This window comes from Cheilinus undulatus, linkage group 13 (assembly GCF_018320785.1).
Source record: "Cheilinus undulatus linkage group 13, ASM1832078v1, whole genome shotgun sequence".
Lineage (NCBI taxonomy): Eukaryota > Metazoa > Chordata > Actinopteri > Labriformes > Labridae > Cheilinus > Cheilinus undulatus.
In genome coordinates this window covers 7,756,067-7,828,155 of record NC_054877.1, presented here as the reverse complement: position 1 = coordinate 7,828,155, position 72,089 = coordinate 7,756,067, and the positions used below count along the sequence as shown (strand labels likewise).

Below are 72,089 nucleotides of genomic sequence, written 5' to 3'. Positions count from 1 at the left end.
TCTCTCTGCTTCACTCTTTTACTCCTGGATGGAAGTTTGCTGCACTGAAAGAAGAAAATATAAAAGTTTTACATCTATGACCATTATACTACTATTAAAAGATCAAGTTTTATATGTATCTTAGTCACATAAACTCTTGGCACCCCTGCTATCTTTTCTGTAATAAAGCTGTATTTTCTGATCAACAATTTTATCTTCTGCCTCTCTTTAAATTCACCTGCTCTTAAAACCAGTAGTGTCTTCACGTCCTCTTCTCTTTCTTCTGTCTCTCTTTTCAGTTTTTCTTTTACTTCATGTTTCATGATTCATGATTTTGCTTGTTAATCTGAAAAATCACGTGTTTTTTGTCTTTTTGTATTTCCTTATGTGGCGGACTTGCCTATATCAAAGAAGTAGTGAACACTTAAACAATTTTTCCAGCTGTACACTGAGGTATACGACTGAACTATTATACTATACTTATACTATAATATAATTAATATAGATGTACAGTGCTTAACAAATTTATTAGACCACCCGTCTCAGAGACCATCCAGCATCATGAAGTGCTATAATGCGGACCCTTTCATTTTCAGTGAGCTCTCCAGGTTTTACCATTTTGAACAGGAATGAGGAATTTCAAACTGAATTCACCTTTTTATACCCAAATTTGAGCCAGGTCACTGGGCTTGAAATGAATCAAGCATAACATTTAACCACAAAAACTCATTTTTCTGTTCAGGAATGCAAGTAAATAACTCTAATTTGACATATTAATCAAGAAATAATAATGTGCTTTACTATTCTCTTCAGTTTTTTTGTAAATCAGTAAATTTGAAAAATCATGGATAACAACAATAATTATATTTTAGCACTAAAAATATAATTTCGATTAAAGAGCTTCTACATACCGGTGTAACCATTGCAGAAATATAAAAATGATTTTGGTTTTACCAATTTTTACCAATGCTGTTAATTTAGGGCAGCTGTGTCATAAACCTTATTTTGGGTAGTGGTCTAATAAATTTGAAGTACTATATATATATATATATATATATATATATATATATATATATATATGTGTGTGGGTGTGTTTGTGTGTGTGTGTGTGTGTATACTATGATGACGTTGCATGAAGAAGACATTCAGTTTAAGTGATTTGAGGTATTAGAAGATGAGATATGGCGGCAATTTTCCGACTTCTGGTATTACCAAGACCCTCAGAATGATGCAGGAGTAAATTATGGTTTATGAGTAAGCATGAGATTAAACACTGACAACTGTGAAACTAATAAACTGTGATTAATGTGAAATGCACAGAACTGGTCTGAGATCAGCTGTTTGTTTTAAATTATTTCCTGTTTAAGGTTACAAGATACAGTGTTTCATGTTCACTCAGTAAAATAAGGCATTACAGGTGTTAAAAGTAACTAATTTATTGTTTACACTGATAAGTAAAGAGCTTACGAAGTTTTGTGGTTAGAATCATACATTTAACACTAAAAAGGAAGTGCTTTTATTTTGAAGTGCTTTTATTTTGAAGTCAGAAGGAAACACGTCATGTGATGATGTTGTTAGCTTGACAATGTTATGAAGCAGCGATGCAGAAGCCAGCGTGTGTAACCTTTTCCTTTGTTCTAAGGGCCACCTTCGAAGCAGTAAATGTTGCAGCATGAAAGATACCCGTTTTTGTCATCATAGAAGCTTCAACTACACGACACTGTTTGAATAAACAGAGGTTTTACCTTATGGTGGGAAGTTTCCTTCCACAGAGTGAGCTTTGAAAGTGAGGCCTTTTTGGATTACTGTTTGTTTGAATGCTTTTATTTTGAAATTGTTTACTTCTTTCAGAATTTCTGTATATCTTTATTTATGTTTTTGAAGAAAGGGTCAAAAAGAAAAGCTTTTAGATAAAAATATCTGAATAACTTTTTTAGGACAAAAACTTTTAGAAACCAAAATCTTTATTAGGAGATCAGACCAGGAAACAGCTGGAAATTAGATCTGACCAATCTAATTATAGATCCAATGCATCTCTGGTTTAAGAGATTTTTTTCTAGAAGATTTAGCCTCTTAATTTTGCTCTCAAAATGCACACAATAGATGTTACTAACTTTAAAATGTAGATTTTTTTCTCCTGGGAGACCCCCAGACCCCTCCCTTGTGAGTCTGGAGTGTGCAAGATCAGAATGGTACTGCCTCTGGCTTATATTTTAATTTTAATTTTAATTTTTTTTTTGTTTATTGCCTTTATTTGTGTATTAACAAGCAATTCACATCACAAAGGAAAAGAGAAAAATCTTGAGATTGGGCTTCATTAAAACAAAAACATTTAGAAAAAAAAACAAAAGCATACACATACATAAACCAAATAATAATGTTAACAATTCAAATGAAATTTTACTGTTACAGGTATGAGCATTTTAACCAAGATACTCAGTAACTGGTGACCAACATCTCAAAAAGAGGGGCATTTTTGGTTGTAACTGGGCAGTCATGTGTTCCAACATGTAAACATGCTTCGTCTTCTGCAGCCATTGGCAATCGTGGGAGGATAAGGCTTCATCCAATTAATAGTAATCATTTTCCTTTCAATCATCAACAAAACATGTAATAAGTAACACTGATTCATGCTAAACTGGTGGTTGGGAAACACATCTAAAACAAACAGCAAAGAGACCATAGGGAGATCAACTGACAAAAATGTCTGTATATTACGGCGGTCCCAGAAGATATGACTACGGTCGCCAACCATACCACAGTTCCTCCAGCATTTATTGCTGGGATTGCTTTTGGAGACAAAAGTTGTTAATGGAATTCTGAAGAACCTCACTTCGACCTTCCAGTCAAATTCTTTCCAGAGTTGGCTTCCAGCACCTTTATGACATTTGAAACAAATGTTTTCCCAGTTTTCAACTTCTATTATTGTATTTAGTTCCAGTTACCATGTAAAATGTGTTCTGATATATCCAACATGAGCTTCTTGTATATATGAGATGTTAGTTGTTTTGTTGATGAGTGGCTTTCAAACATGTGTTTGAAGTGTCTTTCTATATTTATAGGTTCTTTCCTAGTATTTTCCCAATCAACATTTTTCATAACATAGTATCTAATTTGTAAAAATCTATATAAATCTGTTGACGGTAATCTAAACTCGTCCTTCAGTTGTGAGAAAGATTTAAATATATGCCCATCAAGAAGTTGATTTATGATGATCAATCCATTTTCTGCCCACCTTTATAAGCCCCGTCAGACATGACTGGTAAAAATTCTACATTCACAGCTCTGGGCATGGCCCTTTACAGGGCTTCACCTCCTTTTATCTGTTTTTAGATTAAAGTCCAAACTTTCAGCGTGTGTTTGATCCATAAATTGTCAATTTAATTTTTTTTCTGAGATTGCAAATTAAGAAATGTTAGTACAGACATATACAGTATATTCCTGTCATTGAATTTTGTTCAATCGAGACCCATCCATCCTCCGAGTCCTTTGTAACCCATACCACCACCACCGCCCACAACTGGGCTGCCCAGTAATAGAATTCAAGGTTAAGTACACATGTGGACAAAATTGTCGGTACCCCTCTGTTAATGAAAGAAAAACCCACAATGGTCACAGAAATAACTTGAATCTGACAAAAGTAATAATAAATAAAAATTCAGTGAAAATTAACCAATGAAAATCAGACATTACTTTTGAATTGTGGTTCAACAGAATTATTTAAAAAAAACGAACTCATGAAACAGGCCTGGATAAAAATGATGGTAGCTCTAGAAAAGATTGAAAATAATGTGACCATAGGGACATGTTCAACCAAGGTGTGTCCTCTAATTAGCATCACAGGTGTCTACAAACTTGTAATCAGTCAGTCGGCCTATTTAAAGGGTGACAAGTAGTCACTGTGCTGTTTGGTGACATGGTGTGTACCACACTAAACATGGACCAGAGGAAGCGAAGGAGAGAGTTGTCTCAGGAGATTAGAAAGAAAATTATAGACAAGCATGTTAAAGGTAAAGGCTATAAGACCATCTCCAAGCAGCTATTATTCAGAAATTTAAGATCCACGGGACTGTAGCCAACTTCCCTGGACGTGGCAGGAGGAAAATTGATGACAAATCAAAGAGACGGATAATACGAATGGTAACAAAAGAGGCCAGAACAACCTCCAAAGACATTAAAGGTGAACTCCAAGGTGAAGGTACATCAGTGTCAGATCACACCATCCGTTGTTGTTTGAGCCAAAGTGGACTTCATGAGAGACGACCAAGGAGGACACCACTGTTGAAAACAAATCATAAAAAAGCGAGACTAGAATTTGCCAAACTTCATGTTGACAAGCCACAAAGCCTCTGGGAGAATGTCCTATGGACACACGAGACAAAACTGGAACTTTTTGGAAAGGCACATCAGCTCTATGTTCACAGACACAAAAATGAAGCATACCAAGAAAAGAACACTGTCTCTACTATGAAACATGGAGGAGGGTCTGTTATGTTCTGGGGCTGCTTTGCTGCATCTGGCACAGGGTATCTTGAATCTGTGCAGGGTACAATGAAATCTCAAGACTATCAAGGTATTCTAGAGAGAAATGTGCTGCCCAGTGTCAGAAAGCTTGATCTCAGTCGCAGGTCATGGGTCTTGCAACAGGATAATGACCCAGAACACACAGCTAAAAACAACCAAGAATGGCTGAGAGCAAAACATTGGACTATTCTGAAGTGGCCTTCTATGAGCCCTGATCTAAATCCTATTGAACATCTGTGGAAGGAGCTGAAACATGCCGTCTGGAGAAGGCACCGTTCAAACCTGAGACAACTGGAGCAGTTTGCTCATGAGGAGTGGGCCAAAATACCTGCTGAGAGGTGCAGAAGTCTCACTGAAAGCTACAGAAATTGTTTGATTGCAGTGATTGCCTCAAAAGGTTGTGCAACAAGATGTTAAGTTAAGGGTACCATCATTTTTGTCCAGGCCTGTTTCATGAGTTTGTTTTTTAAAGCAATTCTGTTGAACCATAATTCCAAAGCAATGTCTGATTTTCATTGGTTAATTTTCATTGAATTTTTATTTATTATTACTTTTGTCAGATTCAAGTTATTTCTGTGACCATTGTGGGTTTTTCTTTCATTAACAGAGTGGTACCAACAGTTTTGTCCAGGTGTGTAGGCTCGCTTTGAGCCAGGAAAAACCCTTATCTTTGAAAGATCCCTGTTTCAGTGTACAAGTACAATTGTGGAGCTATATAAGAGACTTTGATTCACAAGTTGAATATTTTTTAAAACATATTTATTCAGGGAACCATTACTTGAGAATTGTTACCTAACTTTGTTGTAAAGGCTGTGTTCTTTCTTAATTCCAGGGGCTGCAGAGGCAATGATAAAACCATGAGCAGCCTTTAAGGTCAACTCCACTCTGATCCGAAGCCGGTAATCACAACAGGTTTGTCCCACTTCCTTTTGTAGTGTGTTTTTTTTTTTACATACCATATTGTTTGTATGAATCAAAGTTCACTTCTGGACATTTTTGATAGTTGAAAGGGTTGTATTTTAATAAAAAGGTTAGTTTTTCATTTTCCAGTTACACCATCAAAATGTTTTTGAACAAGACACTAATGGGGCTTTTCCACTACGGCTTTTGGCCGCGCCGAGCCAAACCAAGCCGTGCTGATTTGCCTTTCCATCATCAGTTTCCAACACCGTGCTGAGCCACGCTCAAATGACCCTGCTCATGAGCAGGGGCAAAGCAGGCCAGCCCCACCTTCAAGCGCATCGACGTCGAAGCGCTTCGCTGGGTCTGATTTGCTGGGGGGATTTCGCCCATGACGGAGTCTGTCTTTAATTTATTACCTGGCGCTAGTAAAGCATGCTGTTCTCACTGCCCAATCCAAAAATATGATTGTGTTCATTTTCTGCTCTTTAGAGACCCACAAATCAGTCATAAGGAGACAGTTCTTTAACTTAAAAGCAGGAAAATCCTCTCCTTATGATGATGAGTGTTAATTGTTGTTTACTAAATGTAGATAGAGAGAGAGAGAGAGACGGAGAGAGTAAAAAGAGCAGCTTGCAGCATTGTCGTCTTCAGTTTGATTTTTGCTTTAACACAATGTAAACACATCCAGATCAGACAGAGTAGAGGGATCGAGGAGGCTCAGAACGCTGCGTCATCAGCTCTAGATGCACCCTCAAACGGGTAGCTCTGCTGTGGTGGAAAAGCAACCCCCTTGCTGTGCCGGGCTGCCGTGTCGAGTCGAGCCGAACCGCGCCATGTAATGGAAAAGCCCCATAAATGCCAAGTTACTCCTAAAGGCATGACCATCTCTGTGTGAATATGACATAAAGTAGTGCTGGGCAGTTAAAGCATGGACTGCTGTCTCACTTTCATCGAAACAAGATAACTGAGGCCATACAACTGCAGTAACACACATGTCATGAAGCGCTCCTTTTGTCATGCATGGTAAACACAGTGAATACACTGTGTCTTTCAAAACACCACAAATGCCTGCAGCATTGTGCCTCAATGCTCTAAATGTTCCTATTTTTGGTGAAAAGTGAAATAAACATTTCTGTTTATGAATGACAACATGAGCTCAGCTTAAGCTCATACTGCTGAACAAACATCCATACTCCGTCAGGTAGAGAGAGTTGAAAAGAGCTGCATCCGATAAAGCTGATTTACTGTCTAAAAACTGCCTGTCACTACATCCCAAGGTCAAGGTCGTCTCTTTTATCCCTGTTGAGGTCAATTTGCTTTGCAGTTGGCACTTATACAAATCATTCAACGAACACATGGATCCATCAGGCTAACAATCAGTGTTAATTTTGTTGACTAAAACTAACTAAAAATGTTTGTCAACAGCCATTTTTGGTAAAAACTAGACTAAGACCAACCAAAAATAAATCTTTGATGACTTAAACTGACTAAAAGTAAGTTTAGTTCTTGTCAAGATGACTTAAACTAGACTAAAATGTAATTAAGTTTTTGTTAGACTTTTAAAATCCCTGATATTTCTTCAATGTGGGTAAATCTGTGAAAATGCAATGCATCTATAGCTATTCTGCTTCTCAGTTGTAGAAAGCAGAGACCCCAGGTTTGGCAGAGTTCACAGAACACACTAACATGATTTGGTACCAGATTTAGGGAAGACAACAAATGTTTGGACTTAAAGTAAAGACTTAAATGTGAGGAGTGATGATAACTATCAGCAGGATCACTTGTTTCAGTCTGTATTGTCATTTACAAGCATATATCAGACCACATGCAGGGTTTATTTATAAAGATGAAGGGAAAAAAGTTCACCGGTCAGGACTTAATGACCAGAAGACATTGTCTTTTCTTTCTTTTGCTGTGTCTGTCTTACACTGATGTGTACATTCTAATCTGATGATAAACAGACACCACATACTGTATATTTTCTGGCCAATGAATTAAACAGGCCACAGGAGCTGAGGGTTTAATGGAGGGCGGAGACACTTATCAGCACCACTCGATAACAAAAAGCCTGCATCATTGCCATCATGCCAAATATAAGGTATGTTGTTTTCAAGTTATTTACAGTGTAACCGCTGTGAAACAGTTAGAATATAGCACGTTCTGCGTCACTTAGGTGCCTCTCCAGCTGTAATACTCTCAATCAGATGCACACTCCACTGTTTCATTGTCACATGCACACACATGTGTGATGAGCAGGAATCTTAGTAGCATGAGAGCACATTGACTAATCAAGAGAAAGCTGTCAGACTTTATCAAAATAATCATTTCGATAAAGCTTCGAGTGGTCTGAGGACAGATGATATAAAAACAAAACTTGAGGATGCCATCAGTGTTGAAATCTTTGGTTTTTGCATTGTTTCTCAGAAAAATAAACTTTAAAGGAATTTTTTCCGTCCCCTACCAAAGCAAATGTTGAATGATAATCTACAGCCAAGAACAAAAGAAAACAGCAACCAGGTTGTTGTTAAACCTATTTTTGTTTTAACTTTCTATGTTTATGTGTCCAGATTCAGACTTGGGAAAACTTCACGTCATCAGGAGCAACATCCACCAACAAGATGCACTGACAGTGAACACAGTCAACAATTGGTAACAAGAAACATCTCTCAAGAGGATAAACCATCTGATGATCTCACTGATGCATTGACCTTTACACCATAATGGCATTGTATATAAAGTCTACTAGGTGGTCACTCAAATCACACATGCCAGGACCAAAGTCCCCTGCTCATGAGAAAACTGGAAATTGTAAATCTAGTCCAGATTTGAACCCTGGTTTTCAAAATGAAGTGAACTTAAATTCAGAAAAAGAGGAGTGCATTAAACAGCTCTGTGACATTATCAAAGAAAAGAGCGAGCAGCTACCAGAGACAGAGCCTCTTCCTGTGTATAAAATCCCCCTAGAAGAAGAAAAACAAATCACTGCAGCTGGGTGTAGGCTTTACAGTTTTGGGGAAGAGTCTGTTAAACCAAATCGAACCATAATGGTTCTTGGAGCAACTGGGGCTGGCAAGTCAACCCTCATCAATGGGATGATCAATTACATCCTAGGTGTTGAATGGGAATGTCCATACAGATTTAAGTTGGTTCATGAGGATCCATCAAAATCCCAAGCTGAAAGCCAGACCTCTGAAGTCACCGTGTACAAAATCAACCATGAGACAGGCTTTAAAATAGATCACTCAGTGACCATTATTGACACTCCAGGTTTTGGAGATACAAGAGGAATAGAGAGAGACAGAGAGATAGTGGAACAAATGAGGAATCTCTTCTCTGACCCTAAGCTTGGTGTGAATGACATTCATGCTGTTTGTTTTGTTGCCCAGGCCTCTTTAGCTCGACTCACACCTTCACAGAAATATGTCTTTGACTCTGTGCTCTCAATCTTTGGCAAAGACATTGCAGAAAACATCAGGATCCTGGTGACGTTTGCAGACGGTCAGCGCCCACCAGTTCTTGAGGGGATCAATATAGCAGATGTCCCATGTCCAAAAACAAAAGATAACCTGCCGATTCACTTCAAATTCAATAATTCAGCATTGTTCGCACACAACAAATCCTCTGAAGCACACAGCTCAGGTGGAGATGATGATGATGGGAGCTTTGATGAGATGTTCTGGAAGATGGGGACAAAGAGCATGAAGAGATTCTTTGATGCTTTGAAAGTCATTGAAGCCAAGAGCTTAACCATGACGAAGGAGGTCCTCAGAGAAAGAAAACGGCTTGAAACTTCAGTTGAAGGGCTGCAGATGCAGGTTAAACTTGGTTTAGCCAAACTTGAAGAGATAAAAGAGACAGCTGAAAAAATTAAAGAGTTTGAAGCAGAGATTAGCAGGAATGAGAACTTTGAGTTTGAAATCAGTGTCAAAAAACCTGTTCAGAAAGATATTTCTGGTACTGGAGATTACCTCACCAACTGTCAGGTGTGTCATTTCACCTGTCACTATCCCTGTACAATACCAAATGATGAAGACAAAAGTGGCTGTATTGCAATGGGACCAGATGACTACTGTACAGTTTGTCCAGGTAAATGTTTCTGGAATCAACATTTTAATCAGAAGTACAAGTGGGAATATAGAGAAGTTAAAGAAAAACGAACATTAACAGAGCTGAAAAAGAAGTATGACGTAGCCAAAAAGGCCAAATCACCTGTTGAGGCAGTGATTGGAAAGCTGAATGCTGAATATGATGATGTGCAGACTGAGGTGGAGAAACTGATTGAGGAATCTGCTAAGTGTCTGACAAAACTCAGAGAGATTGCACTGAGGCCAAATCCTCTCTCCACTCCAGACTACATTGACATGCTCATTGAAGGAGAGAAATCTGAGGCCAAAGAAGGCTGGAATAAACGAGTTCAGTCCCTGATGAACATAAAAGAAATGGTGCTGACCATGAGTAAAGTAGCTTGTGGAAAGCAACTTCTGCCAGCTCCAGGTCCTTATCAAAACCAACCAAAAAATGATTCCAACCAAGATGAGACTCATAAAAACACATGCAATGGAGCAACTGAGACTGAGCCCAATTCTGATAATACAAAGCCAGACAGCGAAAGTGGCCAATGCAGTGCATCAGAGAGTGACGAGGAACAAAAAGAATCCTTTTCTAGTACCACTGACCTGAGCAAAGACCAAGATCAAGACCAGGGCAATCAGGATACCAATGACAACCAAGATGGTAACCTTTATAGTGATCAAGTTGAAGACAAGGGCGATCAGGAAAAAGACACTGACCCTGTAGGTGATTCAGATCAAGATGAGGGCAATTAGGGTTCTCTCTCTGACCCTGGTATCGATCTTGATAAGAAGAGCTGTTTGTTATGCTTCTACTGCCAGCAAAATTGTTTTGTGGGCATTACTTGGGCATTTTGGACAAAAAAAAGATGGGTGTAGGATGGTAGGATTTAGCTGTTAGTGATCAGATTTTGCTGCACAATTCTGTTGTCAGTTAGAAAATTGGGCTTAATGTTTCTTAATGTTTACAATTCTGAACACAAACGCTAATAAAATGATAATTTTTCAAAGTTAAAAGAGGTGCACACAGGATGCCAGTTTTGCTCTGATTTATTTTTACTGTTTTGTAATTGTAAGAAAAACTTTGTAAACTGTTTTCATGTGGCAATTCTTCACTTTAAAATGGTGACAGAAGTATTTCATTCTGTAAGGACTTAAGAGAGACCTGTACAGGACAAAATAATGTTTAAGCTTTGAATTAAATAACAAGTAAAAATGGGATGCTAATAATAAGAAAAGTATTAACAAAAACAGTGAATCATTTACTTCACTGCCATTTTAATCTTCTGGAATTGCATTACTGTTCATTTTTTGTGTGATTGATAAAGTTGCTCTGCTTGAAAAATGCTTGATTGCCAACATAATAGCTAGAATTGCTTTGCTATTTCAATATAATATCAATGTTTTTGCTGTTTTTAGAAAAAACTGCAACAAAGTGTAAACCTAAAATTATTATCTAATGAAAAGCTTGGCCAGATTTGTTTATGTTAGTGTGCTATCACCATTTATGATGTTTAAATAACTGGTAGGTTATAATGACTAATGACATAGAGGTAGTCATGTGTTTCCACTTATATATCCAAAATCACTGAATGAGAATTAACTATTTCAACAAATAAATTTTCTTTGCCCTTCATAAGCTGTCTTGTTTTTTGTGTCTCAAAATATTTTTACAAGTTGCTGCTATGAATAAAATTTATTTGTGAACATCAATTAACATTTTTAAATTGTATACATACTTCTAACTGCATAGCTGGTCAAAAAAATTAATAAATTTAAAATAAAGACACTCGATTATTTTTTAATTCATTTTTGGATGGTTATTATTGATTTCAGATTTTTGACCCTGAATAGTTGTGATTATAAATGCAAAGATATGAGCAAAGGGGATGTAAAGCAGACATGAGACTATGGAGGTAGAGATGGGAGTACCCCAGATTAGAGCTACGTATACTAGTGCTGCAGAATTTGGTTATAATGTAATAATTGTTATAATGCTGGATAATTTCCCTATTTGCAAATGCACTAGGATAAAATACATACCCTACACACCATACAACAGTATGAGTTTACTGTCTAAGTTATCAAGGAAAATGCAGAGAATAATGATATTTTTGAAGCAGGGCTGATCATGATATTTTGAAAACTAGCTGTAAAAATGTTAATTCAACTCTTTGATACATAAAATGACATGAGTGTGATGATTAAAGAAGACACTTCTATTGGATTATTTCAAATTTGCACACAGGGTAAAAATCAATATCAAGTTAAATTTAGCAGACTTCTCTCACAAGCTTTAACAAATAAAACTACATAAAAGTAAGACATGAAATACTCCATCCTTAAGATATCTAATATTTCAAGCATATACATATTGAATCATACAGGAAATGTATGGTTCATATGATGCATATTATCATTAATAATTATTGTGTAGATTGATATCAAAAGAATATGAAAATGGTGTCAGTCAGCACATCCACAGCAGAACCACACATCCTTCAAGCACACACATCCACATAACAAGCACTCACACACACAACTCCCTCCAGGTTGTGATTTTAGATCAACATTTAGGGCAGCGATCATGCCGGGTAGAGTCAAGTTCATGGGTCAAAAATTAGATATATGGAGTGTTTTTGTTGAGTCTGGTTCCTGGAAAGAAAGAGCCAGCTTCCAAAGAAATGTTGAGACTCATTATGATGTTAATCAGATGATCATATGATATTTATATTAATTTATATTAATGTTCATTGGATGAGAGCACTTAGCTTACCTAGCTTTGACATTTGTAAGAGCTGAAGAACTGCTGTGATTGGATCAGGAGTCAAAGAAGGTGGGGATTATGAAGAGTGTTGTTTCATCTGAAACCTTCAATTTTTCTGCTGCACAGCTGGAAAGAGTTCATCAGACTATAAAATCTTTAATCTCAGGATTTTTTCATTGCAATTAATCACACCCTTGTATCACATTCTTCAATTCTACCTTTTTGGATTAAAAACTGTTTTTTAGAGATATTTTTTACTTAAATATTAACTTTTTATGCCTTTATTGATAGAGAAGGCCAGTGGATAGGAACTTAACCACGGAAAAGGGAAATACACCACTTTCCACATTATTAAGCAGATGACATTTTTCTCTTATTTTCTGAAATATTAATGCAAATGACAGTCAGAGTGTTTTTCAAGTCATCAGCTGTTAGAGCATAATTCAAATGTTTTTGAACAAACTTCATAATGATAACCATTATTCGGCCCCCCCTAACCAGTGCTCACAAGCAGAAACGGTTGCAGTGGGCCCAGAAATACAGGAAGACTCATTTTCAAACAGTCTTGTTTACTGATGAGTGCCGCGCAACCCTGGATGGTCCAGATGGAGGAGTAGTGGAAGGTTGGTGGATGGCCACCATGTCCCAACGAGGCTGTGACGTCAGCAAGGAGGGGGCGGAGTCATGTTCTGGGCCGGATTCATTCGGAGAGACCTCACAAAGTATATAGAGTGTCTGACTGACCACTTTCTGCCATGGTAAAAAAGACAAACAGTGCCTTCTGTAGTAAAATGATCTTCATGCAGGACAATGCTCCATCTAATGCTGCAGAGAATCCCTCTGTGTCATTGGCTGTTATGGGCATAAAAGGAGAGAAACTCATGGTGTGGCCCTCATCCTCCCCTGACCTCAACTCTACTGAGAACCTTTGGAGCATCCTCAAGCTAAAGATCTATGAGGCTGGGAGGCAGTTCACATCAAAACAGCAGCTCTGAGAGGATATTCTGACATCCTGCAAAGAAATTCAAGCAGAAACTCTCCAAAAACTCACAATTTCAATGGATGCAAGAATGGTGAAGGTGATATCAAAGAAGGGCTCCTATGTTAACATGGAACTTGTCCTGTTAAGATGTTTTTGATTGAAATAGCTTTGATTTCAGTAAATATGACCTCCTAATGCTGTAAATTCAACAAATGACCATTTTCTGTTCTTTACAACCTATAAAATGTTTAAAACCCTGTCGTAATAATGTGGAACAGTGCATATTGAGGTTTTTATTTTTGAAAAAATAATGGGTATCATTATGAAGTTTGTTTAAAAACATTTGAATTATTCTCTAATGGCTGATGACTTGAAAAATACTCTGACTGTCATTTGCATTAATATTTTGGAAAATAAGAGAAAATCGTCATTTGCTTAATAATGTGGAAAGCAGTGTATGGCTTGAAAATGAAATAAGGGGAGAGTAAAAAAATTGAGAATATAAGATGTGGCTTCTGACTTGTCCCCTGAGCTGTCTGAGTCTTTAAAGTGAAATGAGACATTAAGCAGCATTAGACTAATTTAAGTGGCTTAACCAAAGTGTGCTGAAAGGTGCAATAAAGCAAGTGATTATGTTTTTGAAAAAAAAAACACAAATTATGGACCTCAATCTTTTTTTTTTTAATTATTAGCAAATTTAAACATTCAGACAGTGTGACAAAAACAAGCTCCATGCTTGAATGGCAATAAATCAGAAAACACTGGTGGCAACTAAATGGCAATGCGTTGTTTTTTGTGTTTTAAAAAGCCAGTTTAGCACTTTTTTCATATTTAACTGATAACATGTGTAACTCCGTCTCTGCCTGTCTCAGTGTATTAATGACATTTTAAAAGTTGAGATCTAACTCATCTAACATGGTTCAAATGCACACGAGGTATGTGATGTTGGTTAATGACATCTCTGGCCACAAGATGGAGCCGTTTATTCAGTTTGACAGAGACAGTCTGATCAGACAGTCAAATACACCTTTAGCTTTGTCTGATTGTTATTTTGTCAGTCCTTAAGCCCTAATACTAATGTAAGGAAATACACAAATGATACAAGGAAAATTATGCACGGCTTTTAAAATGTTGTACTCTTTTCTTGTCCACAGGGGGCGCCGTATGCATACTAAATGAAAGATCCTCACACCTGATTAAAATCAATCATTTGATGTGTCATTGTGATGCTATTTGTTGGATCATTTTATAGGATAAAATCTGTTTTGTCTTATTTAATGTCATTTAAAAAAATCATTTATCCACTTTGAACAAATCAAGAGCAAAATATTAGAGGAAGTTTACAGCTCAAATCACAACGTGATATTAAACAGTTTAATACTGTAGCTGCTGTTTTAAGTGAGGACATATTTAAATACTTAGACTGCCACAAAAACCACAAAGGAAAAATATTCCTTTGAGGAGACAATTAAAAAAATAATTTTTGTGAAAAAAACTCCATTATCATAAAAATGTTTCCCTAAAAGGAAATACAAACTTAGCATGAAAATTATAAGTGTGTGTAACTTGGGAACTTTCTTTTCTAAACCAAAAATAAAACTACTTTGGTGAATTATTAGTTAAAAACTAGTGATCACCATCAATTGGGATTAATCTCCCATTTTTATTGCATTTTGGAATTCCACACATTTGGATTTAAAAGTGTTTTTGTTTCATTTTCAGGTCAGTGACAAACAAGGGATGGCAAGATGAAAAAAAAAAAAAAAACATTTCCCAAAAACTTGTTTTTAAAGCATGCATTTGGTTTGTTAGAATGTAAAGTTTGTTATTTTGGTTGGTTTTAGGTTCTTTAAAATACAGTTTTTACATTTTTTGTCAAAAATTTAGACTAAAATAAGCTGAAATGTCAAATAGTGTAACCATAAAAGAATTGCAATTATTTCATATTTTATATACCTATGGTGTATTCAAAGCTACTCAGTTCTCAGATGTATTATTCATTTAATAGTTGACTGTTTTTGTATGACAGTAAGAATAAATAATGCCCAGTCATTTTAATGAGAACAATGGGAAACAGATTTTGATATAAATACTCACTGAATTTAATAACACTGGTTATCTTAACAAAGTGTGACCTTCATATTTTAGACATAGGTTAACTTCCTTTCTTCAACAGGATTAAAAAAACACCTGAGAAAGCATCAAAAACAGTAACACATAACAGTTCAGCATGACAAAAAAAGTTTGATTTGTTCCCGGAAAAACACTTTTAGTAAAACATCAATACTTCAGGATCAAATGTCACTTAAAATAAGTACTCAGTTGGTCCTTCTCATAGTCCAGGAGTCCAGAATCCTTTCTCTGAAGGATCCTTTCAAGACCCCGCCCCCTCTCATGCTACAGTTGTGTAAAATCACCAAGCAGTTCGTCTCAGTAAAGTCTGTTGTTAGCTGATGTCGCTGCTTTTATTAAGAGTTAACAGCCTGATACATGCTGTGTTATTTTTCATTGTGAGGTAAATTTCCCAAATCTCTCAGCCATGGTGGCCTACAGGTCATTAAGAGTATCATAACGGAGATTTGTGCCAGAAAACAGTAAATTTAACCCTCAACTTCTATCTCTGCTCTGGCACAGAGCCAGGCAGCTGCTCTAATCTGAGAGGATCGTATTTCTTGTGAGTGGGCGTGGCTTCAGCTCATTGAATGGACACGCCCACACCACCAGAGCAGATTTTACTGCCTCATTTTTCATAATTTCATAAACTTAGAGATGTTTTTCATGTCTGAAATTTGGCCTGGTGGTTCATTACACAGTGGCCTGTCATACAGCAAACATAAATAAAGATTTTTTAATCACTTTACAGGGTCTTTAATCAAACATCGGGGACAGACTTTGAGAGTGCATGATAACATCACTGGAATAGTTGTACCCATCTGCCCGGCAGCAGGGAAATCTAAAGTGGAGATGCTACTGACAGCATTGTTTAACTTTTACCTGCTGTCATCTAACATGCTATCATATCATATATAATCATGTTATATATGATACATAATAATGTAATATAATCCTATTATATGGCGCTGCTTTTACCCATTTATATTGACTTTAATGCCAAAAAAATATAAAATATAGACAGCAGAAAAGGGGCAATACTGACATTTAAAAGTGTACTGAACACTTGAGAACCTGGATTCCTCTTGATACTGTGCTTTTTTGTGTTACTTAAAGAGAAGGAAAACATTGAACTGTTGGTTAGTCCTGTGAGCAGAGGATTAGACATGGGACAGCATCTTCTTGGAAGGCAGTCGATGACAGTATCCTTCAAAAATGGCCGTTCCAGGATCCTTCCTTGGCTTTGAGAAATGGCTTCAAAGTACATTGTTTATGATTTTCAAATGTCTTCCATCTTTTCTCTTCATGGATTTACCGTCAAATAAATATGTCACCAGAGTTCCTGTATTGGTGAATAAGAGATCCTTCATCCACACTGAACAGCTTGTCAACTTCATGTAAACAAAACTCACTCTTGAAGCAAGCATTTTTTCTTCAAATGACAGTTGTAAACCCCAAATGAATTCCTTGAAGGCCTTGACCTCAGAAACTCCGTCTCTGTGTCTCTATTCCAGATATCCTCTAGAAAATGAAGGTTCAGCTTTATGGTCCTGCAGATCAGCTCAGAGTTTTCGAAGTCTGCCAAAGCTAAGAGTCGAGGCTAACCATGTGGATCGGCTCACAAAGCTCCACCTCCTGAGGACTCATGGGGATTTGAATGTCCCAGTCATTTTTCTGCAACAGAGGAAGGATAGTCTTTCATGTCATTAAAAACTAAATCAAAAGATTTCCTTTACATTCACTCAGTTCGTGGCTGTAACAGGGCTGATGGAGTACAGTATCGTATCATCAGCATAAAGATGAATTTTACTAGTCAGTTTTTTTAATATCATATTTATATAAAGTCTAGATAGAAGTGGCCCATGGTTAGATCCCTGGGATTCACTCCTTTGCTGACCCCCATTAAGACGGCTTTTTATTATCCACAGCTTTTGATCAACCTGTGATGTTACATGACATGTACAGAGCTTAACAAAATTATTAGACCACCCTAACCCTAACCAGAGTAAGGTTTATGCCACAGCTGCCCTAAATTAACAGCTTTTGTAAGTACCAAAATCTTTTTTTTATGTTTCTGCAATGGTTAATACACCAATATGTAGAAGCTCTTTAACCAAAATGATATTTTTAATGCTAAAATATTATTATTATTGTTATCTATGAATTTTCAAATTTACTGATTTACAAAAAAACAGAAAAAAATAGTAAAGCACATTATTATTTCTTAATTAATATGTCAAATCATAGTTATTTACTTGCATTCCTGAAGAGAAAAATGAGTTTTAGTGGTTGAATGTTATGCTTGATTCATTTCTGACTTCTCAGAGAAGCCCAGTGAGCCGGCTCAAATTTGGGTGAATTCAGTTTGAAATCCCTCATTCCTGATCAAGATAGTAAAACGTGGAGAGCTGACTGAAAATGAAAGAGTCCGCATTAAGGCACTTCATGGTGCTGGATGGTCTTTGAGACAAATATGACAGGTGGTCAAATTTGACCAATAGCAAGAGCCCATGTGACCACAAAGTAGGCCACACACCAAAGGAGGGAGCATGTGTTGGCCCTATTCCATATATTTGAAGTTTTAATTGTCAAAGTGCATAATATTTGGCCTCAACCCTTTCCTTCTTTATGTTAACAGATGGGGCATGGGTCAAAATATAAAATTAAAATACATGTCATCCAAACATTTGTATGCATTGAATCGATTATTCTTATAATGCTGATTGATGTTCAATTGTTCCCTTTCTGTGAAGTTAAGCTTTAATAAGTTACTTAACTAGGGGTGTGCCACATGATTGACAGCTCTATTCACTAATGCAGCTCCTGCAGCATGAAGCCTGTGCACTGACTGGTTCTGTTTGTGTTTCTTACTCATGATAAGGCCCAATGAGTCATTGCCACTTGCGTGATCTGACAAAAAGGAATGTAAAATGCAAACATACAGCTGAACAAACAACCTGAATTAATAACAACAGAGGTAAAGTGAGGGTAATCCTGGATTTAACAACATGAAAAAGGAGTGATTAAAGTCTTTTAGATTATTAGTTTTAATGCTTGAATTAAACAGAAGGAGTTGGCTGTAGTCTGCAAGCAAATTTTATTCTTTAAATGTTAAATGTTTTGTGCACACTGCTTTATTCTGAGCATTTCAGTGATTTAAACAAAGGACGCACATTTAAGTTCTGATTCTGTTTTGATATTTAAAATGTGATGTTGATAAAAGAGGAAACTGACCAGTGATGGGGGCAGAGGTTCTTTCTGGAAATACGTCCGACAGCTTTCTGCTCGGCAGTGAACGACGGACCAGAAGACGGCGAACAGAAGACCCGCCGTGATGATGACCGTCACCGTCACTGTGGTCGGCTTCATCCAAGCAGCGCCGGGACCTGCAGGCCAGTCACGGAAAGGGTTTTGTTCTTAATTTGAATTCACTCTATTCAGTTAAATCTGCAGCATGCACATGTGTGGTAGAGACATGCATTTCTGTGAGGATGCTCATAGCAGAGCTGGACACGTACAGGTTCAGACACGTTCAGAAAGTATTCAGACCCTCTTTCTTTTTCATTTGTGTAGTATTGCAGCATGATGCTGCATTTGAAAAAAAAAATCATTTTTTATTCTCTTTAATCCAAATGTAGTACCTCACCATAGCGTGAAAACAGAATTTCTATTTTTCTTTTTTTATGCAAATTTATCAAAAACAAAAAACTGATAAATACCACACTGGCATAGGTATTCAGATTGTTTGCAAAACACTGTAAATGTAGCCCAGGTTCCTCCCATTTCTCCTGATCTTTGCTGAGATGTTTCTACACCTTGATTGGACTCCACCTGTGCTAAGTTAAACTGAATGGACATGATCTCGAAAGGCACACACCTAGCAATGATATCAGACAAAAAAAAAAAAAAAAAAAAAAAAACATGAGGTCAAAGGAACTGCCTGCAGAGCTCAGAGACAGGAGTGTTGACAGGTACAGATCTGGGGAAGGCTACAGGCTACATCATGAGCATTTTTGATAGGATATCTTTTTGGAAAGTGACATTTATGCTGCAATGGCAAATTTGTTTTTAGTGACTGTTTTATGATTGTAAAATTGCTTGAGTATAGTCTTAGTAGTGTTCTTCAAATGTTCAGAAAGACCAGAAATGTGGGTGATTTTTGAAAGCTCTGGCTTTAGTTGATAAAATTTGGAAATATGGATTAAAAAACAGATATTTTTAACATAAAAAGCATGAGGTTGTTTTTAGGGTGAGGACAATTAAACTATTAAACTGATTATACTAACCATAACAGGAGAAAAAAGTGTAAATATGTGTGTTTTCCTGTAGACCTGTACCTGTGATAGACACACACTGTGCGTCAGTGCTGCTGCTGTGAAGCTCTGGGTACAGTGTAGTCTGAGCTCTGACGCAGTACTCTGCTCCCTCCTGCAGGGCGGTGACGTGCAGCACCTTCTGCTCTGATGGCATCTTGTACACATCGGCCTGAAACACACACAGAGAGAAAGAGGGAACATCTGAGGTGAGGAAATAAAATAATATACTGCAGAATATCTCCACTAGACAAGACTTTGTTCAAATATTTGTACCACAGATTAAAGAAGACATTTTACTGTTATAACAAGAAAAGGCAGTTGCATGCAAAAGAAAGAGTGACCATGATTTGGGCAAATCAGTGAGAATTTGGCAGAGACAAGAGAAAAGAAAATATCAGGAAAAGTACATGAACAAAACAGAGGAATAAAAATGAAAGGACCAGAAAACAATGAAAACAATGGGGAAAAATTAGAAGAAAAAAAAATAATAACCACGATCAAATTTGGAAAGAACATGAATAAGTAGCAGACCCAAGGAAATAAAGACATGATGTTAACTCTGACCTGCTGCTCTTCACCTCTCTTCCACACCTTCACCGTGACGACAGCAGTGAAAGGAAGCTTGTCGAACGTCACCTGAAGAGCACCACCGACCGCCGTCACCGTCATCTCAGGGGCCGTCAGATCTGCTGCGAATAAAACGCATTCACACTCAATCCTTCAGTCATCTTTCAGTAATATACTGGATGAGCAAGCACGTTCACATACTTCTCCTGAGATAAAGAGGTGGAATATCTCGAGTGGTTTCAGGGTCGGTCTGGGACCTGAGATTTTTAGATCATGCAGGGGGTGGAAAATAACTAATTAGATTTACTCACATTACTGCAGTTGAGTAGATTTATGGTCAGCATATTTACTTCCATTTAAATATTCTTATTTATTCAGATTAATTGTTGAATTTCATCGATCCATCCTTTTTCTATACTGCTGATATTGCAGGGGGCTGGAGCCTATCCCAGCTGTCATATGGCGAGAGGCGGGGCACACCCTGGACTGGTTGCCAGTCAGTTGTAGGGCTGACAAACAGGCATGCTCCCACTCACACCAATGTAGGATCATCACTTAACCTAACCAGAATGTTTCTTTCCAATGCATGCATGGGGAGAACATGCAAACTCCACACAGAAAGGCCCTAACCAGCGGACCAGGGACCCTCCTGCTGTCATTTCACTTCAGTCTAGTATTCTAGTACTCTTCTCATCTTATGCAATAAAGAGGGATGAGAATGTGCAAATGCATGCTGTTGTTTCATCACAAAGTCACACCAACATTTACTAGCCTAGCATGTATATTACAGTATAGATGTTTCTGCAGTCCTGTGTGCATGCTGAACGCTATCAAAGAGTTGTGGTCTAAATGGGAACTTTTTTGAAACTTAAAACCATATGGGCATATCTAATGGATTCTTTGAGTGTAAATGGGGCCTTAAACTCTCTACATGTCAAACATTGCTTCATGATCACGTCTGAGCACAAACATCTTGGCTCTGAGCCTCACTTCACTCACATTATATAAGTTGCACTCATGTGTTTGCTTGTCTTCATCAAGCTCTGATTGTGTACCATATAAAATGAAAAATGTATGTAGTCACACCCAAAAGCACTCAGCACAATGTGATTTTGACAGCGTGCCTTGTACCGTCAACATACATAGTGTACGTAGTGTAAACCTGTTATGAGATGAAACCCTGCTCCTGATTGGCTCTTACTGTCTCTGCGGTTGAAAGGATGGTCGAGTCTTTTCCAGGGTGACTTCTTTGATCCACACACAGCTCTGATCCGGATGTTGTAGTCTGAGTCTGAGCCCAGGTCATAGGTCAGGTCGCAGGCTGTATGAGGAGTCAGCTGACACTCCAGAGCATCCACCCAGCTGTCGTTCAGCACCGTCAGCTCAAACTCCCTAATGGACAAAGACATAAACACAGCTTTAACAAAGTCCTGTTTTCATGTGTGCTTCTGTTGAGTTGCTGTTTTTGTGTAACATGTCATCCAGCTATGGGTTGCACCAGCTGTGCATAAGTTCAAAGGTAGCCTTGTTTGAATGTAAGTTCTTACTTACTGAAGTTTACGCTGTAGGCTTCACAATACTCACATATGCAAAATGCCTTGTCATGTTTTTCATTCACAGTGCTGTTTGAGAATTAAGGTAGTTGCCATATGTTATTTTTGGCCGTTAGCGCCCATAGCAAACATGGGGTTAAAAAATGCTTTTCAGTAATTGGTTAAAGTGAGAGAAAACGTCATATCTGTGACATTATTTTGGATAGTTTGGATGTAAATCTCTACAGGTCAAGATCAACTTTACGTCTCTGTGGTACACCGAACAATTACACAACTTAAGTTATAACTTATCTAGTTTCAACGTAGGGTTTAGTGTTGACTTTACACCATAATTTAAAGCAGAATGTACGCTTAGCTGGTGCAACAGGCTGCTGATGTTTGTTGTGTAAGCTCAGTTCCATCAGACATCAGTCACAGTAGTTCTCCGGAGCTACACCCTGCATTCTTCCACAAACAAAGACGCTGAAGCTATGCTGTCTACCAACAGAAGCTGGATTCCTGCTGTCAAATTAAGCCCTATTGGTTTAGCACTATTCATTCATACTGACATGCATTTCTTAAACTAAGGGTTTTCAGATTGTGGGAGAAAGTGTTAACTGCCTTATGATTATGCTCTCCTCTAATGCAGTTGGAGCAATTAGTCTGCATCATTGATGCACATATTTAACCTTGAAAATATTGCCAATGGGGTAGTTGCTATGTGCATAGCTATGCTAAAGCGATTACAAGTTTGTGAGCAATGGCTGCTACTTGTGAAAGGATTTGCATGGATGCAGCTGTAGCAGCATTTTTATCAGAACTGGACATTTCTTTATTACAAAGAGAGCAAAAAGCCACACTGAAAGCTTTTCTGGGTGGAAAAGATGTTTTTGCTCCACTCCCGATTGGCTTTGGGAAACGTTTAGTTTACTAACTGGCTCCACTGATAGTGAACAATGAAAATGGCTGCCTGTCAAACTTTCATTATGTAGTTTGCAACCCTAATTCCAAGAGAACTTCTACCATTTCATGAAAAATATTAGCTTTTTTTTATTCTATGGCAGCAACACATCTCAAAAAAGTAGGGACAGGGCCATGTTGACCATCGTGTAGCCTCCCCTCTCCTCTGACAACAGTCTGTAAAGTAAGAGGACTAGTTGCAGGAGTTTTGGGAGTGGAATGTTGTCCCATTCTTGTCTGATGTAGGATTCTACCTGCTCAGCTGTCCTCTTTGTTGCATATTTTGTTTATGATGTGCCAAACGTTTCTATTGGTGAAAAGTCTGGACAGCAGTGTTAATTTTGACACCTTTCTTTCATTTTAGTGTTAGTCCTTCAATCACGTCTTTTCTTAACCTTCGTTTCCCTGTTTCTCACTTGTGAATCCATCTTGCACAGCTCCCATCTGAACTGTTTGGGCCCGGTTAGAAAGTGATAGGACCAATCAGCGATGAGGGGCAGGACGTTTGGGTGAGGAAGAGTCATGACGTAAGCAAGCAGGGCGAAGAGGCCGGTGCAATTATGGCAGAGGGTATTAGCGTGGATGCTGCTAAAGCGTAAGTTTGATCAGAATTTGACCAAATTTCTTTGTTAAAAGAAGAACAAAGAACAGAAGTGAGTTGTTTTCTTTTCAAAAATGACAAAAGTTGTGTACTGACATGTCTACAGTCACCATGATTTGCATTATGAAGTTCCCTATGGAGTTTAGTACTCGGTAGGGGTACAGCTTGTTTTGGGGCTCCGGCGTCACGTGTTTTGTTGCTCTGATTGGCCTGTAAAGATGTGACGGACAGAACCTTCATCCAATCACCCTCCGAGGTTTTTTTTCAAAGGCTCTGCCCTTTCCCAAACACTGTCTATGAGTGGTTTTCCAGATGGATGTGTGACTGGTGTGTAGTTTGTCTTTTAGTTTTAGTACCATTTTAGTCATTTCTACCCTTTTAAGTTTTAGTATAGTTTTAGTCGATGAAAACTATGGACTTTTTGTCCATTTAAAGTCCTCACATTTTAGTCTTTCCTTGTAGTCTAAGCATTCATTCTCTTACCTAAATCTCTAATCCACAGTGGACCTGGATCTTTAATGTCAGACAAAAACTATATCACATTTTAGTCTAGTTTTAGCCATTTTTGATGAAAACTAAATCTATCTTTTGTCAGTTTTAGTTACCAAAGATCTATTTTTAGCTAGTCTTAGTCTAGTCTTCGTCATGGAAAAAACGGCTGTCTACGAACATTTTCAGACATAGTTTAGTTGACGAAATTAACAGTGCTGGACTGCAGGCAGGCCAGTTTAGCACTTTAACTCTTTTCCCGTGAAGCCATGCTGTTGTGACGGTATTGTATGTGGTTTAGCATTGTCTTGTTATAATAGTCAAGGCCATCCCTGAAAGAGACATTGTCTGGATGGGAACATATGTTCCTGAAAACCTCTATGTACTTTCCAGCATTGATAGTTCCTTTCCAGATGTGTTAACTGCCATAGGCACTAATGCAGCACCATACCATCAGAGATGCAGGCTTTAAAACTGTGAAATGTTAACAATCTGGATGGTCCCTTTTCTGTTTAGTCTGTAGGATGTGGTGTCAGTGGTTTCCAAAAAGATTTTCAAACTTTGATTCATGTGACCACAGAACAGTTTTCCATTTTGCCAAAGTCTGTTTTGAATTAACTTTGGCGCACAGAAGATGGTCGTGTTTCTGGATTGTGTTCACATATGGCTTCTTCTCTGCATGGCACAGCTTTAACTTCCATTTTCTGATGGCATTGCAAACTGGCAATAATTTCTGGAAGTGTTCTGAGCCCATGCAATGATTTCAGGTACCAAATCATGCCTGTTTTTCATGCAGTGTTGCCTGAGGACCCAAAGATCACAAACATGCAATATTAACCTTTGACCTTATCCTGTATGCACAGAGAATTCTCCGGATTCGCCGAATCTTTGGATGACATCATGAACAGTAGATGGTGGGATATTCAAAGTCAAAACATTTTTTTTTAAATTCTTCCACACTTTTTAAACCGTTTTTTATAGACTGGTGAACTTCTGCCCATCTTAACTTCTGAGAGAAGAATGTGAATTGTGAATTGTATATGGGCTGGTGAGATTTGCAAATGACTGCATTGCATTCTGTTTTAATGTACATTTCACAAAGCGGCCCAACTTTTTTGAAATTGGGCTTGTACATTTCAGACAAGTATTTAAAGGGTTTTTTTGCCCAGGGAACTGAATCTGGTCTGTCATTCTCCTTACTGAGAGTGGTGGGGCGGTGCTCTGGTGCGTCCTCTACTGACCAGACTCTACTGCTCAGAATGATCCATCCTCAAAATATATGATTAAACTTGTCTAAAATATATAGCAATACTTTACTAAATTGTTTTATTTCCCCATTCCTTCTCACCACACTCCTATAGAATAAGAAGCCAGAGGATTACCAATGTAATGAATCTTCCCCTGAGGTAAACTTGAATATCTGAAGCAGTCCATCACATGGTTGTTGAGATATTTCAGATTTCTAGTGGTAAACCAGCAGACAGACAGACATGCCTGCAGTAGAACCAAGCTACCAGTCTGGCTAACAACTAAAAGACTTGGGATGAGATCACAACACTCGCTCACTTGTTGACTTTAAAACAGCCACAGGAACATTCCCCACAGCCCAGAGTGACTCAAATGTCCTTCTCTGTGGTTCACGGCTGTTCTGATTAAGTCCAAGAACAAAGCCTCTGATGACGTCTCAGCGCTTTGACACACCTGTGAATCATCTTCATTAGTGAAGATGTGTCATTATTTTCTGTGTTCTTAGATGCATGATTTCTTTGAATCATAATAGATGCACTGATTAGTGGGTAGAATGACCTGCTGGATTGAGTTACACGTGTCATGTACATATTTCAGGCAGATGAACATCTGCACCGTGACACCTGACCAGAGCTGACTCGTCTTTACAGTCAGTGAAACTAAATCTTCATACACCACTTCAGCAGCACACAAGATACACTAAACCCCTCCTTTATCTTTAAAACAAACCTTTTTCAATCCAAGGTGTATTTACTAATCAACCATTTTGGCTTTGAGAATTTCTTTTAATGATGGAGAAAAGCTGGTAAAAGTGGACTTCCTAATGCTCATTGCCAGCAATCCTTGAATACTGATTAGCTTGAAGCATTAAAAGAAGCCATTAATAACAGCTTTTCTTCCTCATTAAGAGAGATTTATCCATGAAACCAAAATTCCTGTTTGCCGTTAACTAAACAGGCCATTTGGAGAGATATGTTCGTTAAACTGAGACCTCCATTCAAAACAGTGGGGGTGTCTGGAGCTCAACATCACACCTGGTCTCTACTGGGACCATCACCATGTTAATTTGGAGCTCAGACAACAGAGCCCACAGCCTGTGGCTGAGGATGATGTAGTGAGCACAAAGAAAACAGAACGGCAACTTCCAAAAGCAGTTCACAATTCATTGTATGGCAGTCTTTAGTATAACAGCCAGTGTTTCCCTGTCTGTCATGGTGGCAGTGCCACACATTCTTACCAAAATCAAAGGTGGACTCAGCACAAAGTGCTCTCTGGTAAGCCCTGATGGTGGATAAACAGAATAAGTTCCCTCTTTGGTGCCCTCTCACTAGACAAAATTTAACAAAAGTACCCCTTGAAGCTTCTTAAGAGAGAAAATTTTACAAAGTGCCCTAAATATTGCCCTTTACTTAGACAAAACCAACAAAGAGCCCTCTGAAGTGCTCTATGAAAGGACAAATTAGACAAAGAGCCTTCAGAAGTGCCCTCTCAAAACACAACATTGGCCTAATGCCTCTTAATAGCCATCTTAATAGACAAAATTGACATCAAGCTCTCTTAAGTTCCATATAAATTGACAAATTTGTGAAAGTGACCCTTAAGTTCCCTCTAAATCAGTGGTTCTTAACTGGTGGGTCTGGCTAAAGATCTCAGAGGGTACGGGACCCTGTCTACGTGTCAAAATTATATGATCAAACATCTGTTTTTAAACCATGATTAGAAACATAGTGTATTTGGACCAACCTAAAAGATGAAAAATGAAGAGACTCCATTATAAAATCACATATTTACAAGAAATCAAACTCAGAAGAGTTTGAAAAGCAGGTAATTTACAAGAAAATTGTTTAAAAAGTCTTACATTTTGACACTAGAAGCTCAAAGATGTCCTTTTTTAAAATCCGAAATTTACAACAGTGTATAGTAAAAAAATTACAAGAAATCAAACTGAAAACAGTTTTTAGATTTTCAGCTTTTGGCTTTATAGTCTCCAAAATCCAACATTTTCATTCATGTATGCTTACAGCTTTTAAGGTCATTTTTTTCTTTTTTTTTTCTCGTAAATCAGAGTTGAGTTTTTAAATGAAAAATCACAGATTTTAAAAAATATTTTTTTCTCTGTTGGCCTATTATGTTGGAATTTTGCCAATGAAAACAACTCAAATTCATGTGTAATGACAAAAGGTAACAAATCGCCCCTTAAGTGAACTTTACCCAGACCAAACTAAGGAAGAGCCCTCTTAACTGCCAAATTAATGGTCAAATTTGATAAAAGCCACCCTACATACCCTCTAAATAGACCAAATTTTTTTTTCTAAGTGTCTCTATTGAATTTCCATCCAAGAAAGAGGGTGAAATGCCTTTCCTCAGAACAACTTTTTCAGCTGATGTTTTCCTTGTGTTTACTAATCCTTGTAAATGAAACAGTTCTATCTGTTTAAGCAGTGTTAAAGAATCCTTACATTTGTGTTTAGATTTGAAAGATTTTAAGAATTGTTATTTTTCATGTGTGACTCACCCCTGAAACTGTACGGAGTACAGGACTGCAGTGTCACAGAGAGCCTGCAGGGGGCGCCACTTCAAGATGTGCTTCATGTTAACAGAGTCCATGGTGACTCCGCTGGGTGCCGGCAACGTCCAAACATCTGATGGAACAATGAATACATGCATTAATGTACGTCTGGAGGAAGCTGTGGTTGAAGTAGCACAACTTACAAACTGAGGAAAGAGAAGTGCTGACGAGAATTACATCAGCAGTCTGGTGAGTAATTGCTTTTAGCATTAGCATCAAGCTACTGTAACATTCAGTATGGCAGCATAGACAAACGAAACAGCGTAATAACAGACATAAGATTATGACTAATCCATAATGATACGACAGAAACCCAGTGATCACCATGTCACAACAGCATGTGTACAATCTTCCCGCATCAGCAGATTTTCCTCTAACAAGCACTACGTGCTTTCATGAAATAAGATGATTATCTAAACTTGGCAGGTGTGACCAGATTCCACGCGTGTAATCAGGCAGATCTGTCCTACAAGTTTCAGTCTGTCACGTTTGTTCCTGGTCAGACAGTAATTAGACCAATCAGCATTAATTTGAGGAGTAAGAGGTGGAATTTCCTAATATGGGCATTCACAATAAAAACTCAAGCAAAGTGACAATTATGGACTTAAATTGTGAAAAAAGTGACAGAACTAGCGTGTTTATGATCAATTTAACTTCACTTTAGCGGTGTTACTGGTGAGTTTACAAGGCCACAGATTTTACAGCTGCTTCTCTGACCTAGTTTAACACCACAGCCCACTTTTTTAAGGTTATTTTGGTGGGGTTTTTTTGAATGGGACATCTGAAGAGACAGGAAACATGGAGAGAAAGTACCTGCTCTACCCACTGAGTCTCAGCAGCTTTAAACAGTTGTTTGAGCTGTTAAATGATGAACTGCTGCAGCGTTGGGCTGAGGACAAACTGTCGATCCAATGCAACACATAGAGTGTGTTCAAACTGGAACAGGCCGACAGTAGCTGCGTTTCCACTACCTTTAGAAATGAGCAAAAAGTGTTTATGCTCTCATGAGGAGGTTTTTCAGATGTTTTGATATAGTTATATATCCCAAAAGTGCAATGGAAACACTTTTTCTGCATTAACAGGTCTCAGGATGTGACGTACGGTGTCACATGACCAGTTCACTCCAAGACAATATGGCATGGTACGTGTGCACCCATGTGGACTTAACATCATACTTGTACCCTTATTCATGGCTTTTGCCATACATACAGACTTTGCCTCTGAACTATCCTCCATTACCTTCGCCTTTTGTTCAAAATGATCAAGACAGCCACTGTAGATGTAATCATAACCGTACCAACACGTAACAGGCTTCGAGAGTCCAGCTTCCTTGCAGCGGACACTCACGAGATGAGATTTTACGAGAATTACGAGGCTCATTCCCGAAACACTCGTCAATGGAAACACATTCAAAGTGACGTTGTACTTTGTCAAAATTTTGTACTTTGTCTTTTATTTTGCAAAAAACTGTGACGGAAACCCGGCTAATGACGCTTTGCAAAGTGAGTACAATCGCTGTTTGTTGCTGTTATTACCGATAGCAGACTTGGAGAGAAAGGAACACATTGACCTGTTTACTGTGCAATTCAGTCTTGGTCATTTTGAAATTTTGAAATTGCTGCCAACATTTTAACAGCTTGTCTAATACGGCCTTAAGAGGAAGTTTTTCATCGTCCCTTTAACTTTGCTAATAGTTGATCAGTCCTGAGCTGATCATGGATTCATGTTGGGTCTTTATAATTAAAATACAGAATATAGTTCAGACTTCTCGCCTTTATAAAGGGTCTCAAGATAACTTTGGTTATGAAATGATGTTTCAGAAGTGGAGACTGGCTACAGGTACATCACAAAAAGTCATTAAAATGTTAACTTTTTCCTGTGATTTTATTCAATAAGTGAAACGTCCATAAAGTCCAGATTCATCTCTTACATAGTGAAATATCTCAAGACCTTTGTTTTTTAACCTTAATGATCACGCCTTACAGCTCATTAGATTAGAAATCCACTATCTCAAAATTGGGCTGCACGGTGACACAGGGGTTAGCACTATCGCCTCACAGCGAGAAGATTCCTGGTTTGCTTCCTGGTTGGGGCACTTCTGCATGGAGTTTTCATGTTCTCCCCGTGCATTCGTGGGTTCTCTCTGGGTACTCTGGCTTCCTCCCACCACCAAAAACATGCTGGTTAGGTTAACTGGTGACTCTAAATTGAGCGTAGGAGTGAGAGCGCCTGGTTGATTGACTGGCGACCAGTCCAGGGTGTGCCTCACCTCTCACCCACCCGACATCTGGGATAGGCTCCAGCTCCCCAGACCAGTGACCCCCAACAGGATAAGCAGTATAACGAATGGATTGATGGACTATCTTAAGATATTAGAACATTGTGGGAAAGCCCAATTTGCAAAGGTTTCCGGAGCCTGGTTCAGTACACACAACCACAATCACGGGGAAGACTGCTGGCTTGACTCATGTCCAGAGGACAATCATTGACACCCTCCACAAGGGGGGTAAGCCACAGAAGGTCCCTGCTGACAGAGCAGGCTGTTCTCAAAGGCTGTATCAAAGCAGATTCATGGAAAGATGACTGGGAGCGAATGTTGTGGTTTAAAAAAAAAAAAAAAGGAACAAAAGCAACAGGGATGAGCTCAGCCTGCAGAAGGTTGTCAAACAAAGCAGATTCAAGGACTTAGGGGAGCTTCACAAGGAGTGAACTGAGGCTGGAGTCAGTGGATCAAGAGCAGCCAAGAGGTCCAGGAAATGGACTACAAGTGTCGTGTTCTTAGTGTGGACCCACTCCTGAACTAGAGACATCATCAGTATCTAACCTGGGCTAAGGAAAAAAAGACCTGGACCGATTAAGCATTTCAGTTGCAAAATCAAGGTCCCAGAGTTTGGAGGAAGATCAGAGACGGACAGGATCCAAGAAGCTTGAAGTCCAGTGTTTTCAGTTTCCACAGTCAATGTCTTATCAAGTCCGGAGTCAAGGCTGTCAGCTATCTACAAGATTTTAGAGACCTTCATGCTTCCATCTGTTTAGATGATTTATGGAGATTCTGATTTCCTTTCCCAGCAGGACTTGTCACCTGTCACCTGTCACCCGCACTAGGCCCTGGCAGCACATCACCCCTACCCTCATCCACCTTCACTGGCTCCCAGTTACATTCTGAATAAAAATACAAAATCCTCCTCCTCGCTTACAAATCCCTTCATGCCCTTGCCCCTCAGTACCTCTCTGAGCCTCTGGTCCACAGACGCTGGCCTTCTCAGAGTTCCCACCACCAAACTTCACACCTATGAAGACAGAGCGTTCAGGACTACAGCCCCCATCCCCTGGAACTCCCTGAAAACATCAGCAATGCTCAATCCTCGGACACGTTTAAAAAAACTCCTCAAGCAACACCTGTTCACCACAGCTTACAGTCTCTCATAAACCTGCCCCCTACACACACTGAATTAAGTGTTTGTATTTTGTATTGTATTGTATTTTTGTGTTATTTCTTGTTTTCCACTCTTCTGTAAAGCGACCTTGGGTCTCATGAAAGGTGCTACATAAGTCCGAGCTGTTATTATTATTATTACTGTGGACTAATCAGATAAACGGTGCTGCCCCAGGGCAAAAAAAGAGATATGACTACCTTTATGTTGTAGATGTTAAAGCCAATGTCTTCAGTAGAACATAAGAAAAAGTAATCCTCGCTCCCAAAGGTAAAGAGCATCTATCAGACGATGATTGCAGATGGGTTTCAAGATTGCTCTGCACATGGTCTTAAGTGAGCAAAAGAGGAACTCATGTCTGTTTTTAGCCTGTTTCTCAGAAACCTGAACTGAATTGTTTGTACCTATGCAGTCTGAGTGTTTCAATCATAACTTACAGTTTGTGAAGTCCAGGAGGGCCGTCATCATGAGCATCACCTGCAGACCCAGACTCATGACCAGAAAGTTTGTCTCATCAACAAAAATACAGAAAAAAACCTGCTCATGTCGGCTCCATCATGTTCATAGCCCTTCAAAAATCCCAACATTGAATCCAGAGAACACTCCTGCAAAGAAAACCTACAGACGTTCCTTTATTTTCCTGCAAAACATGATTCTGGATCCATCTTTAAGCTCATCCAAGAGATTAAAAAAGCTTTAAATCCTCTGAGATCATGTCCCTGTTTATATCTCGGTTTAACATCCACATGCTCCTGAGTATGAGGCTCCTCTCATCGCTGATCTTCTGATTCAAAAACAATGTCAAAGTTTGACCCCTAGAAAGCAGAATCCATGTTAGCGTGTCAGTGATCTGTTCTTTCTGCAGAACAAAAAGCTGGTGTGTCTGGATGCTGATGCTGGTTCTGAGCTGTGCAGCCGGTCCGACTTGTTGTTTTCTCCCTCGGGGCATCAGCTGTCATTTGTTCGTTTCAAGCCAGGTGCTAAACACACCCTGGGAACGGTGAATACTGTAAAGCTCCTATAGAGCTGCTGAGAGCTGGTCTGGTCTGAGGCTCTGCTGTGAGATCCTCTTTCAGTAACTGGGTCAAAGTGTCGGCATATAGATAATTTAGATACTAGAAAACAGCTTTTAGATCAACATCATGATCCTGCTCTCCTCTGATTGACGTTTCAGAGCCCTAAATCATGAGGTGGTCTGCTCCTTCATGCACATGTGCAGACCTTTCACGTGCTACAGACACGCACCCTGTAATCTTAACTGACACCAGAAACACATTTTTGTCACCGTTTTGGCCTGACTTAAAAGTGCTTTCTGTGACTAAACCCCTAAGCCCTTATGAGAACGCCTGCAGAAATGTTTCAAGTTTCAACAGGCAGTAGTCACAGTGGCCGTTGTTTTTAAGCCAGGTCTGTGGCTCCTTTCCTCCTTTCTCTCTCTCTCCCTTATTTTCAGCTCTGCCCCCTGTCCTATCTTTACAATTATGGCATCAAAGACCAGTAAATCTTTGGGAAAGTTAAGAGTTTACAGAAAATAAACTCATGACCATAAGGACCCTTTCCTCACGTGAAGGTATGGCATGCAAGGCTCTCTATATGAGGGAATAAAGGGGAGAGCTTTCTGGGGTCTAGGTAAACTGAGGGTCATGAGGTCAGCAAAATCATGGTCAGCTGTAAAGTTAAGCTGTGATAACCATATCTTAATTTTAACCTGAATAATAACCACTCTTATCAAAGCAACAAAACAGTGAAACGGATTTTATGTATTTATACCGTAGTAAAGTCTAGCTACTTAGTATGTAAACCTCCGTTCTTAAAATAGAAATATATCTTCATGGGTAATGTTAATGATGTGGATGTGTACAAGGATAAACACGATAAGGACAGTAATTCCAGACTTCAGAGCCAAGCCATTATGTGCACAAATATTAGGGCGCCAGAACATTTCGTAGAAGGCAACTTTAATGGAAAATGATTCAATATTTGTTTAAAAAGAGACAAACAGTGGCAAAAATGGGCAAAAAGCAGCAAAAGTGAGTTAAAAATGGCAAATAAAGGATGAAAAGGAGCTAAAAAAAAAGTTACTAATGGCACAAAGGAACTGAGAAAATGGGTGAAAAGCAGCCAAATTGGTTACAGTGGCAAATATAAACAAAAACAGTCAAAATTGGTCATACATGAAAAATAAGAGCAAAGCAGCAAAAATTGGGTGAAAAGTACAAAAAGGGGTGAAAATGGACAAAAACGGGGCACAGGTGGCCTAGTGGTTTAAGGCGCACCTCATGTACAGGGACGCCCCGGGTTCAAATCTGGCTTGAAGCCTCATTACGAAGTGTCTCCCCACTCTTGTCCCTGTTTCCGACTCTTTCCACTGTCCTCTATCAAAATAAAGGCACAGAAACACCCAAAATAAATATCTTTAATAGACAAAAAGCAACCAGAATGGAATAAAAGTGACAAGTAAAGGATGAGTAGCAGCAAACATCACAAGTGAAGTGACAATAAAATTGGCAAAAAAGGGGGGAAAACAGCCACAGTGGGTTAAAAGTCACATCAGGAAGTGGCAAAAAATAGCAAAAAGTGGAAAAAAATGGGTCCAGAGTGGCAATGAAAGTGGTGAATAGGAAAAAAGGGGCAATAAAACTAGCAAAAATGGGTAAAAAGAGGAAAAATGGCCACAAAGTGACAAAAAGAATAGCAAAAATGCGTCAAAAATATCAGTAAAAGTAGCAAAAATGGGTCCAAATTGGCAATTAAACTAAAAAAAATGGGTCCATGGTATTGATAAAAGTAGCAAAAATTGGTAAAAAGTTGCAATTAAAGTGGCAAAAAAGGATAAAATGGGCAATTAAATTAGCAAAAAATGGATAAAAAAGTGTCAATAAAAGTTAAAAAAAAAAAAAATGTTGGGAAAACAGCAAAAATTGGTCATAGATAGCAAATATGGGCAAGAGGATAAAAATGTGTCAAAGCTGGCAAAAAGAAGTTGCGGAAATGGGTGAAAAGCAGCCAAAGTGAGTTTCAGTGGTAAAAATTCGCCAAATTGTGCTAAAAGCAACAAAAAGGGTCATAAATGAAGAATAAAGAATTTTAACATCAGAACCCACTGAAAGCTTAGCACACTCTTCTGCTCCAAAATGAAGTAACTGTTAGCCAGGAAGCTAGCAGTAATGCTACCGTGCAGGCCTGCACAAGAGAAAATGATGTTCCTACCGGCCCTTTCAGGTACATTTTAGAAGAGATTCATTCTTGCGCTTTTTGTGCTTTCATTTAACAGAACAGTTGAGTAAAGTGGGGAGAGACTGTGCACAATTATCTGCAGGGAAGGAGATCAGACTAAACCAATGGAGGGTATAGACTCTAACATGGGGTGAAAACTCACTGCTAAGCCAAACTGCTCCTTGTTTTTTTATGACACCATGATAGAGAGAAGATACTGGAGAAACTAATGTTAGATCAACAAAGAAGTGGAACTGTGTGTCTTAAGCCTCTTGACAGTCAGTCACTCTGCATAAGCTTTCAGTTATATCAGCCACACTCCTAATTATGTTTGTATAACTAGATATCCTTATTTAGACTGAAACTAACTGGGCCCTAAGAAAACACTGTTTCCTCCTTAAAAGAGCATGCCAATAAGGTAGGCCTGGGCGACATGACTGTAAATTTATATATCACAGTGTATCACAATATTACAAAATTAAAAGAGATAACACATTTAAATGCAATTACAAGCCCCTTTTCCCCTAAAACAAACCTGTGATGGTATATGTGATCGTATATCTCATGTCTGAGCATTAAACCACATAAAATAAGTTTTGGAAGTTTATTTGTTCACTTCTTTTTAACTGCACCTGTAATTTTAAGTTTCATTTCTCTCCTGCTGAGGTGTGTCAAACTGCTACTGACACCACATGGTGTGGTGTTTGTTTGTTTTTTTTGTTTGTTTGTTCGTTTGTTTGTCAGCAACATAGCTCAAAAAGTCATGGATGGATTTTCATGAAATTTTCGGGAAATGTCTGAATTGGCATAAAGAAGAACTGATTAGATTTTGGGACTGATCTGGACCACCGTCTGGATCCAGGAATTTTTTAAAGGATTCTGTACTATTGGGGTATAGGGCTGATGGCGGAGGTCTGCGCTCTCTAAGTGCTTTTCTAGTTCTAAAAGTGATCAAGCAAAATACCAATTACAGACTTTTATTGCAAAGAACTTAACAGAATCATATTTTATCTTTCATTTAACTGAGCTTTCACAGTGGCACTGGTGAATGTAGTAAGCTGTAGAGTTTACAGTTAAAACAAGTGAGTAATTACTAAAAAAAACATCTTTAAACAGTTGTTTAAGCCGTTAGATAATGAACTGCTGCAGAGCTGGGCTGGGGACAAACCTAGTCAATCAAATTCAACTCACAGAGAGTGTTAAAGTACTGAACAGGCAGACAGACGCTGTGCAAAGTGAGTACACCTGCTGTTTATTGCTGTTTTTACTGACATCAGACTTGGAGAGAGAGGACATATTTTACCTCTCTATGGTAAATTTAGCCTTCAGCCCAAAACATGCAGACGCTGCAGCATCGTGGCACATTATATGACATGCCTCAAGTGCCCCTTAAAACGCATCAGTCGCAGCCTGCCACCACTCAAACACCCCACCAGCCACTGCCTGCTCACGGCTGGCTTTCCTGCCTCACTTAAGTGAGACAACTTGAACAGAAGATTGTGCTAAATTTCTTCTTCTGTGCTCTGAAACAGAGCTGCTACTCAGCAGCTGAGCTAAAAAAAAATCTGCTGTTAGTTCATGAAAAACTGCCCTCTGGAGAACAAAGCTGGCTGCACTGAGAATAGAGCAGTGGCATAAAGTGCCCCAGGGTGGTACGCCAACCACTCCGGCCACCCCTTATGGCCACTCTGGCCACTGCCAGAGCCCTTATGTGCCATGAACCGCCCACCTGTGTGCAGACACCTTTTAGTGCTCCTCAACCAAACAAGCAGACCTCATGTCATCAGACGGCCCGTGTACAGATATGTATTAAATATTAAGCTATAAAGAAATTTTCCTTATTAAAAGATGGCAGACTTTCTGTGCACTGTTGTTGGAATTTTGTCATCATATCTTTGTCATCCAAACAGCAGCTCTTTGTGGCCTAGTCACTCTGATTACATCTTGTTAGAATAAAAAAGAGAAAAGAAATACTTCCTCATTTTACTTAAAAAAGCTTGCAGTCCATATCAGCCCCTCTTGTGGACAGTGTGTGTTTGCAGAGCTGAGGTGAGGAAGTGGCTGTTTAGCGTGTGCTGTGTTCGCTCTGCAAAGCATCTTTCTCACGATGTTACTCCCTGCTTTAAAATCTCAATGTGCCAATTTTAACTAATTCATTGCATGATTTTAAGCCCTTCCTTTGGTAGAATTACACACAGTTCATGATAGATTGGTTAAATTTATGTCAGAAATGTTTCAAATGCAAAATATTGAAAATTGAAAACAACTTGTGAGCCTGGTGAGACCTGCTGAATGGTGGATTTGGCCCTTGGTCTTTCAGTTTAACACTTGTGGTCAAGACTTTTCTTCTTTGTAAAGTGTCATAAGACAACTTGGGTTATGAATTGCACTTTACAAATAAAGACTGACTATTTGATTGAAATTTGTTTCTTTGACTTGATTGGAAGACGTAGGAGGGATATTTTGTTCCATTTGATCCAGTTTCTCAGTTTCAGTCAGACTGCGTCACCAGAGAGACGTTACAGAGCGAGGTGTCTTTGGACCTTGGACTCTCATGATGATCAAACATTTACTGACACCGACCATAAAGCCATAAAACTCACAAACACTCAGACGCAAGCTGCTCACATGCTGCTTATTATTCTCACCTGAAACCAACAGAGAAACTCACTTCTGTTTTTCATTGGGACAAAACATCGATTTAAGGTTCATATCTTTATGATATGTCCAGAAAAATTAACATTTTCAAATATGTTTGAGCAATAACGATCACTTTTATTGAGCAGGAAGACAAAAAAATGAGCCAAGTTTAAAACATCCAGGGATGATCTATTTATACTTTCATATTCCTCCAAACAGATGAAGAAATGAACATTATCCATTTGTACACATCATTTTACTCATGCTTATTCTGACAGAGGGGCCGGAGCTTTACTTCCTTATTTGGGCATGAAAATGTTTACTGTTCTTCTACTTCCTGCTGCTGATTCTACTTCTTCTTCTCTCAGGATTCGTAAACAGTGATGTGCTTTGTTAGAGGAAATATGTAAAAAGGTTAACACGATGTCCTGGCTGTAGCTCTAGTTCCTCTGACAGACATGACTGGATGTGGAGCAGGCAATAAAACAAAAACTTCTCTGCTATAAATGTTTATCTCAGTTTCACTGCAGTAACAGAGCATGGTTTGGTTTTTGTTTGTATTGCAGCTTTCATATTCATGTTAAATCAGCTCTTATTTATCTGCATATGACACTGTTTTTCTTATTTCGTTGTAAAGTAAATGCAGAGTGAGGTGAAGTGTACACCAGTCAGCCATATCAACAAGACTACCTCCCATAACTTAGACTGTCCAGACCCTGCTTTGTTCAGGTCAAGGCCTGAACAGCCACAGAGTGTTCTGTGGTAAGGATGACAGTTGCTTTTGTAGCTCTGACTTCCAGCTTTGCACACAGATACTCAGTTGGGACCGCAATCCCACTGTGGCCATGTTAACGTGATGTCACTCTCAGGGGAGCCTGAATTCGGAGTAACACAAGATGTACTAAAAGGGTAAGTGCTCAGTTTGAAGATCCGTGAACCTCATGAAGCTCTTACTATTGGCCCCTTTAATTCGCATCAATTCTATACAATTCAAGATATTTGTAATTCTAATTCTGCCTAGTCAAAATGTAATAATAGATATCTTGAATTAATTACAGATATCTACAATTCATTTGCAGATATCCGTAATTCACATTTTGGATATCCGAAATGACGAGCCCCATTCACATGAATGGCAAAAGTGACATCATTTTGCCCAGTCAAAATGACGTAGATATCTTAAATGACAATTTTGGATAGGCAGAATGTATTTTCGGATATCCAAAATGTTCTTTTTGACTAGGCGAAATCGAAATACAGATATCTAATGTTAAAACCGCTTGCCATAGTTCCAGCCTTGCTGAAAATGCTGCTGCGGGGGATTCAAAGGCATCAATGGTGTCAATGGGAAGGCACAACAGCTAGCTTCAAAAGGAAAAACAAGTAAGAGGCAACGATGTATGAATTAAAAGTTTTCTTACTTTTGATAAACTGTCATCATGTATGACAGTGCCAATCTGGAAGGCATTTTAATGATCACCTTCAGAGAAAAACAGTCACCCAGCCACCATATTCTGCTGCTGCAGTGGATCTTTTGGTTCTTCCTCGCTGCTCTAAAATCAGTAGCTGTGAAGTGCTTTCCAGCAGCGAAGAAGAATTGATTTGGTTTATAGCGCTAACATTTAGCATGGCTAAATTAAGCAAAATATAAAGCTAAACCAAACAGTATTGGATCAGTGCATAAACTTGTTAACTCACCAATACCTGTACCTGCAGTTCAAGCAGTATCGTACGTATTCCTGACATTTGTATCGGAATCGGAACAACTCTGTTCAATTTCCATACTCCTCTTGCACCGCTGGCTAGACACGCTCTACATCCCACTTCTACTGGACAAACCCTAACTCTCCATCCTCACTGTCTGGCTTCTTCTCCTACATCTCCATATGTATTGTTTTTCCTTTCTACAGTTTCAGGTATAATCTGTTGAATTTAGTTTGATTTTTGATTTACAGATGTTTTTCTGTGGAGAATTTCTGTATAAAAAAAATCTGTATGACTTTAGAACAGTCAGGACCCACATCCCAGCCTACAGAGGCTTCTAGGTGTTTTTTAGGTTATCTAAGGTGTGGCTGAATACTCACTGCCATCATCATGGTCATCAATACTGAGTAAAAGGTGGTGGGAAACTATAGGGAGGGGCTCTCTGAGTTTATGGCCCCTGTAGAGAGTAAAGTCTTCCTGTTGGAGCCACAGACGTCAGATTATCAAGAAGTGAGAGAAGGAGAAAGAGCAGAGCTTCTGTCAGCGTGGTCCGATTCTGATTTCAGCCACACTCAGCTTTGTGACTCTGTTAATCCTTACGTTTTAAAGGCTGACCTTCATCGTCTTTAGTTTATTTTGTGGTTGGGTTTTTTTTTTCTTTTTGAGTGTTTGTTTTCTGGAAACGTTACCATCATGTCGACGGCTGTGGAAGCGACCGGGTTCATCATGTGCATCCTGGGTTGGATCCTGACAGGAGCAGCGCTGGTAAATGACTACTGGAAGATTTCAACCGTCTCAGGCAGCGTCATCATCTCCCAGAGGCAATTTGAAAACTTGTGGCACTCCTGCGCCGAGAACAGCGCTGGCATCGCAGAATGTCGAGACTTCGAGTCCATGCTGGCCCTCCCAGGTTAGAAAAAACAGTAACTTTTATTGAGTCTTACAAATCTTTACATTTGGGTACCGAAGGAGGGCACTGATAGAAAAACATAAGACCTTTAAATAAATACTCGAGGTAAAAAGAAATATAGACTTTTCTCCAAAAGGTGACAAAACTTTTGAGTACAGTTTCTTAGAGGTCAAGTCATTGAAGGCTATGAAAGTGCTGGAAGTGCCATGTTAAAAAGGAAAATATCCAGAACATTCATGATTTTATTCTGCTAGGGACAATTAACAAGAGGTAATTTGCCAAATCTGAGATTTAAAAACAGTTTAAATTGAAGGCTGCTACCAGAGTTTGACCTTGTCTTGCCTTGTTAAAGAAGGATTTGTTGAATTATCTTTAACATTTGTTGGTTTTATTGTCTTCTTTGTTAAACTGATTACATGAACATGTTGAAAAAATGCCAGTGAGGTCATCCTTCACATTTGTGAGGTCAAACACCCACTTGAGGAGATAACTCCATAACTGATCTGGTTTAGAATGTCAGAGTTGTTAGTTTGAGCTCCTTAGTTCATATTTAAAGTTCTTATTTAAAGAAAAATCTTTAGAGCTCGTCTGACGTGTTATATAGAAAATAGGCCACCATGCAATCACGTACTGTGGCACCATTTCTTAATAACCCGGTCAAAGGTTGATCTCTTTTATGACCAGGCGTATCCCGCCTAAAAGCCAAAAGAAGGTCACTAACTTCATGGTTTGTCAAAAATAAAGAAACACAAAAACAGGATAATTTATGTTGGTTGGTCTATTTTAAACCAATACTAAAATATTTACATTTTCATATCCCTATGTTGTTTGTCCGTGCCGTGATGTGTTATCTTTTGGGCGCCATTTTGCATGTCCTTACGCCACTGGCAGTAAAATGGAGGGAAACGAGTCGAATAAAAGAGAGCAGGAACGTTTATGGCTTTCTCTTAAGCCAGGGGTCATCAACGACATTTGTATGAGGGCCAGCTTTTTTTCTTAGAAGATGCCGAAAGGGCAAGACTTCACAAAAACGTGAATTAAATAAATATTTTGTAAATTCTGTTTTTTCCACTTTAAAAAATGTAAATAATATTTTGCCTTTGGCAGTCAGATCAGTCCCAAGCACCTAAACTGCAACTGCCACTAGGGGGCACTTAATATTTTTTGGCTACATTTTTCTGGAGCTGGCATGTCAATAACTGGGTTTGATGCTCAAATGCTGTAACGTGATTGGTGGGAACACCGGGCAGGAAACCGGTCTATTGTTGGGGTTCTTTGGCAGGAAAGATTGAACTCGCAAATTGCCTGAAGTGGGAAGGTGACAAAGTCTTTAATCAAGAACGGAGAAATAACTGTGTGTTTATTATGCATCACATCCAGTAATAGTGGCTGATGGATGGATTTCTGTAAAACAGATCAAACATTAAGCCAGTGTTTTAAGCCATAGGAATGTTATTTAACAGTTTAAACAAACATTTTATTTTAAGAGAAAAACTAGTCAGAGTTGGTAAAACATAAAACTTTTTCCAAAACGAATCCAATACTAATCAAGAAAATTATCCTCATTTTGTAACCACAAAAGTGCATGCACTGTTTCTGTTTCTCTTTTTGGTACATAGCTTCTCACCTACTGAGGGTAAACCCAAAACTGTGTCAGTACAGTTGTGTGCCTCTGTCTCTGAATGCATCTCTTTGTGTTTTAAATATTAAATGTTTACTTATGCAAAGCAAAGAAACATTTGTGCATTTAATGCAAAACTATTCAGTAATGTGCTTGTCTATTCTGAAGAGAAGGGGCTTCATTTCCTTTGTGTAACAAAGCTCAACAGCAGGTTCCAGAGATAAATTAATTTCATCCGAACTGCATTTGATTTTTAGCTATAATGTTACAACCATCCAAGGTAGACTCACCATGAGCTGTCTCAGAGTTGAACCATAGTACACGCTACTGCAAAAGACACAAGGTCACTGGAGTTTCTATGTGTCGTCTTTTAGAGGTGGATCCTGCAATTACCACTGAAACGCTTGAAAAACCGCCTTATCTGTGTAGGGAAGGTTTCTGAGACAAATCTGAACCTGTCAGTGACTAAAACATCAACTTTAAGACAATGTTTAATGCAGTTGAGTAAAATTTCATACAAATGGATCAACAAAAATGACTGAAGAAGCTGTAGTACCCATGCCAGGCCAGTAGTTGGTGTGACCTTGTACTGACAAAATAAGCACGCTAAAATGCTTTTCCTTCTATAGAGTGGTGAGGTGTAGATGCAGAAAAATGGCGGACACAATCATGTCTGTGTAAAGAACAATAAGACAAAGTCGCTACTCCAAGCAGGGCCGCCATAAGACGGAATAAAGGGGAGAGCTTTTTGGGGCCCTGCCGACTGGGGGGCCTATGGAGTCCATTATAAAGTTAATATTTTATATTTAACCTGAATAACAATCACGCTTACCAAAGGGACAAAATATTTTTATTTATTTATGCTGTAGAACAATATAGCATTTTCAAAATGTAAACCCCTTTTCCTTAACACAAAATTAGTTTTTTGGTAATGTTAACAACGTAGATGGGCACAACCATGGGGAAACTAATGTCACACTTCATAACTAGCGCAAAGGTCAGGACACCCGAGAACCAAGTAGAAGAACTGAAATGAGTTAAAGGAAAAAAAATGAAATAAGTGCCAAATAAAGGCAAAACTTGGGAGGGAAATGAGCAAAAAGTGGCAATATTTGTGTAAAAAAAGTGATGAAAAATGATAAATAGATAAATAAGAAAGTGACAAAAATGAGAAAAGCAGCAAGTACTGGTTAAGAAAGGAAAAACTGTGAAAAGTGGTTAAAAAGTAGTACAAATGTATGGAACAGGAATGAGAAGGGTTCAAAAGTGGCATGAATAAGTCATTGAACATCAGATCCCAATGATAGTTTACAGATAGCTACAAGTGGAGGGAACTGTTAGCCAGGACGCTAATGCTACTGATCCAACACACAAACATTGATATTATCAATAAACCACATCTGGGGAAGGCCTGTACTCTGGGTTTTCAGGGGCCCAGACAACTTTGTGGTCCGTCTGCTCCAAGTGATTTAAAACTACATAGTGAGTGAGTTTCAGGACAATGCTGAGAGGTAGTGAGCAGCCCAAACAAAAACCTGGAGTCCACCTTTTTTTTGTAGTCCACCTACTGCATGGCTTTTGACTGGGACCACAATGAGCATGTGTTAAAGTTTCCATTTTCAGAGAAAACTTGGTATCACACGTGTATATGACGATGGAGGCGGTGCTGTTTTAAGAGTTTCTACTCTGAACTTGGCATTTTGAGGCAACCACTGTGTGAACAAACAGCCATACACAACAAAACGTGACTCTTTCTGTCTCCCTCTCTGCAGCTTACGTTCAGGCAGATCGTGCTCTCATGATCATCTCTCTGCTGCTCGGCCTCGGCTGCATGATCGTGTCTCTGCTCGGCCTGAAGTGCATCAAGATCGGCTCGTCCACCGACCAATCCAAGGCCAAGCTTGCTGTTACCGGAGGCATCATGAGCATCCTTGGTGGTGAGTTTACAGTTTCCGTGCAAACATGGAAAATCCCAAACTGTTTTCTCATAACACTATAAATTTATCAAAGAATTCACTTTACAGTTTTAACATGTAGGAGAAAGAATAATTTCTCTCCATACAGGATATGTAAATGTTCTGTGTTGTGTGTTTGCAGGTCTGTGCTGCATGATTGCCGTCTCCTGGTACGCCTATCAGGTCGTGGAAGACTTCAACAACCCGTTCTTTGGTGGGGTGAGGTGAGTAACACCTAAACACACATGTATGAAATGTTTTCTCTCATATCAAGACTGAAAGATAGAATAAATACATAATAAATCAAAATCTTAATTCATTGATTTATTTGTTCATTCTGTCTAGAGGGGTCAGATGCTCTGGCTGACCTCTTAATGAAAGTGATCAGGGTCTATTACAAGCATGTCAGTTTAACCTGGGCTGGGACTGAGGAACTCTATGATATCAGGACACAGGAAATAGAAGGTCATGAAGCCATTGGATCTATTCTAAAAAACAAAATACATAAATAAATACATTGCAAGGAGTTGGGGACAATCCCTGATTTCTTTGTGATCATGAAGTCTTAAATTTATTTATTAATTTATGAGGCTATAAAGTCAGAAATCTGTAAGGATTTTGAAGAGGAAAATTTCTGTTTGCAGGTTTGAGCTGGGTACTGGTCTCTATTTGGGATGGGGTGCTGCCAGTCTGTCCATGCTGGGTGGGGGTCTCCTCTGCACTGCCCTCAGGAGGTCATCTGCTGGAAGACAAGGGTAAGAGTCAGCTGACAGATGATTTTTCTGAATCCATCCACAACATCCATCCATTTTTTTTTATCCGTCCATCCATCCAACTATCCATTCATCCATCAATCCATGCATCCATACATCCATCCATCCATTTCTATTTTATCCATCCAACCATCCATCTATCCCACCATCCATTTTATATTATCCATGCATCCATCCATCCATTCATTCATTCATGCATGCATGCATTCATCCATCCATCCATCCATAAAGTAACTTTTTTAACATTTCATATGTTTCTTTTTATTTTTTATTCTGACATACCTTTCCTTGTTTTACAGTTTTTATGGAGGCAAGCCAGCAAAAGTCTACACAGCTACAGCCAAGTCGGATCCAGATGGCAGAGCCTACGTCTAAACAAACCTGGTCAAACTTTCTGTTTTTAGGAAACTTCTTTATTTTTGCTTACATTCAATTTCTTCCGAAGTTTCACCCCGACTTTCTCCATGTCATCATTTATGTAGTGACATAAATAAAAGAAGAAAAAAAAAGTTTAACCCCAATTTGTGGGACCCTATGTTTTCAAACTGTTTTAAGTACAGCCCCCATCATGTCAGCATAAGTACTTAAATGGCTCTGTGACCGATGTTTAGCAAGCCAAAGGCATGTAGTTCTTTTTCTGTCCTTTTGAAATGTTTGTGTATTTTTTAAAGACTTTGTGAGGGGAAATCTTTAATATAAATCACAGGAATAATATAAAAAAAGACCTGAAGATGATTGTGAATGATTTATGAGAATAAAGTTTGTATAACATGGAAAAAACAAAAATGTGTTTATTTGTATTTTTTTATCTTTGTTTTCATGCATTTAAGCAGTTTAATGTTTGTGAATTGTAATAAATCCATGTAGTCATTTTTAATCTTCCTTTATTAGTTAATTAAACTTGTGTGTGTGTGTGTGTGTGTGTCTTTGTTTAGTATGTGTGTGCTTTGATCGTCTCACTGAGGACAGCTGAGTACATACTCATGTTGATTAAAAGCCAATCAGGAAACCTGCTGGCTGAAGGAGGAAGAAACACAAACGCAACCATGGTAACAATAATAAACACAAGGCATAAATCTATAAGGTTGTCAGAGATGGTGGAGCAACCTGTTGATTTATGGAAACAGCACGTGTGTTCAAACAGCGCGTTATGTAAAACATAAAACTATCAAAACGACAAGGAGACGAGTTGGGCCAAAATCTACACCACAATGGATGTAGCAGGTAGCCAACAGCTAGCTGCGTTTAGCTTTTTGACTCTAAAGTCAATGTTTGGGTTAGATTAAGAGTGGAGACTGGTTGTTGGTGAATTGACCTGTTAGTATGTGGTGTGTGTTGTACATCACACACTTTACACACCTCTGTAGAGCATTTATGAGGGCAGACACTGATGGCGGACGAGAAGGCCTGGCTCACAATTTCTATTCCAGTTCATCCCAAAGGTGCTCAGTGGGGTTGAGGTGAGGGCCGTGTGTGGGCCGGTCAAGTTCTTCCACACCAAACTCATCAAACCATGTCTTTGTTCACTGGGGTACGGTCATGTTGGAATTGAAGAGGGCTTTCCCCAAACTGTTGCCACACAGTTTAAAGCATAGCATTGTCCAGAATGTGTTGGTGTGCTGAAGCATTAATACTGGCCTTCACTGGAGCCCAAACCCTGAAAAACTGCCCCATACCATTGTCCCTCCTCTACCAAACTTCACACTTGGTCCAATACAGTCATGCAGGTTTAGATGAGTTTAGTTTATTTATTACGGGACAGTGTGCAATGACATTAATCATTCATACTTAGTAAATGAAAACATGGTTGCAGCAGATTTAGCGAGTCATTAATTTCCGTCTGTAGTCCCACATAAAACTGACACAATACATGCATAAAAATCCCATGTAGCAAGGGTAAACACCTGACAAGACCACAGCTGACAAGATGAAGTACATAAAATACATTAGTGGTCATTATACAGGGCAATACATAAGTCCTTTTCAGTACAAACTGTATAAAAGTAGTCTAAAATTTTCACAGGTTTATTCTAAACACATAGGTTGGTTCCAGATGCTAAGGCCTAACACACTAGATAAATAAGATTATTAGATAAACCCTGTTGTATGAGATATATTGTATGAGGTGCAAAGCATTATCATAAAGTGCACCAGGATGCAATTGCAGCAATATAGAAATACAGGAGAGCAGTAGTGATAAAATGACCGATAAACAATAGCAACATTATGTAGTGCCTGAAGTGCATCAATTAGATTCAAAAGCAACCAAATCCATCAGTAGCATTACGTGCAAAATATAATAACAGCACTATGAAATCACTGAACTATAACAACTGCATGACTAAGTGACCTGGATATAACAACTACATTATAAAAGTCGTGTTTGCTGAACATCCACCAGCTCACCCATCTGACAGCCAAACAGAGAAGTGTGATTGGTCACCCTACAGCACACGCGTCCATCACTCTATAGTGTAGTGGTAGTGTGCTTTACCAGACTCCATTCGACGCTTGGCGTTGGATTTGGTGATGTGAGGCTTGCATGCCGCTGCTCAGCCATGGAAACCCATTCCATGACGCTATTGCTGCACAGCTTTAGTGTTTACATTAATTCCAGTGGAAGTTCAGAACTTTTCGTCCATGGCGACTTTTACGCACCAAGTGGCTTGACCCCACACTTTTACGAGGTCATCCACTTTGTGGTTAAGTTGCTGTTGTTCCTGAACGCTTCCACTTTCTCATAATAGCACAGAATCTATCTATCTATCTATCTATCTATCTATCTATCTATCTATCTATCTATCTATCTATCTATCTATCTATCTGCCTATCTATCTATCTATCTATCTATCTATCTATCTATCTATCTATCTATCTATCTATCTATCTATCTATCTGCCTATCTATCTATCTATCTATCTATCTATCTATCTATCTATCTATCTATCTATCTATCTATCTATCTGCCTATCTATCTATCTATCTATCTATCTATCTATCTGCCTATCTATCTATCTATCTATCTATCATCTATCTATCTACCTATCTATCTATCTATCTATCTATCTATCTATCATCTATCTATCTACCTATCTACCTATCTATCTATCTATCTATCTATCTATCTATCTATCTATCTGCCTATCTATCTATCGATCTATCTATCTATCTATCTATCTATCTATCTATCTATCTATCTGCCTATCTATCTATCGATCTATCTATCTATCTATCTATCTATCTATCTATCTATCTATCTGCCTATCTATCTATCTATCTATCTATCTATCTATCTATCTATCTATCTATCTATCTATCTATCTATCTATCTATCTATCTATCTGCCTATCTATCTATCTATCTATCTATCTATCTATCTATCTATCTATCTATCTATCTATCTATCTATCTATCTATCTATCTATCTATCTGCCTATCTATCTATCTATCTATCTATCTGCCTATCTATCTATCTATCTATCTATCTATCTATCTATCTATCTATCTATCTATCTATCTATCTATCTATCTATCTATCTGCCTATCTATCTATCTATCTATCTATCTATCTATCTATCTGCCTATCTATCTATCTATCTATCTATCTATCTATCTATCTATCTATCTATCTAATTATCTATCTATCTATCTATCTATCTATCTATCTATCTAATTATCTATCTATCTATCTATCTATCTATCTATCTATCTATCTATCTATCTATCTATCTATCTGCCTATCTATCTATCTATCTATCTATCTATCTATCTATCTATCTATCTATCTATCTATCTATCTATCTAATTATCTATCTATCTATCTATCTATCTATCTAATTATCTATCTATCTATCTATCTATCTATCTATCTAATTATCTATCTATCTATCTATCTATCTATCTATCTATCTATCTATCTATCTATCTATCTATCTATCTAATTATCTATCTATCTATCTATCTATCTATCTAATTATCTATCTATCTATCTATCTATCTATCTAATTATCTATCTATCTATCTATCTATCTATCTATCTATCTATCTATCTATCTATCTAATTATCTATCTATCTATCTATCTATCTATCTATCTATCTAATTATCTATCTATCTATCTATCTATCTATCTAATTATCTATCTATCTATCTATCTATCTATCTATCTATCTATCTATCTATCTAATTATCTATCTATCTATCTATCTATCTATCTATCTATCTATCTATCTATCTATCTATCTATCTATCTATCTATCTAATTATCTATCTATCTATCTATCTATCTATCTAATTATCTATCTATCTATCTATCTATCTATCTATCTATCTAATTATCTATCTATCTATCTATCTATCTATCTATCTATCTATCTATCTATCTATCTATCTATCTAATTATCTATCTATCTGCCTATCTATCTATCTATCTATCTATCTATCTATCTATCTATCTATCTATCTATCTAATTATCTATCTATCTATCTATCTATCTATCTAATTATCTATCTATCTATCTATCTATCTATCTATCTATCTATCTATCTATCTATCTATCTATCTATCTAATTATCTATCTATCTATCTATCTATCTATCTATCTATCTATCTATCTTTCTAATTATCTATCTATCTATCTATCTATCTATCTATCTATCTATCTATCTATCTATCTATCTATCTATCTATCTATCTATCTATCTATCAGCACACACGTTTGTCCCTGCACGTGCTCCCTCATGTTCTTCAGTGGTGTGTCTGTGTGCTGTAATCTCCTGTGTAATAATGATGATTAATACTGGACAGTAATCCACATGTGTGTCTGTTTACCTGCTGACCTGCAGAACAGCAGATTAAAGCTGACAGCATCCCTCTGTCCATCCACTGACCTCCCATCACTCAGTAGACCTGCTTCTGTATATTCATATAGAAGCAGGTCTACTGAGTGATGGGAGGTCAGTTTATACAGGATTGAACAAAGATATTTTAACTTATGTGAAAACTATACATCTTGATAACTCTAAACAACCAAGGTGGCTGTTCAGACTTTGAATGAAATTTAAATTGACTGCAAAATTCTGTCCAGTTTGGGGGGAGACATTTTTGGTAATTTTGGCACTCTGCATGGTGAAGGACTAAAATCTCCTGACAGGGATATTTTGTGAAAGTTTGTACCAAGAGTTATGATGGCTGGAACTGTCACTGTCTTTTCCGGTGAAGTCCTGCTCCACTCTGAGTTTATTGGTCACCTTCAAAACAAGATAAAATATCAACAAAAAGCCCAAACCTGCTCCAGACCAATGCGTCGCATCTTTGCGCTTCAGTAGCCGTCCTTAACACACACCGATAGCGACGCGTCAACAGTTAAAATCCCCACCAGCCACTGATGGTTACCAGGGCTGAAATCACCTCCCTGCCCCAACAGGTAAGTAAAGAAACAATAGGAGCAGTGGTATTTCACCTGCAGCTGAGGCCTCCTGTCTATTCTTCACCCTGAACTAGAGATGCCGCTAAATTTTCCTTTCCTGTGCCCTCAAACTGCCTCAAACAGAGCTGCTCCTATGGCAACCAAGATGGACAAAACAGCTGAGAGGCATCTGGCTGTAGACCTCTTTGGTGGGGTGTTTTGGGCTCTACTGTGGGCAATGTGACATACTAACCCTTGTTGGGGATTTCCTCAGTTTGTTGCTCATCAAGTACGTCATCCTGGTTCCGGCTTGATTAATGCACACCACTTCCCGCCCCACGGTCTGGGTCGCCCCGTTGTAAAGGTGTGCGTTTTCTCATTGAAAATAATGGGACTGATCGTTTTGTCATGCTGGTGTGTTTTGGGCTTTACACGGTCTCCTTGCAACATGTGATACAAACAAGCACCTGCAGCAAAATCAGCATGATTACAATGATTCCTATTGTGACTGCCTTTAAGTGATGCAATGCAACTTTTTCCCTCATCACCCTTTTGTATTTCTCTGGGCAAGGAACAAGGAAAAAGGAAGATGGCAAGGGACCAGGAGTGTCAGAAAGGAAGATTTACTGTTTTTTCTGCCACTCTCCTCTCTCCCTCTCAGTAGCTTGATTTACAAAGTAGAGATACTTGTGTGTTTGTAATATCCATATCTGTGACTGAAATATAATTATCTGACTTGGTGAGGTAAACAGAAGGAAAAATATTCGGCTCACAGTTTTCAGAGAATCATCAATACGCACCAACCACATCAGGTGTGGAGCAGTTCACCTACCTTGGCAGCATGGTCCGTTGTTTCGCTGACTGTGAGGCTGAGATCAACAGCGGACTTCGTCTCATGGACCTGGTGGGCTGGTCCAGACACAAAAGGCAACCAGGTGCATTGTGGAGGGGTCAGCTGGGCGGATACCTGGAGAGATGGGGCATGGGCCGAGCACAGGCCTGGACGATGGCCATCAGGAGGCCAGAGCAAGTTTGGCGAAGGCCAAACAGGTCTGACTTTAAGGACACCAGATTCTCTGCATTCAAAATAAAAGTGCTATGTGTTGTACTGTTTACAAGAAAAAAACTGACATTTGCAGGTCAAACAATATCAGCTTTTTTTAATTAATGCAGCGTAGACAACAAGAATGCAATTTTGCACACATAGACATGACATCTGACGGTCATATGTAGCGAGGACAGTGTTTTATACTGTATTTGCCCAACTTTATTAAGAGTATTCACACCTTACCGATCAGACCTTCTGTTTAGGAGGAGATGTCAAAGGTTTAAGTCTTAGGAATTCAAAATGGCCTTCAGTCATCAAAAAGAGGCTTTTTCTTTCCTTAATTATGGCGCCCCTGTATAACTGGTTGGGTTCATTTGTTTTATATACTGATTCTACATCGTTGCTTAATACTAAATCTATCCCCCCCTCTCTCTCTCTCTCTCTCTCTCTCTCTCTTTCTCTCTCTCTTTAATCTGGTCCCGTTGTGCTGACTGGGACGTACCCAGCCTCAATCCTCTCTCAGTGTAATTCTCTCACAGTCCACGTTTGTCTGGATGGGACATTTTGCAGATGAAGAGGAGGGGGTCGTTTATTGCTAAGTACCAACTGGAAAGTTCCCTGTAGTTCACCTGATTGGCTTACGGTGCTGTAGGGGTCAGCAGGTGGTCACATATAGAGCTTCAACAAACAACTGTAAACTCTACCTACCTACCCACCTACCTACTGCTCCAGCCCAGGTGAGTCTTTCTGATTCCTAACACTGCAGAACATCTTTAACCTGTTACATTTCACAAGATTTTTGCACCTTTTGTTCATTCTGAAAATATACAACCTGCAACTCTTTAATTTGCAGTGAAATAAAGACACTGACTTGTTGGGATGTAATAAGACCTGAGCTGATGCTTAATGTTACATAGAAATATGATTCTTTTAAAATGCAATTTTAAATCTCCTTTTATGTTTTCATTTTTTTATTTTTTAATGAAGAAAATATTCAAACCCAGTTTGTAAGCTCACACTTGATGAAAAGAGTGAATAAAGGAGTACATTTAATATTTTAAAACTCCCAGTTTTTAGACACTTTTTGAAAAATCACTTCATAATTTTCAAAATTAAACCCTGGGTGCAAAATAGGCATGTACCTACCTTTACTCAAAGGGGCACCAAGACAGAGTCAGTAAATATAAAACACACTTAAAAATGAAGTCTAATATTACTTCCAATGATTGGAATTCAAAAAAAGTTTTAAGGGAGAACTCCTGGTTCCAACTGCACAAATTTTCATATCAAGGAGGTTTTAGCCAGATAGATCCCCACTGATAAATTGCAACGATGAAGTTCTGGATTACTGTGTGGTAACATTGCATGTGATAAATTAAAATGAACGATGAAGAATGGACACTGCACCAATAGTGAGCATCTAATTTCCTTTTCTAACATCCACCTGGACTACAGACATGGTAAAATGTTCTGATATAATGAACGTTATGACACTATTTAAAGAGCCTTTTAACTCAGATTTGGTTTGTCCTGAAGTTCCCTGGCTTTACTACTGCTAAAGAGATGCTTGAAAAACTGTTCACTTGCAATGAATGCCTCAGGCTAAACAGAAAAGCGACTTTGGTCTTCCCCCCAGGCCTTTAAATCTTCATAGGTTCCCCCTGGATTCAACATCTAGGTTTCAGTTTTCTTTAAACTGAATCTGTGATTTTAAATCAAAGGGTATGGATCCAGAGAGACTGTTCTGAAGTTGTCTGTGTGCATTTTTTAATAAGACAAGCTAGACACACCTGAGATGGTTTTAAAAGGATGAAGAAGATGAGGGGCGTTAGTCTGTGTTAATCTGTCTGCTGTCTTTAATCACTTTACTCTGTCAGGGAAAATCCAGATTATTGATCATGTTCAGATTTTGCTGAGTTAAATTACAGCAACAAATAAAACATTGTGAGAACTGTTATGTTTCAATGTAATAATAGAAGCCTGTTCCTGCCTTTAAGAGGAAGAAAATGTATGAAAGCCAACCACTGGTGATAAAGAAAACTCTACTGTTCATTTGTAATTATGGGGAAAAGGTGCAAATGTGTAGTAGAAAAGGTTATTATTATGATTAAAGGTCAGAATTATTGCTTAAAATGACTAAATATGAAATAAGAAATAGAAATTATAAGATAAAAAGTAAATATGTGGCAGAAATATTAAAAACATGACAAAAAGTAAACATTATCCATTATATCTTACCGTGTAAATGTTTTAGTTTAAAATCTGACCTATCACTGATAAGATTACATAACAGATGTCATAAGATACCAGACATTTCAACAACCAGCGATTTTCAAAATACTTGATCGAAATCAAACAGATCACAATGCACCAGAACAACCTCTGATTATAATATGAGATTGGTATTGAAATTTTTAGTTCTTGCAGATTCTACTCATCCTTTCCAACATGAACTGGGACACTCAACCCGTGAATGCATAAAACACGGAGGTAGACCTACAGTGCCTATAAAAAGTATTCGACCCCTACAATGTTTTACCCTTTCATTGATTTTATATGTCAGTCATGGTCAGTATAACATGGCTTTTTTGTCCAAAAAAGAGAACTCTCTCTTATGTCAAAGTGAAACCAAATTTTTACAAAATAATGTCAATTAAAGAAAAATCTGTACTGTAAAATAAATGATGATAAAAACTTCCCCCTTCAAATCATTGTTTAGGAGATGCACATTTGGCTGTAATCACAGCACTGAGCCTGTGCTGAAAGGTCTCAATCAGTCTTGCAAATCTGGAGGTCAGGTTGAACAGGGATCAGGTGTAAACAGCCCTTTACAAGTCTAACCACAAATTCTCTGCTAGATCAAGGCCAGGCTTTGACTCGGCCACACCAGAACATTCACCTTGTTGTCATAAACCATTTCTGTGTAACTTTCTCTGTATGCTTCAGGTCATCATCTTGCTGGAAAAGATGTAGTTCTCTTGCAGGCTGAATAAGATTCATTTTATCCTTTACCTTTACAAGCCTTCCAGGGCTGGCTGCCTAGAAGCATCCCCACAGCATGATGCTGCCACCAGCATGCTCCACAGTGGGGATGGTGTGTTTGTGGTGATGTGCAGTGTTTGGTGTCTTGTCTGATGGCAAAAAAGCTCCATTTTGGTCTTATCAGAGCAAAGAACTTTCTTCCACTTAACCATGGAGTCTCCCACATGCCTTTTGGTAGACTCTAGCCCAATTTTAATCTGAGTTTTCTCTTTGTCACTCTCCCATAAAGCTTTGCCTGGTGAAGAACCCAGCCAACAGTTGTCTGCAGAGTCTCTCATCTCAGCTGCCGAAGCTTGTAACTCCTTCAGAGTAGTCATAGGTGTCTTGGTGGTCTCTCTCACTAGTCTCCTTCTTGCACGCTCACTCTGTTTGTGAGGATGGTCTGATCTAGGCAGATTTACACATGTGACATATTCCTTCTATTTCTTTATGATGGATTTAACTGAACTCTGGGGAGTATTAATTGCCCTGGACATTTTTGTATTCATCCCCTTATTATATCTTTCAATAACATTTTCTCTGAGTTGCTTTGAGTGTTCTTTTGTCCTCATGGTATAACGGTAGCCAGGAATAGTAATTAACCAGTGACTGGACTTTCCAGATACAGGTGTCTTTTTACTGCAATCACTTGAGACACATTGACTGCACTCAGGTCATTCTTGCACCACAAGAGGGCGACAAAGCCACTCAGTCAAAGTTAGTTTCAATCAACAATCTCACAGAGAATATCACCTGTTTTTTTGTGTCTCGTTGTTCCTCTCAGGTACTGACGAGTCCCTGCCCTTGATCTGCACAAACATGAGCCCAAAAAACGTTGTTTTCAAGAAGATTTGTAAAGACAAGTCGGTGAGTGAACCTTTTCAGATACAGTTTACTGCACATGCAGTTATTTCTGACATCTTGATGGATTTAATTCTTCTTGAGTGTTCAGGCCGCTGGTCTGACTGACCCTCTTAAAGTCACAAAAGCATGAGATAAAATGATCCACATGTGTAACTGCATAGCAGAGCCATCAACATTCGGTTCTTTTAAAGTGTCTGTTCTGTGTCAGGTTGGAGTCTACATGGGGAAAAGAGACTTTGTGGACCGTGTGGACTCTGTGGATCCAGTTGGTGAGTCATTCACCACACAGAAACAAAACACAGCAGGGACACGTCTGATTTAATCTGAGATCTTCAGCAGAGATTTGGGGTCTGGCTGCTCTGAGGTTGTTAAAATTAGGGTCATTCATACTATCTTATATCATGATAAAACACATAAATGGTTCATAAAATAGTCTTTAGATGATAACACTTGTGTTTTGGGCCATGTTCTTTGGCTTTAAAAGATGAAGAAAATTCCAATTGATTTGAGTTTTGACAGCAATAAGTCACTTTTTTCACGTGGGTTGTGGGGGGGCAAAGCTCTTCTTAGATATGTGAAGGGGGGCTCAGAGGGAAAAAAAGGTTGGGAACCACTGGTATAAGGTATTGCATCATATTGTTTTATAATTAGTTGTACTCTGTCAGACCTTACAGTACAAGGTTGTTTAAAAAAAAAGCAGTTGTGTTTTTTTTTTTTTTTCTTTTTTTGTAAATCAGTAAATTTGAAAATTCATGGATAACAATAATAATTAAATTTTAGCATTAAAAATATCATTTGGGTTAAAGAGCTTCTACATACTGGTGTATTAACCTTTGCAGAAACATTAAAAATGATTTTGGTTTTACCAATTTTTACCAAAGCTGTTAATTTAGGGCAGCTGTGGCATAAACCTTACTTTGGATGGTGGTCTAATAAATTTGTTAAGTGCTGTATTTTAACTGTTTCTGAGTTGATAGAACCCCTTTTAGTAGAAATTAACAACACACAACTCTGAACACTCTGAGCGTTTTTTGTCATTGACTCAAATTACTTTACAAGCATCCTTAATCTGCAGAGTTTTCCCAGTATGCCTTTTGGCATTAGATACTTTTGCACCATGAGTGAAGTTATTCACTCAGTTAGACAAGTCCTACCTGTGAGGAGCAACTTCAGTGTAGAAAGACAGTATACTGAATCCTCCCAAAGACTACATTGAAGTGTACCTTTCAGTCTTCATTACTTGTAATCAGTCAGATTAGTTTCTTTCATGTTAAATCAGGGGAAAATGCAGTGGGTAGGAAATGTGTTGCTAATATATTTTAACTTGAGTCATAATTAGACATAGCATTTCCACAACTTAAAAATTTTAAGATAATCAGTTATGACTAGTATTTTAAGTATTGTAAAATGGCTCAGTTTTACAGTGTTACTAATCAGTTTCTGCTGCTTTAGGATGCACCAAAATAAAACATAAACACTCAAAATATGTAAATCTTGAAGCTTCAGAGATACTTTGTTTTTAAGCAGTTGTTGGAAAATCATATGATTATGATCATATTAATTGCAATTATTTTAACCTACTTTTATGAATATAGCTCCTTTTAGTGATAGACAAAGCTCTCACCTTTCTTTCACCACTAGATGGCGTCATCATCATTGATCCAGAGTCTCTGCAGGGAAGGAAAGGTCAGTGTTTCTTCTCACTTTAGTACATGCAGCTACAGTGCATTTTTCACTGGTTTGCTGATTGTTTTGAGACTTTTATGTGACACCTGAAAATGCTGAACCTGTTGCCCTTCCTCACATCTGCCTCCTGCACCTTTCTAGCTTTATAAATACAGAAAAAAATCTAAATTTTATTAATACATCCACTCAGTACACCACCAAATTACATTTTTTTGATTTGTTGCACATTTGACATTTTTTTTACTGAGAAGTCTGAAAAATGTGTGATTTCTTTTTCTTTCTAAAGATTCTGCAGTAGTTATTTAAGCCTTTACTGGCCCTATTCCCTCTTTTTTGTGGTTTGAAAAATAAACTGTGCTATGTGGAATTATAACATTTGCTTTTCCACTTTAGACCAGTTCTTTATCTCGTGTCTCTACCCTTCAGTTTTCGTCACCCTGTCGTGCACCTTTCGATACGGCCGAGACGACATGGACGTGATGGGAATCGCCTTCCGCAGAGAGCTCTACCTGTCGACTCGCCAGGTGTACCCGCCTCTGCAGGACCGAGAGAAGTCAGTCCACACCAGGATGCAGGCCAAACTTCTGCGCAAGCTTGGAGACAACGCCTATCCGTTCTTCTTTGAGGTAAAATAAAACTAAAGGCTGTAACACTGGATTGGATCAATTGCAATTATATCTATCTGCAGGAAGAACCCTAGAACACCATAAATCAGCTGGGATAATGAGTCAGAAATATACCATCAGATAAATAAACAAAACACTCCATGTTACAATGGTTGAATAGTCTCCTAACTGTGCTGCAGAGCAAACAGTGTCTCTGTGCAGCAGATTTATCGATCACAGTCTGACTGATTCTGTTTTTATCCTCTCAGTTTCCTGATAACCTGCCTTGCTCAGTGGCTCTGCAGCCAGCGCCCCATGACGTTGGCAAGGTAGGATCCAGACTGTGGATTTAAAAAGACAACTGTGTAGTGAACAGCATTGTGACATGTCTTCTTCTCCTCTTGTGTAGCAATGTGCCGTGGAGTTTGAGATCAAGGCGTTCAGCGCTGAGAGCCATGACGCCAAAGTACAGAGACGGTGAGCATCAGCTAAGAGTCATTCACTTATTGCTCTGAAAAGGTCATGAAGTCAGTCAAACGCAGACTTTTTGCTTGATTTTATACGTTTTTGTCTGTTTCACCACCAGGAGCACAGTGAAGCTGCTGCTCAGGAAGGTCCAGTACGCTCCAGAGAGCCCGGGCATGGCTCCATCTGTGGAAACCACCAAGGAATTTGTTATGTCTGATAAACCGCTGCACGTCAAGGCCAGTCTGGACAAAGAGGTGGGTTATATTACTTGTTATTGATTTGACTGTATAGCTAACATAACGTCTACAGTGGCCTTGTTGACTGTCTTTTGAAGATTTAAGTCCTTTTTTGCTGCCTTTTTGTTTGTTTCATGAGAAATCCTGAAAATATTTGGATAAAAGAGGGACATCAGAAGAAAGTGAGTGGTCTGGCTGAGCGTAAATTGATGGGTGGGGCCAAACAAGCAAAGTGAGGACAGATTATGATCATCTTTTATTTGATGTAGACAAGGTGGCATCAAAGAGATCAATGTTCTGTCTTGAGAAAGTTTGTTTTGATGTGATTCAGCACAAGTTAAAGACCAGCCAGAGGTTGAGAGCGTCAGAATCGTTCTGTAGCTGAGAGAAATCTAGACTGTTTGACCACTGCCTATGACCTGTAGGGCTACATGTGGCCCATGCAAAATCTTGTTGTGTTTTTCAGCTGTACTACCACGGCGAACCAATCCAAGTGCACGTCTGTGTGACAAACAGCTCCAGCAAGACCATCAAGAACATCATCATCTCTGGTAAACATCTCATTTTGTTCCTTTTTAATACACAATTTTCCTTTATTCAACCGTTTAGTATCACAATTTTGACCATGGCGATGGACTTTGCACATTTATTTGGTGATCATTTCAGCTGCATGTACACCGTGCTCCAAATTATTATGCAGATTGGATTTTAGTGTCATACATATTCAATGTTTTGTTTTTCAATGAAACTCATGGATGGTATTGTGTCTCAGGGCTTTTTGGATCACTGAAATCAATGTCACACACCTGTGATAATTATTTTGCCAGGTGAGCCCAATTAAAGGAAAACTACTTAAGAAGGACGTTCCATATTATTAAGCAGGCCACAGGTTTCAGCCATATGGGAAAGAGAAAGGATCGCTCTGCTGCTGAAAAGTGTCAAATAGTGTAATTTCCTTGGACAAGATATGAAAACATGAGATAATTCCCGAAAACTTAAGCGTGATCATAGTACTGTGAAAAAGTCTGTGGCTGATTCAGAGCGCAGACGGGTTTGTGTAGATAAAGACATAATGAGGAAGGTTTCTGCCAGACAAATTCATCAGATTAAGAGAGCAGCTGCTAAAATGCCATTACAAAGCAGCAAACAGGTATTTGAAGCTGCTGGTGCCTCTGGAGTCCACAAACCTGAAGGTGTAGGATCCTCCAGAGGCTTGCAGTCATGTATAAACCTACTATTCAGCCCCCCCTAACCAATGCTCACAAGCAGAGATGGTTGCAGTGGGCCCAGAAATACAGGAAGACTCATTTCAAACAGTCTTGTTGACTGATGAGTGCCGTGCAACCCTGGATGGTCCAGATGGAGGAGTAGTGGATGGTTGGTGGATGGCCACCATGTCCCAACAAGGCTGGGACGTCAGCAAGGAGGGGGCGGAGTCATGTTTTGGGTCGGAATCATGAGGAGAGAGCTGGTCGGCCCCTTCAGGGTCCCTGAAGGTGTGAAAATGACCTCAGCAGAGTATATAGAGTTTCTGACTGACCACTTTCTTCTATGGTACAATAAGAAGAACTGTGCCCTTCATAGCAAAATGATCTTCATTCATGACGATGCACCATCTCATGCTGAAAAGAATCCCTCTGTGTCAATGGCTGCTATGGGCATAACTCTCCAAAAACTCACAATTTCAATGGATGCAAGAAAAGTGAAGGTGATATCAAAGAAGGGCTCCTATGTTAACATGGAACTTTGCCTGTTAAGATGTTTTTGATTGAAATAGCTTTTGATTTGAGTAAATATGACCTCCTAATGCTGCAAATGACCATTTTCAGTTCTTTACAACCTTTAATGTGTATAATAATTTGGAACAGTGCATTTTGAGTTTTTTATATAAAAAAATAATAGTAATCATTGGGAGGTTTGTTCAATAAAATTTGAATTATGCTCTAATGGTTGATGACTTGAAAATTATACTGAATGTCATTTGCATCGATTATTTAGGATAGCCAGAGCAAAATATCTTTTGCATAATAATTTGGAATCAATCTGATAAATTTGCATGGAAAAGGGTGTTAAACCAGAGGTTAAATGTTAATGATAAATAATCTGTTGTGCATAAACATAAAACTTTCTGCCTCCTTTCGCCCTCCTCAGTGGATCAGATCTCCAACGTGGTGTTGTACTCCAACGACAGCTACACCAAATCTGTGGCCATCGAGGAGCCTGGGTAATAAACAGCCCCAACCTTAGATTTCATCATTGCTTATGTCTCACAGTATTGTTGATATTTTTGTCCCAGATGAAGTGTATGCTCATGATTTACTGCTATAAATTTGTTTTATGATTTGCTTTTCTTACTTTTAGATTATGTTTAAACTTGAGTCTTCCTCCTATTTGCTGTAGATAAAAATGAACAAAACAACTCTAATACTACCCCCAGTTCTGGCATAGGAGTGGGGGAAAGTACCCCAAATATTGAACCTTCATGAATATTCAAACCCATTATGTCTCTCTTGAATCTGTTCTATTCCTGTAATTGTTGAAGCTCTTCTTGCTTTGTCGATGTTTCAGCATTGTTAAACTCATATCTGTGTCTCAGGGATTCAGTCCCTCCTGGGGCGACCCTGCAGAAAGTCTACACTCTGCTGCCCCTGCTGGCCAACAACAGGGAGCGACGGGGCATCGCTCTGGATGGTAAACTGAAGCATGAAGACACCAACCTGGCATCCTCCACAATGTGAGCAAAACAATCAGAGACGATTAGCATGAGGAATATCACCCAGTTTTAAAAAGACATTGAAATTATTTTTGTTCTCTTTCAGTGTAAAGGACGGCGTGCTGAAGGAGGTGATGGGGATTATAGTTTCCTACAGGATCCTGGTCAAGCTCGTCGTCGGAGGGTCAGTGTGTTTGAGGGACTGTGTTTGCCCTCAAGCAAAGACTTCACTTTTAGTTTAAAGTTTGATTTTGCTCCCTTTACCTCTGAAAATAGATCACAGACCTCCACTTCTCTTACTGCCAGCCACCTGACATTTATTTCCCCTCCAGTCTTCATCCAGCTGTTCTGTTGTTGTATTTTTTAGCCTTGTGCAGGCAAGCTAACCTCATATAGGCCTTTAGTTTATAGTTTTGATTCAACTCAAACAATCTCTACTTAAAAAGTTCCAAGACAGTCTGGCTGCAGACTGCAGAACTCAGACACCTCCCCTTGCAGACCACTCAGTGAGACACCTCTTCTGTCTGAATGGAAATACACTGGAAAAACATTAAAATAAAATCAGTTTAAACTTACAGATAGGTTGGGTAGGTGTTGAGGAAAAGGTCAAAAACTTAAAAGCAAAAACTTACTGGAAAATGTTTAACAAGGCTGAGTAAACAGTCTGCTTGAAAACATTTTAAACATGGCTGACGTACCTAAGGCTAAAGCTAACAAAGGTAGCTTAGCTATGGAGATTATGCAACTAAATCTAAAGCTTATGAAGCTACATTAGCTACCTTAAACAAGTAGGTAATGTAGCTAAATAATTAATTTAGCTAAAGCAAACAAAGCTCTAAATTATGCTTTTTTTGCCAAAGTCTGACCTGCTTTAGAGATGGTTGTGCAAACAGTGGCTTGCTTTAGTTTTGTTAGCTTTAACTAATGCTATCATAGCTACAGTGTCTTACGTAGTAACATTAACTACGTAGCTAGCATTAATTAAGTGAGTTTTAGCTAAAGCTAATATAGCTACACTGGCTTACATAGTAATGTTGACTTAATAGCTAGCACAGCTGTGTTAGTTTAAGCTAAAGCTAACAACGCTAAAGAAAGACACCTTTTGGTAAAACAGGTCCTTACATAGAAAGTTTTGTCCCAGATTAGACTTTAAGCTTTTTGATATTGTATTTATTAAATGTTACTTAGTTTTTAATGTTTTTAGAGGTTATTTTATAACTTTAACTGCCAGTCTGTTCATGGAAAACTCTAAACTAAAAAAAAACTCTAAAATGTACCGGCAAATTACATCCCTTCTGGAAAGTTCACACATTATGTAAAATATTCTCTTCTGTTGCTGCTCTGGTCTACATTTAGAATTTGTCTATTAATTCAAAAATGACCTGTATTACATATTTTTATTTGAGTTTTGACATCACCTTAATTATTTTAACAGTTTTCAAAGCCAGAGTAGTCCTGATTATTTTTTTGTTGTAACAGGTTATATCTAATCATGGAGGCCACTATGACAAGACATGCACCAGAAACAAAAAGACTAGTACATAATTATGCATGAACAGCTGCAGGAAGCTGCCGTTCTATTGTGGTTTCCCAATTTATTCCCCAAGCTCGCCCCCATAATCCTCCCACTCCCACATCCCCAATGTGGTGTGGCCCCACTAGACATTTCAAAGTCAATAACACAAACGGCTCTACCCTGCTCTCCTCCTAGTACTGTTGTTAAGATCAGTGGTTCTCAACTGGTGGGTCAGGACCCAAAAGTGGGTTGCAAAGCTGTTTTCAGTGGGTCCTGACTAGATTCTGGGGGAAAAAATGGTGGCAAAAGGTCTGAGAAGTCTTTAGTGGGCATGCATCCTTTCATGTTATTTTGCTCTTTCTCATCATAAAATGAGTAAATGTGAGTGTTGTTTGATTTTCTCAGCTAATTTCTCTCCTTTTCTTGTTCTCAAAAATCTTTTTTGCAGTCATATATTTTAATCTATCCAATATCCAAACAGCAAAATTATTCATCAAATAAACATGATTTTTTAAAAACTATTATTATTATTATTTTGGGTCCCCATTTGTCAATGAAGAAACTGGTGGGTTCCAGACTAGACCAGTTGAGAACTACTGGTTTAGATGCTCTCTGTTGTTATTTTTACATTAACCTCTCTGATGTCCACCAAACTATTCAACACAATATTACTTTATCTTTCAATTTTCATCTTTCCCCTGCCACGCTCACAGGATGATGGGATCAAGGTGGGTCTCCTTTTTCTATTTTGAATTATCACTCATGCTGTTGATTTTGAGTTTTTTAAAAAATGATCATAGTTCTGAAATTGTTCATTCCTTTGACAACATAAATAATTCTGGCAGCTTTCTTGGATTTAGTCTTAGTCCTCCACTGATTATTTGGTCACTTTTTAGTCATTTTGCTGCTCTGGTTCAGTTTTAGTAAAGAAAAATCCAGAACATTCCAGTTTTAGTCCATACAAAGTTGTTTTCTCTCTTTAATCAAGCAAGCTGTAAATATCTTAGAAGATTTTAAAACCAGAGAGAAGCGCATTTGACCAGTGCATGCACAATTTACTGATAAACACCCATGGTCTCTTGACCCATGCTCCACTGCCTCAGATTGCAAAGCATTCTGGGAACCTTTTCTAACACTAGCCAGGACTGTGTATTTTAAAACACTTGATTCATTTAATGCTACCCATCAATTTCAAAAATAAACTCGCATTGCGCTGTACCACTTAAAAAGAAATTAAAAGGCTAGAATCAGGATGTAGTCCTAGTTTTAAAAATGGTTAAAATATTCAGATTTTTTCAGATTTAATGTGTTTATATTCATCCCCACAACCTCACAAACATATTTAATGCTTTTACCCTATAAAAAACTTTATATGTCTGTGGTTTTAATGATTGTGTATTGATCCTGCTGTTTTTTAACGTTTTCTCTCATCTGTGTTGCAGCGATGTCGACTTGGAGGTTCCCTTCAAACTGATGCATCCTAAACCTGATGCAGGTCAGGAAAAACCTCATTTTACTGTTTTTGGGTTCTCAAAATTTTTGATTTTTTGATCATGATGGAGCTTTTGGCTTGATTTCCTCCCATTTTGTTTCAGTTTGTTTCAATCTTCCAATTATTGTTCAAGATTCTAGTGGTTATCCCTTTAGGGGTAACTTTAGGACACCCGGGTCTGTGACTGCGCCACACCTTACCCCCTCCTGACAGGTGTGCCCTTGGAATCTGTACAATTGTTGCTGCAGCTATACAACTACTTAAGGTTCTTGACCATGTGTTAAATCAGCTGTTTGCATGGTTTTGAATATGGCGTGCCTGGAGATTTTGGCTTGATCTTTGGTGTACCACTGATCTATGCCACTTATCCTGTCCAGTGTTGGGGGAGGGCAAGAGCCATTCCAGTTAGGTGAGAGGCTGAATACTTCCTGGACGGGTTGCCAGCCAATGACAGGGCTGAGCTTATTTCAGCTGTTTTCTATTAGCCCACAAACACCATTTTTACCCCCAGAGCCCACTTCTGTTGTCCTTCCTGTTGCTGATGTGGACATGGACGAGGAATAAAGGAGATGTACAAGGTGCTGGGAGTATCCTGCAGGAAGTTTTTTTTTTTTTTTCCATATTCTGCCTCATAAAACTGGTTAGCTTGTTTTACAAATTGCAGATGGCAGTGCATCAGTAATAATGATACCTGTGATTGACCAATGGCCGTTTCCCTTCTGTGCCCTCAGAGGCCGAACTAGTCTGCTCACTATTGTTAAATGTTTGTCAGTACAAAGGATGGATTTCTGTTTCCTTACACTCAAAATTAAAGCAATGGCTGAGGTTAGCATTTAAGAAAACAGATGCAATGAGGACAATGTGCTGGGCAATGACTGACTCATGCATGCACACTCAGAATCCATCAGACATGCAGGCAAACCCTAGAAAACTTCCCAAACTGCACAAGAACATTTGCATTTTTCCCCAAACATTAATATGTGCAGTGTGCAGGAATTTGTAGATTTGGAGGCAACTTTTGCCAGAGAATTTCTGGGTGTTCATGCATGTAAAATGAGCTTCTGATTGTGTTTTATAAAGTATTACCAACCAGAGAACTTAAATACATTTGAATGAATTCTTGTCTATGAACATTAGTTGACACTAGATGTGTGAAAGACAATCCTGGAATCTTAAAGGAGTCTGATGTTTCTTATTTTTCTCTCTTATTGCTGCCAACAGTGAAGGAGAGGTAAGAGGATTTTTCTGCATAGTTTGTTTCTTTTTTTTTCACTTAAAGAAGCTTCAGTCCCCCACACTGAGGGTCTCAGTTTCCCTTAAAGAGGAGGGATCAGCAGGTCTGACACACATGGTTGTGTCTGTTATCATATTTGGTGTGAGCGTCCTCTGTCTGTCCTTCTTTTTGTACTGTACATCCAGAGACTGGATCAGGTTTCAGGATCTTTTATCCCCTTCATCAGCTCTTTTTCTCTAAAGCTGTCCTCTATCAGAAGCAGTGTCAGCTTCCCTCTCTTTGTTCTTTGCTTTTCTGCTCTTCATGCTTTGTTCTTCTGGTCAAATATCAGATAATTGTGAAGAATTCAAGAGATCTGTTCTTATAAATTCTACTTAAACATGTAGAAGTTTGTGTTGAGGGAGCTAGATGTTACAATGGCAGTTGTTCCTCTTGTTTGTAGAGCATTTGTCGTCTGAGAAGTATTGACCACGCATGCATGGAGAGCAAAATCAGACAGGACAAAATCTTATTAATGACATCCCAGCTCCCATCAGTGTTAATGGGGATTTATTCACCTCTAGAAACTGTTATCTAATTTACATGGAAGAGCAGGAAGCAATCTGTTCAACTTGGATCACAAATCTGCTCAGTGCTTTCTTTTAAAGCTGGCCAGCAATTAGATTTCCCAACATCCATCGGAAATTACCAATCTGACCTCCATTTAAAGGGTACATATTATGCAAAAATCACTTTTTCAGGCTTTTCTAACAAAAATATGTGCCCCTGGCCTGTCCACAATCCCCTCAAGTACCAGAAAAATCCATTCCCTCCCCCCTGTCTCTTCCTCCAGCTTTCAGAAAATGTGTGCTGAAACAAGCTGTTCTCAGATTTTCCCCTCATGATGTCATGTGGGGGGTTAGCCCCGCCCCCAGGTTCAGTTGACACCCCCCCCCAGCTTGAAAGAAAGTTTCGCCCTCCTCTCCTGATCCTCCTCTCATTTCCTGAGAGGGGCGGAGTCAGGGGTGGAGTCAGACAGCTCAGTAACATTTAAAGCCACAGACACAGAAACAGCTCATTCTGAGGGCTGAAACAGGGGCTATTTTGACATGCAATAATCCAATACTGGAGTGTTTTTTCAGGAACAAACTTCACAGGCATGTTTTAGGGACCTCTGAGACCAATATAAACTTGTCTTAAAAGGGTCAAATATGTCCCCCTTAACAACCACTTTAAAGGTTGTTTTCTCCTCTTGAGGATCAGTCAAAACTTGGCTCATACTTAATGCAAATCTGCATCACTAATCATGTTATTTTAGCCAATTTGTAGACCCATTTGTCATTTTCTTACAGTTTTTTCCCATCTCTGAACTCTACGACAGCCACTTCTATACCATCTCTTTGCTTCTGTGAGTGCTTTTTAATATCCAAGTAATTCCAGGGGTTATCACTGACCAAATTCCAGGCAAAACTCTGGGTACCAACATGAGTGGTGTAAATTTCTCTTGCTGATTTGGGTCCCTTGAGGTCCTTAAGATTGAGGTCCAGTCTCAATCGGGAACACCCTTGTGGGTGTTCAGAACTTGTCTGCAACATAAATGTTAGTATTTCGTGGTGCAAAACAACCCAGTTCATTTTTTGAGTCTAAGTTTAAGTCAACAGGAGAAAATAAGTTACACAGAGGCTTCACTCTAACTCATTTTTGTAGAACGAGCCTGAAAAAGAGGCTGGTTTTCTGTGGTTGACTTACAGTTGAAGTGATTTAATTATCTGAAGTAATGACTTCATGATGCCATCTGTTCTTCTGCTGATGTGGGGTTTGGTCATCTCCAGATAAGTGCAGGTTAAATAGGTTAAAAATGTTAATCCAGATATCGCCCTCTCAAGCAACATTTTCCAGCTCTTCCTTGGGTTTTTGAGGCATTCCCACTCCAAGTGGGATAAATAATCCCCTCAGCAAGTTTTGGATCTACCTAGGATACCCTTCCAGTCAGCCATGCCTAGAAGACCTCCACAGGGAGGCGACCAGAAAGCATCCTGATTAGGTGCCTGAACCACTTCAGCTGACTCCTTTAAATGCAAAGGTGCAGCAGCTCTACTCTAAACTGCCATCAACCTCATTGCCCCATTACCAGCTGGATGTCTCCAGCGGTAGACGCCAAGAGAATCACATCATCTGCAAAAAGTAGAGAAGAAATTCTGAGGTCCTCCAACCAAAAACATTCCTCAATTTCCACATAGAATCTGTAGATAAAGATAAGAGTTCCTCTAATCTCACTTTACTCTGTCCTATCTGCAGTGAGATGGAGGAGGAAATGGAGTTCCAGGAGTTCAAACGCGCCTACCTGAAGGGGATGATCGTGGACGACGATGATGAAGATGGAAACGCATCGGGCGGCGAGGAAATGGCGCCAAAAGAAAAATAGAGAAGACAAAAGACAGCTGGGAGTTGAGCCACCTCATAATTTGTGCTAGAGAGTTATTTCAAGGACCATACAGTGGTTTTGCATATTTTACACTGCACTGAGCACTCAATCGCTCCTGACAAGAAGGAAAAATGCTCCCAAAGAGAATGGAAACAAGTCCCCTGATATGATCAGTGTTTTTTTTTGTTGACTTTTTGGTTAAAACTGAGCAAAAGCAAATCATTCCATTAGTCATGCTTACATTTTATGTCACTCACACCTTCTGGCATTTCACAAGTCACACCTAGACACACCAATGCATATAAGTTTGCAGGGCTATCAATGGCATAGGCCACTGTGGTGGAGCATGGCTGGATGCATGAACATAAACCAGGCTTAAGACAGTCTGCAAATCAGCAGTAGTCACTGATAGTCACATGACTGTCTTTTTTTCATCATGTTTGCAGTTTCCAAGACTGTAAATAAAGACTTCATTTCTTATTACACCACATTTTCACCATTCAGTGTGGCTGTAACAACAACTGTATTTGTGCAGCCCTTTTATGCATCACCGCTGACATGGTCCTTGAATAGAGTGAATATTGACAATATTGTACCCTTGTGACTTAATATAGAAAACAGTTGCTTGCTTTATTTTTAAAATGCAGATTTTAGGATGTTGAGACTACCGCTCTGGAGGAAATGATCAGATCAGTGAACTTTTGGTGATAAGTTCACATTTACAGTAGACACTTCTGTAGAAAGATGAGCTTTATGTACTATTAGGGCCCATGTGTTAGTCTTCTTGAATGTGCATCATCCATGTAAAAATAAAAGCTGGTTGTTCCTTCCATGCATAATCTGATCTTTCCTGGTATATCTGCATTTAATTTTCGTTACACCAACTGTTTTAGTTTGAATATCTACTGAAATGGCAACGAAGTAGATATCTGAACCTGGATATGGTCTTATGTAGTGTCAAAACTTTGCACATGCAAAACGGATGAGTCCAGAAATAAAAATCTAGACCACTGTACATATGAAACAGAAGATTTCTTTATTCATTTTGAAAGAAATCACAATGCACACATCACAGCATCCAAGATAAAAGCCTATGTGACACAGAAAGACAGATAAATCACTCAGAAAGGGCCTTGAAATGAAGTTTATCTTGGTCCTCTATGTTTCCTAGACAACATTGTCCATTCTTTTGGCCTTAAGCTTCTTTACGATGCATTTAAAATCAAACTTACAGAATTAAAAGACAAGACATTGATTTGGAAAGTACCCTAATAACTAAAAACATGTCTTGAACAACAAACTTGTCCTGTTCCTATCAAACCTGACACAACATTAAAAGAAAAATCCTTCACATCTTACTCCATCCATCATCTCCATCCATCCTCTTCCACTTATCCAGGGCTGGGTTGCCGTGGTAGCAGGCTAAACAAGTCAACACAGTCATCCCCCTCTCAAGTGACACTTTCCAACTCTTTCTGGGGGATCCTCAGGCATTCCCAGACCAGACAGGATATAAAGTCCCTCCAGTGCTTTCTGGGTCTTCCCCGAGGTCCCCTCCCAGGTGGACGTGCCTTGAAGTCCTCCATAGGGAGACGCCTTAAGAGGCATCCTGATTAGGTCAAACTAACTTAACTGGTCCCTTTCAACGCGAAGGAGCAGCAACTCTACTTTTAGTTCCCTACAGATGTCTGAACTCTTCACTCTATCTCTAAGCCTGAGCTCAGCCACCCTCTGGAGATCAGCTGCTTGTATCCGCAATCTTATTCTTTCAGTCATTACCCAAAGTACATGGTCATACATGGGACATAGATCCACTGGTAACTGGAGAGCTTGCCTTTCAGCTCAGCTCTGTCTTTACCACAACGGTCCAGCACAACGCCCCCAGTGCTGCTGACAGTGCACCAATCTGCCTGTCAATCTCACGCCCCCTTACCCATGAAAAAGACCCGGAAATACTTGAAGTCCTTCACCTGAGGCAGAGACTCATTCCCCAGTCAGAGTGAGGGCCCAGACAAAAAGCGAATCAAACACCTGCCATGTACCTGCAAATCAAGAATTCAGATACCTCCTCCCCTCAGGCCAACATCTGGTGGCTGGACTTCTCTCCATGGGGCCCAGCCAGTCTCAACCTGAAAGAGCGCCATGGAGCCTCTCCCCTGTGGACTCACCACCGGCAGGGATGGGCATGGTGGCAGGGTGCAGTGCACCGGGTGGCAGGCCAAGGCAGCAGCCCTGGTTTCATTAAAATTCTTGAAATTGTTTTACTTTTGTCACAAATTGAGAAACTGATCCCTCCTACAGTTCTCCAGTCATCTGTTTCTTATAACTACCTCTCACTTCCCTCAGGGTCTGAGGCCAAGGGCAGTTGTCATTTGAGGCCATGGTTATACATGAAGTAAAACTTAAAGGAATCATGCGCCCCATGGTCAAAATATCAGCTAAGGCCACCCCCAACAGCCCAAAACCAATTTTAAAAAACTAATGTGATTGTGTAGAGTGGATTATTTAAGCAAGACCAATGTCCTGATACAAAATGTACTCCAGAATATCTTTTAAAGTTTGTGTTATCTTTTTAATTTTTAATATAAAAATATTACTTTCCTATTTATTACACTGAAAATTAGTTTATGGTCTCACCTGTCTTAAACACTGTCTTTTTAAGACTGTAGAAAGCTTAGCTCTCATGCTAGTACAGAATGTATGGTATCAAATGAACCTTTAGATTGTAATGGACCTGAGGATATCAGATACATAACACTAATCTATGGGAAGACAGCAGAAATTTTACTCCAAAATTGATCATCTTTACCAAAAGGAGCAGTGGTGGAGTGCACAGCGTACCCACTTATTTTCAGTATACCTTCTTCCAAATCCCCTCTCCTGGGATGGCAAAGAAAACTAAAACTAACAATCTGAGCACACTAGTGACTTGCTTTGTAATGCATTGCCTCCCACACTGATGGAGAACACAGAAAAGCTAAGTAAAAATGCTTACATTTGTAGAAGTCTCAGCCAGTCTGGCAAGTGGTGATGGTGAGATCTGCTCATATTTGCCGGTTAATTTCATGAATGATACTTTATCCCTGAAGCAGTTATATGGTGGTGTGAAAATAATAAATACATATTTTTAGATGATCTAGATAATAGATAGTCTTATGTGTCCTTGCTGAATAGGTTGCTAAAACATGTGGGAATAGATTATGAGTATACCCAGAACTCTCTAGTGAGGGAATATTAGAAAAATGCCATAAAAGACTGTGTCTGTAATGTAATTTATTTGCAGATATGATTGTTTTACATTAGCAGGCTTGTTAACTTGAACCATTTTACTCTGAGTTTTGCTTAACTTTCTTTAATAGGAAAATAGTTCAGAAAAAACATTTAAGCTAATTTCTCACCTTTCTCTTTGACTCTGCATTTGTCAACTTTATTTTAAGACCTGAAACAAACAATTTCATGAAAATACAACTCTGTTTGATAAAAAGAAAAGGAAGACGCAGACAGAGAAACAGGTATATATATTTTAAAAGAGCAGTGCCAAGAAAATATTCTCCTATGGCGATCTTTACAGTTACTTTTTGAGATGTTCTGTTGGTTTACACCAGTGGTTCCCAAACTGTACAGCCAATGAGCCCCAAAATGTCAATGACAGAAACTCGGGACCCCACTATCCCTGGAGTTAAGGCATGCAATATTGTGCAAAGCATCGTGTTGAAATTTACAGTTTTTTCCACATTACTTTCATACTTCAGATCTTTCTCAATAATTATGGCTATATATTAAATTGAATATGATTTTGTGCGCGCATTTTACAACAGTGGGTAAATTATTCTTTGAAATATCGGCTTCAGTTTCAGAATAAAACACTCAGTGTTGAAGCCAGACAAATGCCGGATCATATTTTAATTTACTACATCAACAAAACCTCATAACGGGGTGTAGCCGAACCCAGAGTCATCAAGTCAGAGGGACAAGAAGAAAAGGTTACGTTTATCTAAATCATACTCGTCAAACACGTTATAATAAACTGACTAAGCACATTTATTTATAATTAGGTTACTTACTCATGGCAGAAGCACAAAATCTGAATGAAAGGACAAACATAGAGACAAATCCATGCAAGTCAGCACTTCAGCATTTTCTTTTCACATGGCCGAGCATGATTCTGTAACAACTGCGTGAACTCCTTGGTCTTCAGGGTGAGAAGTTGTTGCGCTGCTCCTCCGTGCTGCACACTGGAAACGCAGGCCTCCGTTTTACCATTCTAATGATGCACTATCCATGCCTTCACAGCCTTTACAGATGCTTCTCTAGCCAGCCTGTAACTTGTTTAACCCTTTAACTCCTGAGCCTCTAGACATGTTCTTGTTTAACTTTAAACGGCACAGAAAGTGTCTTGTAAGTGCTTTTGCCCATTATTCCAGAGTACTTTAATATCTGGCAGTTGTGTACAATGTACTGCATGTTTATAAAGTGTTTTTTTTTAACTGTTTAAATTAAAACTGAGTTTCTGGGTCTGTTCTTATTTTAATCATAAAAGGCCCAGAAAATGTCCTGTGCGTACGCGCTTTTGCCCATTTTTTCACAATACTTAGAACTTTTAATATATGGCAGTTATTTACATATTACTGCATGTTAAGTGTTTTAACAGTTTAAAATGAAGAAACACAAAAAACAGGGGAACTTCATGCTAGAATCTTAGTGGGAAAAGGGGAAATTACAGAAATAACTGCATGCTGGCTGTAAAGCACAGTTTCTTAGCTTTCAGAAACTGTTTGAATTTTTCCGATAGCACAAACGGTCATGCAGTTATGGTCATGTAAAGTGTGCTTCAACAGGGGTTAACTTTCTGGGTTTTTTAAAGATTAAATACATGTCAGTAACTCTGATATTGAATGTCTTTTTGTCTGTTTTTAATTCATTTTTTAATTGTTTTGGCTGCTAGCGGCTAATGCTATCAGACAGATTGTTTGTTTGTATCCCACAATGCAGTGTGACTGAGCTGTGACAACCAATGGCAGGCTGTTCCATTGTCACATCACATTTTGTCAAATTGTGCATGTCTTTACAATGGAGATGGCCTGTTTAGCTCCTATGGAGAGCCTCTGATGCGGCCCTCTGTGTCACTGCAAACAGGAACTGCTTTGAATAATGGCTCAAATAAAGCTAACACAAAGAAGCACAAGGAACTTTATTGTTAAAATGTGAATATTTTGCAGATTTTTTTGTCACAGAATGATAATTTTTCACTTTTGGGTCCCCAAGAGATGGGAGTTTGTGCAAAAAAGTCGATCTTTTAAGTAATCTTTTGAGTTTTGATTTCTGGTTAGTTTTTCCTTTTGTCTTTATCGTCCCATAACTTTTTAAAAGTTCAAGTGATATTGCTGCAGTCCCAGGGAAAAAAAATGGTTAAGTAATATCTTATGGCTCAGATGGTTGAATCATTTTTAAAATTTCTCTGTTTTTTGGAAAGCTTCCCACGACATGGGTGGTTCATGGGTGTCCTGACCTCCACTTTGGGAA

The 72,089-nt window shown here is 38.7% G+C and overlaps 3 protein-coding genes across 3 annotated transcripts; 2 read left to right on the top strand and 1 right to left on the bottom strand.

Moving 5' to 3' along the window:
- Positions 1–16,924: 16,924 nt before the first annotated feature.
- On the bottom strand, positions 16,925–31,548 carry crfb16 (cytokine receptor family member B16). The gene is made up of 8 exons (XM_041802970.1): positions 31,491–31,548; positions 30,847–30,909; positions 27,566–27,692; positions 21,422–21,612; positions 20,218–20,342; positions 19,675–19,822; positions 18,572–18,723; positions 16,925–17,011 (listed from the first exon to the last, which is right to left on the bottom strand). Exons 1-8 carry the CDS (start codon positions 31,546–31,548, stop codon positions 16,925–16,927), a joined length of 951 nt encoding a protein of 316 aa, XP_041658904.1.
- A 7,583-nt stretch (positions 31,549–39,131) lies between these two features.
- On the top strand, positions 39,132–44,637 carry cldn15la (claudin 15-like a). The gene is made up of 5 exons (XM_041804045.1): positions 39,132–39,523; positions 42,917–43,081; positions 43,242–43,323; positions 43,744–43,854; positions 44,172–44,637. The coding sequence occupies exons 1-5, from the start codon at positions 39,307–39,309 to the stop codon at positions 44,245–44,247; spliced, it is 651 nt and encodes a 216-aa protein (XP_041659979.1). The 5' UTR covers positions 39,132–39,306; the 3' UTR covers positions 44,248–44,637.
- Positions 44,638–54,146: 9,509 nt separating this feature from the next.
- On the top strand, positions 54,147–67,175 carry saga (S-antigen; retina and pineal gland (arrestin) a). The gene is made up of 15 exons (XM_041803741.1): positions 54,147–54,215; positions 54,421–54,481; positions 55,854–55,898; positions 56,325–56,524; positions 56,773–56,832; positions 56,913–56,980; positions 57,090–57,225; positions 57,674–57,758; positions 59,359–59,431; positions 59,804–59,941; positions 60,027–60,104; positions 62,150–62,164; positions 62,879–62,931; positions 64,150–64,159; positions 66,440–67,175. The coding sequence occupies exons 1-15, from the start codon at positions 54,168–54,170 to the stop codon at positions 66,564–66,566; spliced, it is 1,197 nt and encodes a 398-aa protein (XP_041659675.1). The 5' UTR covers positions 54,147–54,167; the 3' UTR covers positions 66,567–67,175.
- The last annotated feature ends 4,914 nt before the right edge of the window (positions 67,176–72,089 follow it).

What these genes read in the sequence shown, in the direction of transcription:
- crfb16 (XM_041802970.1), bottom strand. Translation starts at nt 31,548, where the DNA reads ATGAGTCTGGGTCTGCAGGTGATGCTCATGATGACGGCCCTCCTGGAC. An exon ending in TACTCCGTACAGTTTCAGGG is followed by an intron (nt 21,613 to 27,565) that starts GTGAGTCACACA and finishes TTTGTCCATTAG; the next exon opens with GGAGTTTGAGCTGACGGTGC. An exon ending in ACAGTGTGTGTCTATCACAG is followed by an intron (nt 18,724 to 19,674) that starts GTACAGGTCTAC and finishes ACTGGCCTGCAG; the next exon opens with GTCCCGGCGCTGCTTGGATG.
- saga (XM_041803741.1), top strand. Translation starts at nt 54,168, where the DNA reads ATGAGCCCAAAAAACGTTGTTTTCAAGAAGATTTGTAAAGACAAGTCG. An exon ending in GGACTCTGTGGATCCAGTTG is followed by an intron (nt 54,482 to 55,853) that starts GTGAGTCATTCA and finishes TTTCACCACTAG; the next exon opens with ATGGCGTCATCATCATTGAT. An exon ending in GTGGCCATCGAGGAGCCTGG is followed by an intron (nt 59,432 to 59,803) that starts GTAATAAACAGC and finishes TCTGTGTCTCAG; the next exon opens with GGATTCAGTCCCTCCTGGGG.
- cldn15la (XM_041804045.1), top strand. Translation starts at nt 39,307, where the DNA reads ATGTCGACGGCTGTGGAAGCGACCGGGTTCATCATGTGCATCCTGGGT. An exon ending in GTCCATGCTGGCCCTCCCAG is followed by an intron (nt 39,524 to 42,916) that starts GTTAGAAAAAAC and finishes CCCTCTCTGCAG; the next exon opens with CTTACGTTCAGGCAGATCGT. An exon ending in TCATCTGCTGGAAGACAAGG is followed by an intron (nt 43,855 to 44,171) that starts GTAAGAGTCAGC and finishes CTTGTTTTACAG; the next exon opens with TTTTTATGGAGGCAAGCCAG.